The following is a 60,948-nucleotide window of genomic DNA, read 5'->3' as shown; positions in this document are numbered from 1 at the left end:
ACCAGCATCCTGCAGCCACTGGCATGCTCTGAGCTCCTTGGAATGGAACTGAGGGTACCTGGGCCATGTCCCAGGGCAGTCCCTCCATGGAGGGAAGCTGCAGCCAGCGTGGATCACCCCGAGGATTCACTTGTGTGCTGCTCAGGGAGCTGTGCTGCTGGCTGAAACCCGTGGGGAAACCAGTGGGTCTAGGCACAAGTATAAAGAGGCAGGAAAATGTTCACTGCTTTATTATTCACCTTGGTGCAGTCTTGGGAAGGGAAAGAAAGTAGGGAGAAGTAGGAGGTGGGAGAGAGTGAGAAGCTCTAAGGCTGCCAGGGCTGGGGCTTTGTGGGGCTCAGCCCCCTGATATTCAATGTGAGGATGAAGATGCTCCTTCCTCATCCAGCACTGCCTCAGCTGGCAGCAGCAGAAAAAGGCAAACCAGGTGACTTTGGTACGAGTTCCAAGGATTTATTTTAAAAACTTTAGTTGCCTTTTTAACTCAGCAAAGGGAACGTAATCAAATACATTTTCCCTATAGCCCAAGTCAAAGTACAGACCTGTAACATCACTTCTTTCAACTGGTCTTGCATCCATGAACTGTAGTGAGGACTCCTGGGGAATTTGGGACATGTAAGCAGTCTGGGGTGTGTGACATGGGAAACGCCCTGTTGGGAGTCAGGAGAAATGATTCCACTTCCCTGTGACTGTTTCTTCCCTGGCAAGGCTGCTGTGCTGCCTCCAGATGCTATTACTCAATTAAAAGTCTCTGCTGTCAATGACAAAGGCTGGGAAAGTAAGTGCTTTGAGCAGGAGCTGCATGAGTTACAAGCAGCAAGGAGACAAACACTTCCCAACTAGAGCAGAACTGGAAAACATGCAAAATAGAACAGTATTTTCCTAAAAAAACCTAAAGATTTTTCTTGAAAAGGATTCATGGAATTGAGAGGCACAAACTCTGTGTCCCCACTGTGTCACCTCAGTTGTGCTTTTTTTTTTTCATTCTCTGTCACACAACTGATTCCCTCTTGTGAATTCTTCAATGTCAGAACTTGATTTGCAGTTTGAATTATCAGCATTTTCCTTACCATCATACAGCAGAGGCCAGTGCTCCAGCACAGCAGGTCCCGTGCAAATATGGAGAGAAAGCTGCTGGTAACCTATGCACTGCACAAAGAGCTGGCCAGGAGAACCTTTTAATTTATTGTTTGATAGAGCTGGGAAAGCTGAAAGACATGAAATGTGCAGTAATGGAGAGCAGGGATGAGCACAGTGCAGTGAAGCTTCAGAAACTACATGGACAGCAGGGAAGGATGGGGATTCAGAAGAGCTGTAATGGAAAAAATAAACCCCAGTGGCAAAATGAAGCTGACAGCAGAAGGAGCCCAGAGATTCAAGATGATTCTGTGTGTGGACACTTGAGAATGTAACAAGAATGTTTTGAGAAACCAGAGAAGGAACAAATAGGGATAATTCAGCATGATAAAATGCTTTTTGCTGTCCACATTCTGTGTCAGGCAGGTATAAGGGAAGGGGCAGGGGGTTGGGATAGTGCTGGCAAGGCCAGCAGCCATCAGAGGCCTGCAGGAGCCTGTCCTGTCCCTGGGGACACAGGTCTGACCCCTCCCTGGGGACCCAGGTCCCTCCTGTCCCATCGCAGGCTTTGAGGTGCAGAGCTGCCCTAGCTGTGGTGCTGCTCAGTACAACCACAAATCCTGCTGGGAATCACAACGCCAATACACTGCAGCTGCCACTGGAAAATGAAAGCAAGGGCTGGGAACAGGAAAAACCAAAGAACACACATTTTTTTTAATAGAATGTATGTTGAAGGCTTTTAAGGGGCACATGCTAGACTGGCCCAGGGGAGGCCTTCCAACACCAACTGATCCAATGATCCATAACACCGGCCCTTCGTGGATTTTGGGAGGGGGTTTAGGACTGTTTGTAATTCCAAATTCTCCATCCGGCAAAGCAGTGCCGCGGCCGGGCAGGTACCCGACCCCTTCCCTATCGCATATGGCAGGCGGGACCTCGACGGGAAAACTGGGGCGGGTGCCGGGAAGCGACGGGAACGGGGGCGCTTCCCCAAAAGGAAAAACTGGTGGCGGGAATGGGGCGCTTTCCCCGGACGGGAGAGCCGGTGGCGGGAACGGGGCCCTTTCTCCAAACGGGAGAGCCGGTGGCGGGAACGGGGCCCTTTCTCCAAACGGGAGAGCCGGTGGCGGGAATGGGGCGCTTTCCCCGGACGGGAGAGCCGGTGGCGGGAACGGGGCCCTTTCTCCAAACGGGAGAGCCGGCGGCGGGAACGGGGCCCTTTCTCCAAACGGGAGAGCCGGTGGCGGGAACGGGGCGCTCCCCGCGCGGGCGGCGGCGGTTGGCGGGAGCGCTCGTGCCGCGCCGCACGCACCGCGGGGGGGGTGGAGGGAAGAGCGGCGGCCCCGCCCCCCGGCGCGCGGGCATTCCCGGCCGCCGCCCGCCCCCGACCTTTCCCCCAGTTTCCAGCGCGCGCTCCCCCGCCCCGGCAGGCCCCGCCCCCTCCCCGCCTTCCCGCCGGCCGTGCCCACGCGCCGCCCTTCCCGCCGGCACGCCGCGATCACGCCGCCCGCCGTCGCTGATTGGCCGGGCGCGGGCGGCGGCGGGCGCTGATTGGCCGGCGCCGTCCCCCTCCCCCCGCGCAGTCTGGCGCGGGCGGGGCTCGCAGCGCTCCCCCAGCGCGGCCACGCCGCTCCCTGCGGGCGGGGCGGGAGGAGGCGGCGCTGCCGGGTGCCGCTCCCGCCGCTGTGTGCGCGCCGCTGCCGCCGCCGCTGCCGCTCCCCGGGCGCACCGCCGCCAGCGCCGCCCGCCCGAGCCGCGCCATGCACGGCTCGCCCTGCTCGGACATGGGAGATGCTCCCGCGGTGAGCACCGGGCGCGGGAGGGAGGGAGGGAGGAAAGAAGGGGCGGTGGGGACAGCGGCGCCACTACAGCCCGGGCACGTGCTCGGTGCGGGCAGAGTGCGGGGACCGCCGCCTCCTCGGCAGGGACTGCTGCTCGCCCGGCGGGGAGCGGCTCGGTTGGGCAGCGGGGACGGGGCGGCCGTGCCAGGGCAGAGCCCTCAGGAGCGGGTGCTGCTCCGGTCACCTGCGGGGAACGGGGGCGGCTCTCCCACAGCGCCCGTGCGGGGCGGCGGCGGGGTGGGAGCTGCCCCCCGCCCCCTTCTCCTCCTCCTGCTCCGTTTCCTCCATCCTCCCTCGGGGGCACCGCCCGGCCGGGGCAGCCGCCGTGGGGCGAGGAGCGGGTGGGGGCGAGCGCGGCCCGGCGGGCGGGGAAAGGCGCTGCCCCGTGGGGGACCCGCGCTGCCCGCACGGCTCTGCCCGCCCCCCCATCCCGCCCGGGAGCGACCCGCATCGCCCTTCCCGCCCACCACATCCCTGCCCGTGCCCCATCCTTCCCGCCAGCGACCCGCCCTGCCCGTCCCGTCCCCTCCCGCCCGCAGCCCGCGCTCCCGCAGTCCCTGCCCATCCCCTCCTGCCCGTCCCGTCCCCGTCCCGTCCCCTCCCGCCCGCAGCCCGCGCTCCCGCAGTCCCTGCCCATCCCCTCCTGCCCGTCCCCGTCCCCGTCCCGTCCCCTCCCGCCCGCAGCCCGCGCTCCCGCAGTCCCCGCCCGTTCCCGCGCTGCCTGCGCCCCGCGCACGTAGTTCCCGGCGGGGTGATGTGAGGACAGGCGCCCGGCGTGCTTGGCCATTTCCCTGGCAGCAGCCGGAGAACCCGGTCTGCAGCGCTTGTCTGTAGAAAGAGCTTTTTTTGTGAGGTTTTTTTTTTTAATTTCCTTTTTTTTTATTTTTTTGAGGACGCGAGGTACATTTTTTTTCACGTTTCTTTAGGGAAAGCTGCTCTTCTGAAGCGTAGGGTTGGAAGAAATAAACGTGCCTGTGTTGGCTGCTTGCAGGCGCACTTAGAGGAGCAGTGGCAGACTCTGCTCAGCGCAGAGCTCGCCTGGCGTGGCCCCGGTGTGACAGGCGGTCGAGGTCCAGGCTTGCAGGCACACATCGTGTTTTCCTCTCATTGTTTTTCAGAGGAAATTATAGAAGTCTCTCTCCAAGGTGTTAATCGCCTTTACCCTTCCAGCCCCTGAATCATGACACCTCCAAGCCTGGTACCTCATGTTATAGGTGAAGGTCCTTTGTGAGTGCAGTACCAATATTTTTGATCCATTATGTTTAGCATGTTTGCCTGCACAACCCTAGAATGCAAACACAGCTTTACATCTCTGTGACACTGTTGACTAAGGATCATCTCACATTACTTAACTCAGTAACAAAACCCATTGACTTAGTGTACCTGCTGTCACCCTATGAGTAGAATTCCTTCTAGGGCTTTAGGGCATGCTAATGGTGTGGTGTTGCCTTTTGAGATAAAACCTTTTTTCCTGCAAGATATAAACACTCTGTAACAGCAATAGGCTCGAGAGGCTTGGTCCACACTTCTGAATCTCAGCCTTCAAGTTAGTTGGTGTGTCTAAAGACTGGAAGAGTCTGGATGCCTAGTTGAGACTGAGCTGGCATGTGAGTAATAACCCATCAACCTGGCTTAGCTTTTTTGGAGCCACTGCGAGCACTGTGAGAGCTTTGTGAAGTTTGGATATCGTTTTGCAGAGAAGTCAAGAGTTTTGCATGTGTACACATGGCACAGACAAATATTCTGTGATGCTTGCAATTGGAAACAAATCAGTATGATTACATTTGTCTTCATGTTACACAGGGTGCATTTTAGATACCTAGCACCTACGTAGTATCAGACATCTCAAAATACAATGCAAATACAATGCAGTTTCAGCTGCACTTTGAAAACTGTTTTCTTTCCATCTTTTCCCCATCCTGGCTTCCTTATTAAAAATAAGATTTAAATTACTCTAAGTCAATGATCATACCTTAAAGCATCTTACCAGTAGCTGAAATTTATCAATTTGTCTTCTAAATGTTTCCAGAATGAGATTAGTGCCGAATATTCTTTTGGATTCAGGAACCAGCCTTGTCTAAACAAGGTTGGAAGTCAGGATTTTCCTTTTTTTTTTTTTTGAAAAGAAGGGAATGTGGAGACGAGCTGCTGGGGGGAGAGTGAGAGTTGAACCAGTTGGTAAAAGTCTTGCCACGGGCATAGGATGTGTTTCAGTGACCTTCATTGTGAGCAGACAGTGTGTGGGTGTGTCAGCCCTGACTTCCCTGAGCAGTAATCCGCTTGCACTCAGGTTGACATCGTGGACATCTACGAGTCCCTCCGTGAGCGGCAGCGCCACGACAGCGAGAGGTCCACCTGCAGCACCCTGGAGCAGAATGACATCGAAGCTGTTGAAGCCCTTGTTTGCATGAGCTCCTGGGGTCAAAGGTCACAGAAAGGTGACATATTAAAGATAAGACCCCTCACGCCCTTCTCGGATTCTGGGGATTGCACAATGCACGCCGAGGCTGCGGCTGAATTACCAAAGGACTACCTGGCGACGCTGGTAAGGAAAACATGAGCACAAAAGAAATGTGCCCAGCACCTGGATGTCACATCCCTGCAATGCTTTAACTTGGCTGGAAAAGACAGGCTTGCTCAGGTGTCCCTTTGTCACAGCCTGTGCTGCGCGTATGCACAGAGGTGAGCGTGTTGAGTTTAGGTTTTTTTTGCTGTCTCTGGTTTAGCAAATGTAGAGGCTTTGTCAGATGTAGGTATGAAGGTCCTTGCAGACAGGGATGTTGAGATGGTTGTGGTAGGTTTCTTGGAGCACTTTAGGTAACAATAGCAGAGTGAGCCTTGGTGATTTGGCATCAGCATATCTACAAGCACTGTATAAAAAAGGCTCTTGATGACATTATGCTTCCCTGGTCATTGTAAGAGAAAGTACACATTACCGTTATGAAATAGGCAATTTAATTAGTTTCTGTACTATGTGTTTCTACATGTAGTCTGTTATTTCTCCACACATTGGTCTACTCCAGCTGACTAATGTTAGTTGAACCCAGTTTTTTTTCTTTTGTTTCAATTTATGTTGCAACAAAAGTAGGTATTAAGAAAGGGCTTGGTTGCCATTAAGATTTTAGATGGTTAAGGCCCATTTCAACCAGTAGGCTTCTAGTATGCAGTTGCCAGGAAAAAGGGCAATAATAGAGGAAAGAGGCTGAGATAAGTGTAGCCTGACAAGCAGCTGGCATAATATCTCCTGATGCTCAGTGTTGACACTGTCTCTTGAGTAGCACGAGATACCTTTCAGTGGTAAAGGAGGAAGGAGAGGAGATGCAGGAAGACAGCACAGAGAGAAATGGATGAATAAGAAGGAACAGAGCAGTTTCATTTGTCTTCATCTAAAAAGTAGCCATGAGACAATGAGGTAATCATTGAGAAAAGATCTAGGGCTTGCAGGGAGCTTGAAATGGAAAGGTGGAGTATTGCTGTCTATTGTTGGTCTGTTTATTCTGCTCATAGCCTCACAGCTGTGCCCATTGCTGAGGAGAAGGGAATGAAGGACTTTTTTTGTGGTGCAGTGAGTATACTTGCAGTGTTTTATGCAGGTTTACAGCTGCCTCACTGCCTTCCTTTTATTAATATGCTTTTGAGCATAACTGGAATGGCCATGAGAAGGCAATGTAGTGTCCTGGTGTTGGCTAGGATAGAGTTAATTTTCTTCCTAGTAGCTGGCACAGTGCTGTGTTTGTGATTTAGGATGAGAATAATGCTGGTAACACACTGATGCTCTAGCTGTGGCTGAGCAGTGCTTGCCCCAGTTCAAGGACTTTTCAGATTCCCATGCTCTGGCAGTGAGGAGGTGCACAGGAAGCTGGGAAGTAGCATGGCCAGGGCAGGTGGTCCAAACTGACCAGAGGGATATTCCACACCATAGAGTGACATGCCCAGCATAAAAACTGGAATGACCAGTAATGTTGGGAAGGACCTGGTCAGTGGGTGGTGAGCAGTTGTACTGTGCACTACTTGTTTCTCTTGGGTTTTATTGCTCTTTCTCTTCTTGGTATCTCCCTGTGATAATAATTACAATTGTTGTTACTATATTTTACTTTATTTCAATTATTAACTTGTTCTTATGTCAACATATGAGTTTTATCTTTTTGATTCTCTTCCATTACAGATCTGACCAGACCATGTTAAAACAAATTTATCAGGATTCATCTTATTAGTTTATTAGTTGTTGATCACAGTGTTGAATTATTTGCTATCAGAGTTGTTGTGTTATGTAACAATTAATTTGCTGTGTATGTTCCCTCTAGTGCTGTGGTATCATCTTTGGGGGCTGGGCTTAGGTTAACATTTCACTGTGCTTCATAACACTGGATTATGATAGCACAGAACTGCTGGCCTTGAAACTAATCTGGTTTTCATACTCTCAGCCCCTCTGTCATCTCCTCTGTACTTGGGGAATCATCTCTTAGAAACTGCTAATAGTGACACTGTTTGCCTTTTTGCCTCAGAGAGCCAACCTGTGTAGAAGACACACACAGTCTTCCCCTTCTTCTCCAGGCATGGGAATTTTGGAAATTTTTAATATCCCTGGGATGCTGAAACCATGGTCTGAATGACCAGGAACTGTGAATGTGGTTCAGGTCTTGTTTAGGGTTAAGCAGCTGTTTGTGGCTGTTCAGACCCTGACATCATGCAGTGTGACTACTCAGGCCCCAGCAGGGGATGATGCAGCTGAGCCAGAGGATGAGCTTGTGCCATTATCAGTTGTCCTTGTACACAAGAAGAAATGGACATGAAAGCTCATTTAGTAAAGGAGGATGAGGCAGGGCCATCACAAAAAACTGGATGGAGGAAGAGGCAGAATGAGAACTAATCACTCAGTCCCTGTCCATGAGGGATCTGTGGGATATGTGAAGAGGTTTCAGCTGCTGTCCAGTGTGCATGTTATCACCTGCCTGCTCCAGGGGGGCTAGTGGCCTGGAATTAGGAGATAGGAAATCCAAGCAGTTGGGATGACTTCCTAGGTGAGAGAGCATTGACAATTTGGAAAAATGACACAAATCTTCAGCCCCTGGGGGCACCTTGGTCAGGTGTGAAGGAAAGGTATTCCTTCAGGAAAGACATTGTGTCGCCCAGGCAGGTGGGCTACTGTGGGGAGAGATACTTGGTACCTGAGGGAATTAGCTGTACCAGAAGGGATTTATTATGACCTGAGGAAGGCACAGTCGCCCACAGATCCAGATAAAATCGGTGTGCACAACCCATGTGGCAAAAATCTGAACCATTTCCCATGCACTGATCCAGTTCTGGAACACCTGAAATACATTGATGATACCATTGTGGGCAATACATCAGCAGAAGTTTTTGAGAAAGGGAAGGAAATAGTCCATATCTCTCTGAAAGCTCTCATAAAACAAAGTAAAGTCCAGAAACCTGCACAGGAGATCCAGTTTTTAAGAATAAAAGAGCAAGGTAGTAATCAAATCCCAATGGATTTGATTAGCAAAATAACTAATAAGAAAACCACAGGCCTTGTGGGTTTTTGGAGAATGCACATTCCAAATTACAGTCTTATTGTCAGCCTTTTCTGTCAAGTGACCCAGAAGAAGAATGATTTCAAATGGGGCCCTGAACAACAACAAGCCTTTTAACAAATTAAACAGGAGATAATTCATGCAGAAAATTAACTTTGCCCCAGCCCTTGGGCCAGTCCGGGCAGGACAAGATATAAAAAATGTGCTCTACACTGCAGCCAAGGAAAATGGCCCTACCTGGAACCTCTGGCAGAATGCTCCAGGGGAGAATTCCAGCTGTAAAAGAGATACTGGCAGCTTACAAAGAGGTTCCAGCTGCTTTGGGAGTGACTGGTACTGAAGCACAGCTCTCCCTGGCATCCTGATTTCCAGTGCTGGGCTGGATATGCAAAGGATGGGTCTCCTACACATCATGTTGCTGGTGCTATATGGAATAAGTGGGTCTTGCTGCTCACACTAGCTGCTCAAATAGGAAGCCTTGGTCATTGTGATTACTTTCAAGACTCCTGGGATTGGTGAGAAGGGAGATTCCTGGATGCCACCTGATGAGGAGGTGATGTGTGCTGAAGAGACTCTATTGTATAATAAGTTACCAAAAATGAGAAACAGTATGCTGTGTTTGATGATTCCTGCTGTGTTGTAGGAGAGCATTGAAGATGGAAAGTGGCTGTGGCATATCCTACAAAAACTTACAGAAACTGCTGAAGGAGAAGGTGAATTGAGTTACTTTGCAGAGGTGAAAATTGGCTTTGGACAAGAAAAACAGCCAGTTCTTTATCTCTGTACTGATTCATGGGTGGTGGCAAATGCCCTTTGATGGTGGTTACAGTGGTGGAAGCAGAGCAGAGGTGAACCCATCTGGGCTGCTGCCTTGTGGCAAGATGCTGCTGCCTGGGTGGAGACTCTGGTTGTGAAGGTACATCTTATGGATGTTCATGTACTCAAGAGCTGGGCCACCAAGGAACATGAAAACAACCAACAGGTGGATCAGGCTCCTAAGATTGAAGAGAATCTGGATTGGCAAGATTCACAAGAGTGGATTATTTATTGCTTGGTGAGCCCATAACATCTGAGGCTATCAGGGAAGAAATGCAACCTTGTAGATGGTGTGATGATCGAGGGGTGGACTTGACCATGGACAGTTCTGTAGGGCTATCCATAATGGTGAAACATACATTTCAGTTATTCAGGCTGAGCTGTTAAGGCCTCTTTGGTGTGGAGGACAATGGCTGAAATACAAATCTGGGGACACCTGGCAGATGGACTCAATCAGACTCCCACAAACCCACCAAGGCAAGCACAATGTGCTTGTGATGGTGGAAGCAACCACCAGATAAGTGGACACCTATTCCATGTCCCATGCCACCACCTGGAGCACTGTCCTGGGCCTTGGAAAGCAAGTCTTATGGCAGCATGGCACCCCAGAAAGAATGGAGCCAGACAAGGGGACTCATTTCCAAAACAACCTCACAGACACCTGGGCTGAAGAGCATGGCATTGTGTGGGTGTATCACATGCCCTATCATGTGCCAGTGTCCAGGAAAATGGAATGACAGAACAGACTGTCACTGAGAGCAGTGGGTGGTGGGACCTTCAAACAATGGGATACACGTTTGGCAAAGGCCACCTGGGCAGTCAGCACTAGAGGATCTGCCAGCTGGGCCAGCTGTGCTCAAGCAAAACTTTCATTGTAGAAGGGGATAAAGTCCCTGTAGGGCCCACAAGAATGATGCTGGGGAAAACAATCTGAGTTATTCCTCCATCAGGTAATGACAAACCCATCCATGGGATTGCTTTTGCTCAAGGACCTGGGTGCACTTGGTGGGTCTTGGGAGGATAGGGAAGTCCAAAGTTTGCTCCTAGGGGATCTGGTTCTGTGTGAGAATAGCCAGTGATTTGGATTAAGTGATGTTAGTTGCCATCTAACACTCATGTCACCACTGCTGAGCTGGCTGTGTGCAACATCAAGGCTATTACAGTGGGAATCACCCAGCTTAATGAAGAACAAGCTTTGATGAAACTGGACAAACACAGCAGTGATGGAATGAGAGCTGACTTCAGCAGGCAAAACATCCAACACCACACACCACCTCTGCTGCCCTGAAGAGCTGCTATGAATTGGAGCCCAAAGCAATGCATGAATGAACTCAACAGATGTTTTAGAGGGATGGCCCATAGACTGAGGGAATGATACCTGTATCAAAAGGCAGGATGGTTAATTGGAATGTATTGAAAAGTGTGGACATGATATAAATGGTATAGAATATGGGGTGGATATTGTCCTGTTTTCAGCTGGGACAGAGTTAATTTTCATCCTAGTAGCTGGTACAGTACTGTGTTTGGGATTTAAGATGAGAATAATGTTGATAACACATGGATGTTTTAGAGTAAGCACTGCTCAGCAACAATTAAGTCAAGGACTTCTCAGTGTCTCGTGCTCTGCCAGTGAGGAGGAGAATCTGTGAGAGAGCATGGCTAGGACCCTGCTGACCAAACTGGCCAAAGGGATGTTCCATACCATAGGGCATGGTGTTCAGTGTATAAACTGGGGGGAGTTGGCCAGAAGGGGCCAATCACTGCTTAGGGTCAGGCCAGGTGGGTGGTGAGCAGTTGTACTGTGCATCATTTGTTTCTCTTGGGCTTTATTTCTCTCTCTCTTTTTATCTGCCTTTTTATTACAATTAATATTTTTATTATTGTATTTTCCTATGTTTGAATTGTTCTTACCTCAACCCATAGGTTTTACCTTTTTCTAATTCTCCTTCCCATCTGTCTGAGGGTGGAGGATGAGTGAGCTTCATGGGACTTGGTTGCCACCTGGGATTAAACCACAGCAGTATGCTGTATTCATTTGTCCTAGGAGGCACATTCTGAGATGCTGGGAGAGGGCATGTAATTTTATATTTCAGAGTAAAGATGGGGGAGAGCTGTGCTGTGGAATTACACTGATCCACTCTGGTGTGGTTTCTCTTGCAGTGCATGACGCCTCCGCAGAGCCCTGACTTCGTGGAGATGTCGGCAGCCACGCTGCTGTCCTCACAAGTGACTTACTCCAAGCCCAGGACTGTGATGGCCAGCACGGCTGCCTGCTCAGTCACATCAGTGACTGCTGCCTCTCCCATCACCAAGCTCTCTGTTCTCAGCGTGGGGCAGCAGCCGGCCACCTCCGAATCCTCCGCACCTCAGCCCTGCAGGGCCATGGCAACGAGCGTCATTCGGCACACAGGCGATGGTTCTGCTTGCCACCACATTCCTGCCCTGCAGGAGAAAACAGGTGTAACTTCAGCCTACAGCACTTCCAGAGACTGGTGTGGGGCGGCTGACCCAGAACATTCCAGACTGCCACAGGACACGTGTGCCGCGGGTGATTTAATCAGCAAAACCTCTGCAGTACACCAGCCTTATGCACATGACTCCAGTGATATTGTGACCAATAAAGGGCCGCTGCCAGTCCGGCCTGATTCACCTCAAACCCACTTACCAAAGAATTGTGAGCATGACTTGCAAAAAAGAGCTACCCCGGTGACACCTGCCCCTGTCTCAAGCCCCCAGGTTCTCTGTCAGATGATCCCCTTAAATGGACAAAGCAGCATGATTAATGCCTATGTCAAGCCTTCGGCTCCAGCACTCTCACCTGCCATGAAGCCCATTTTACCACAGACAGCCCCTCTCTCCCAGCCTGTGCTCATGGGCCCTTCTGTGCCTCAGGGGACTGTCATGCTGGTTCTTCCACAGCCTGCTGTCACACAGACACCGCAGACCATGGTCACTGTGGGCAGCACCAAGCTGCTGCCCCTGGCCCCTGCTCCCGTGTTCATCGCCTCTGGCCAGGCCTGTGCCCCCCCAATGGACTTCTCCAGGCGGAGGAATTACGTCTGCGACTTCCCCGGCTGCAAGAAAACCTACTTCAAAAGCTCCCACCTCAAAGCCCACCTTCGTACCCACACTGGTGTGTACTGCAGGGCTCTGCTGCTGGCTTCTCTTGGGTGCTGAAGCCCACATTTTTTGGGGGGAGGGGGTGGGAAGGGGAAGAAGTAGATGATGGGGAAGCTTTTGCTCATCTCAGGGATGGAAGGAATGTTCATTCTCCATGGACAAGCAAAACAAGACATACTTTGTTCTGAGCCCTCAGCTGACCCTGCAGCGTTAGTTGAATTTCACAGGCTTTAGTTGCAGTGAAGCTTTGCTGTCTGTGTACGTGTGTTTAGATCTAAGTGGAATCCTGCCATCTGGACTAGATTGAAATGAATTGTGCAAGTCCCTTGTTTTGGAGCATGGGTGTAAGCAAAACATAGTACAGGTGGTTGGTCTTAATTGTTACATGAGTAAAAGAAAAGAGAAACTCAGAAACTGCTTTTTTTTTGTTGCTGTTTGATTGGGTTTTTTTGTTTCCCCAGAGTTTTGTTTAGGCTAAATGGGAATGCATTGAGATTTTGGGCTGCTCTGTTAGGAAGTAGAGCTCCTGCAGTAAATATGACAGTTTATTCAGTTACAGAAGGGGAATTTTAGAGATAAATGAAAATTGATTGTAATTCATATAAACTGATTTGCTGCATAAATTGGGCCAGTATGGAAACAGTCTACATGTGTTTTACTTATCCTTCTTCTGATTCCAGCATCTTGTTAAATTAAAACTAACTTTGAGTACTCAGGGATTATTTTTGATGTTGAAGGATAGGCATAGTGGGAGATTGGTATAGAATAGTTCTGTCTATTTTTGGTTTTCCTTGACTTTTTTCCCCTGCCTACTGTTACCCCACAGTAACTGGTTTATTGGATATGTCAGCTTGCATGGCAGGATTTGCTTTAGTTTGGCAGCTTGTCTTTTGCAGCTCCTTTGGGGAAAGAGCTTAATCTCTACATGAAGCTGATAATTCTTGTAAACCGTAGTTCAGAGGTAGGATGATGCTTCTGCTTCTGGCTTGAGAGGCTGCTGAAATAAAACCAGTGCTCCAGGATGAACAGACTATCAGCAAGTGCCTTGCTTTGTGCACGAGGCTGCTGATCCATAGGGAGCCTGTGTGTGTCCCTGTATTGGGATTAGGACATCAGTGGTGGGTGAAACACACTGACCCCTCACTAGCCAGTTCCCATTACAGGATCAGGAGGAAGAGTAGTTGAGATTTCTTTTTCTGCCTTTTCCCTGCGTCCTGACTAGCTGATACACATCCAGCACACACAGACTTTACTCTCAGTATCTGAAGTAAGAACACTCCTGTGGGGTATCCTTCCTGCAGACCCCTTCTCTTCAATTCCAAAGTGTCCCCATAGTTTTGGGCCACGTGGTAGGTGTTTATCTGGAGCCCTGTGGGAGTTGCAGGCAGTAGCTGTTGTTCAGGACGGGTGGGGTGCTCAGCACCAGGATGAGCAGCAGCTGGTGTGTTGCTGACTGCTGCCATTCCTGGTCTGTGGGGGGCTGGCAGGGCAGGCTTTGCCTCGGGAGTGTTTGTGTGTGGGACTGGATCACTGCAGCAGCAGGACCCCGAGGCTCCATTCCAGGCTTCCTGTTTTCCCACAGTATTTGTGGATGACGTGCTGCAGCCAGAGAGATGTGGATGCATGGGGATGGGGGCAGGGGCTTGCTTCTAGTTCGGTCAGTGGATGAGGCAGCTTTATGAAGGCTCCATTTCTTTAAACTGGGATTCAAGAACACTTAAAGAGAGATACAAGGAAATAAGTAGAAATGATACCTGTTATTTTTCTCTGGAACAGAACTTCAGTTTAATCTTGTGTTGACTGCACAGGTGAGCAGTTCTGTGGAACTCACTGGTTTTACAAGGCAGATCTTGAGTCAGTTCTTCAATCAGACTGCAATACAGCTTCTCAAAAGTAACATATGTCCTTTGTGTCCTGCAGGGGAAAAACCTTTCAGCTGCAGCTGGGAGGGCTGTGAGAAGAAGTTTGCGCGCTCGGACGAACTGTCGCGGCACCGGCGGACGCACACGGGCGAGAAGAAGTTCTCGTGCCCGGTGTGCGAGCGCCGCTTCATGCGCAGCGACCACCTGACCAAGCACGCCCGCCGCCACGCCAGCACCAAGAAAACCCCCAGCTGGCAGGCAGAGGTTGGCAAGCTCAGCAGGGTTGCCACGGCAGAGAGGCCCAGGAGCAGCAGCGCCCTGGGCATGCTCATCCCCGTGCCATCGCCTGTGTGCCAGGGCTAGAGTGAGCAGCACCTCCTGCAAACTTCCTGGAGATAGGAAGAGCTCCTGCAACAGCAGAACGGGCAGTGGCTTTTGTTTCCCCCTGTTTGTGTGTACTTTAGTTTCCTGCAGTTCAGGTCTTCTGTTGATAGTGCTGTGTGAGAAATCTGTCATATTTCTCGTCCCTTCCCTGTTTGTGTTTTTTTTTTTCAGTACTTGGGCAATTGCAATCACCAGCACTTCAGGAAAAGTACAACTCTTTGAAAATGATTTTGGCAATAGGTTAGAAAAAGTTACTTGTAATGCTTGCTGTTAATATTTTGATGGACAGTAAAACAGGGTGGTTTTTAATTTTTATAGTACTATTTTCTATACCAAATATATTTTGTATTTGTTCATTTTGGTCTTGTTGTGCAGGCAAATTACTTGCATTAGTAGGGCTGTGCTGGATGAGACCCAGAATTCTGGAAACTTCATTTCAGTAAACCTAAACTATTGCATTCAGAGTGTTTTGTAAACACTTATCATTTGATAACTCATACTGGTTGTTGTTTTCACACTAGCAAATCCTGATCCTGCAGTGGGCTCTTACACCTTCCTTATGCAGGTAGATTGGAGTTGAAAGTGAGTCAGTCATTTTTAAAACAAGCTAACCCAGAGTGACTTTATTTGAGAATACAAGTGCTGAAATTCTCAACACTTTATTAATTCATACCGTTTTCAAGTAGAAGCCAATGTGGCTGTTGGTAGAAGCATTCCCAAGTCCACACTCCACTGGAGCAAAGTTTGGAGAAGCCAGACTGCTCTGATGGAGGTAGAAGCACAAACACCATTTAGAAATTTTGACACTAAAAATTACGCTTTATTTTTGGTCCTTCTAAAGAAACATATCAAAATAAACTGAAAAATGCAAAAATGGCAAGGTAGCCCATGAAAAATTAGTGGGTCTCTCTTTATATTTTTTGAGTAGAGGAGAAATAAAAAATTAAAGGGTTTTTTTTTGTATTGTGGATACTTGTGCACCTTATAGGAGATTGTTCAAGGCTTTCTTTTACCTGTATCAATACACCAGAGGAAGTACTAATTGTGTCTTGAGTTAAGAAATAGCCACCATGTCAACTTGATGATACTCTTCATGTGGCCTTATACTTCTCCACAGTACTTTGTATAAAATCATCCTTTTCTATTAAACAATACACTCTCCCTGTTGAATGGATTTTCTTTTACACAAAGTATAATGATAGTAAAGAAAAGGAAGCAGTGGCTGCAGGAGTGCTGTGCTGCAATAGCATCGTGTGAGTAACAAAATGCCCCTAGCACAATTGGACTGCTCCATCCCCCTGGTGTGGAAGGAGTGCCTCTGTGCTGTAGCAGAGTAGAGCAAAGCACCAGGTGTTCTGCTGGGAGGCAGCTCCCCCACTGAAGGAAATATCTCTGGAGTGCTTATTCCTTCTGGACTCTCCTCTCTTCAGCCACTCCTGCATTGAAGCTTAGTTGAGCACTGAGGAGGATTCTTTTTCCTGTGTGCATCAATTGTGGATAATTAGGGATGCACTCTCCTTTACTGCTTTGTTCTGAAATCCTGGTCTTGCTTCCCAGTGTAGGCAAAGCATGGATCTCATCTGTGTAAGTGCTGACTTGCCAACCTCAACTGGCACTCCCCTGAAATCAGCAGATTTCTGTTCAGCAGAGATCTGTTCCAGTTAAAGCAGATGATGTCATTATTTTTTACACTAAAGCCTATAGTTATAATTAACAGTAGTAAGTTTTCAAGGTGCACTAAATCGGAGTATTGTGCTAAGTGTACTGAAATTTTTGTGCCTGACCTGCTAAAGGCTCACCCCTGTTCACTGGCATGTGCTGTAATCCCACTGACCCAGTGAGTGTGTGTGGACCTTGCTTTGGACTCTCCAAAGGGCTCAGCTGGAACCTCTTTTCCTGGTGAAGTGGATCCTTGTGGTGTTGCTGTTCTCTGTTGCTACCCAGTTTTCTGAGTTTCTGTGGTGAACAAAGAGATGTTGCTGCTCTTACTTTTTTGTTTGGTTTTTTTTCCTCAGAAATCCCTTAGAACAAGAAGTCTGGCTTTTGGATGCTGTTTTGCATGCTTTTAACCAGGGGAAGCATGTCCTGTCTCAGTTTAGTAGCCAGTTTAGCACTTAAGTTTTTTACAGACTGACCATTTATGGTGCTGAGAAAACAGTTTGGAAACTCTTGTCGTAATTATATCAATTGTCATGTTTGTTGCATTATGGGGGGAAAACAGTGGACTGGAGAATACAAACTTTTAAAAAGTGTGTCATGTATGTGTGTCACGATGTGGAGAAGCCACTGCTCCCTCCTTGTTTGGGTGTACCTGGCCTGCAATTCCTGGCAGCCCGTTCTGGATGTGTGGATCGTTCTCTTGTGGATGTGTGTGAAAAGCTGTGGCTGCTCTGTCTGTTCCTTCCTGCTGTGTAAGGGTTATTTATGGATTAAGCATGACTGGCATAGCTGCTGTCTTTGCACTTTACTGCCTGAACTCTACTGTTCAGTCTTATTATTTTGAGCCTATATTTTAAGGAAATGGAACTGCATTTTTGTACGTGTTTTTAAATTTTATTAAATAAAATGTATGTAATGTGACTGGTTTTAAGTCATAAAAAAAATGGATTTTCAGGTTTCATAGGTGTCCATTCCAGAACTGTGTAAATCAGGATTAGATTGTGTGTCTAGGCCAGTGGAAGACTTTGGGGTTTGCTAACTCACTTTTCTGTAAAGGCAGAGTTTTTTGGATCCTGTTGTAAATTGACCAGTGCTCGCTTGTTTCTGATTTTACACCACTCGTCTCATATTTTTGGTAGAAGGTGCACTCCCTCACCAGGCCTTGGGGCTTCTCTGCTCTCTGGGAACAAGAGTTCCCAGCTCCACACCACTTCCAGCCCAGCCTCCAGCAGCTGTCAGCAGAAGGGATGTGCTGGGTGCTGCTCTGTGTCACAAGCTGTGCACACAGTGAGTTCTGGAAATAAGGCAGAGAGGAGAATTTTACTCAAAACCTGGCTGTGCTAGCTGTTATTCCTGCTCTGGTGGGGAAGGGCTCTGGCAGGCTGGGTGTTCCCTCCCAATCTCAGCTGGGAAGGAGATGGCCAGTGATGGTGACAGCAGCAGCAACTACCTACATTTTTATGCTGTTTCCCTCTGGCCAGTTCCTGAACTGCAGAAATGTATATTTCCAGCAGAAAGGGAGAAGGTGTAATGATTCCAGCTTGTTGTCACAGCCTTTCAGTGCAGGGTGGCTCAGTGTCTGCAGGCAGAGCCCTGGGAGTGACCTGGGAGCAGTGACTCAAGGCTTTGTCCACAGAAGGGCACATTGTTCTTGCAAGTGTGAGGAAGGTGAGAAGAGATCCAGTGGATGGTTCTGCTTCCCCCTCAGGAGAACAGCTGGAAGGGAAAGCTTGGGTGCAGGTTTAGTGCTGTTCCAGAGCAGCACAAACTCCAGCCCCTGGGTCCGCAAGTTGACACAATGCTTCTGTCTCCCAGGGGAAGATGTCCTACCTGTCCCCACTACTATTTTTCAAGGAAGATTTTTCTAAGCATCCAATTATATCCCTAAGAATATTTGTTTTGGGTTTTTTTGGCTGATTTTATTTTTCCCCCCTGGCTTTGTTTATGTGAAACATGGCAATGGATTTCACAGTCTGTGCTCACCTTTCTGCTTTTCCTTAGACCAAACATGTGTTCTGAGCTGCTCCATGCAGCACTCAGTCCACATCCTGATGGGGCTGGAGTCTGGAACAGCTTCATCCAGTGAGAGAAAACAGCCTGCATACAAGGAAGCCTTCCCAGCTACCCTTTGCTGACACAAGCATTGTTGAGAGCAAGTCTTTCTGTATTGAAGCCATTCTAAATCCATGAGAAGGAGTCATTTTTCTAAAGGACAATGGATTTGTGCTCAAACATGTCTCTTGGCTTCATCTTGCAGTCAGAGTGGCATTGCTTGTTACACACACTGCCCTGTGTGGTTGTACAGCCCAACCTTGGGCTGAGCAGCAGCTGGAGTTTGATCCTGTTCAAGTCTGGACACTGGAAGGGTGAATCCACTCTGATGCTGCAGAGGTGGCCCAAGCTGCAGGGTGGTTTTACACTTGGTGAGCTCCTCCAGCTCAGGTCACAGCTCTGGCTAACTTTCCCTTTCCAGCTGTTCTCAACATCCTTCACCTGCCATCTCATGAGCTGAGTTCTGTTCCAGGCTTGTCTCTGGCTTGAGTTCATCTGCAGGGATAAATCTTCTGACTGGTTTTGAAGTTTAATCTGTGAGCCCATCTGCCTGTTTACCTTCCATTTATTCTGGCAAGGCAGCTTGAGGCAGGCAGGCTCTGGCTGCAAGAAGGCAAATTGCTTCCATGTCTGCAGCAAGAGTAAATCATGACTCAAAACCCAGCAACCTGCAGGCTGAGGAAATGCTGAGACAGTCCAGGAGGAAGCTGCAGAGCCTCAGCCCCATGTCACAGTCCAGGCTGTCCTGGGATCCTCTGTCAAATGCAGCCTTCATTGTTTTCTGCTTCAGTCTTCAGGTGTAGAAGGAATTTGATGACTTCTATGTGCTGATGTGTGCAGAAGGCAATGTGCACATCTTAAAACATGCAGAAAACTTGAGGAACCTGGAGCATACCCTTTCCTGGGAGAATTTGTCCCAGATGGGAAGAATATCTGAAGTTTAATTGTCTCTCTTGCAGCATCTCTTGAGTTCAGAGTAATTTCTTTTCTGTTGGTTGTCACTGCCCAGATTAATCCACTTCACCTTGTGCAAATAATTGTCCTGTGTCCAGAGTGAGGTGAGGGGGAACCCTGCTGTGGATGTGGTGTGTGCCACATGAGCTCCATGAGGTTCCTGTGCAGGGCTCTAGTTCAGCACAGCTCTCTTGCTCCTTTTGGACTAGTGCAAAATGCAGCATATAGCATTTGTCTTTGTTAGATGAATAATGTAGTAACTGGATAAAAATAATAGCCTTTTGCTGGTTTATTAATGGAGATTAATAGTGTCAGCTCAAAAGTCATTGTCAGCTATCCTGTCTTATGCTGTGGGTATTGAACAGGAGGGTGGTTTCCAAAATTATGAGTAAGAGACTCTCCAGAACCCTGCTTAATTCCAGCAAACTGTTTTAGAAAATACTGGCAAGCTGAATAATTTTTTGTCCTTCAAGCAGTTGTGATTTGATGGTGGTTATAGGGAAATACCATAAAAAGAAAATGAACTTTCCAATATTTCAACTGGTTGGATGGCAGCATTCACTCCCTGAGATGTGGCAAAGTGATCTCTATAGTGCAATTGTCCTTTTTTTAAAAAAACCCATTAATTCAAGAAGTTTCTCTTGAAATCTGTTGTTGGCACAGCTACTGCTTCCATATTACTATTTACCTACAAATGATCTAGTGTCCTACTTTCTGTGAGCAAAGGATGGCCAAAAGCAGAGGTACACTGACACCAGGTAATTACACTGTATTTGTGGCTGGCTAGGCACCAGCCCCACTGCCACTGTCCCTTTTTGGTGTGCTGCTGGGTGCAGGTTTGACACAGAGGGAGGAGCACAGTCCCCATCAGCTCTTGGGCAGACTGGGATCCTGGTGGGTACCACCCTCCTGCTCTGCATGGTATGAGACAGATGGCTGTGAGCTGGCTGTGCTGGCTGCCTCAGCTCAGTGCTGAGCACACACCATTTTATGGCACAGAGAAAGCCTGCAGGACCATACCACAGTCTGAGGTCCCTCCTTGCATCCTCAAACTTCTTCCTTGCACCTTTTCCCTGGTGCAGTGACTGTCCCAGCTGCATCACTCCTTTCTGGACCTTCCTGTGTTTCTGCAGCTCCTCCTTTTCTGCTGGTGATGCTGCAAAGGTTATCTGTGAAACCTGCTGCACCTTTGTTCCAGGTACAGAAGTGTGCTTGTCTCCTGGTTATTTTAGAAGCTCATTTTATAAAGCAGCTCAGTGTTGCTGTGTTCAGTAGAGAGATTTCATTGCAGCCTAACAGCATGTTCAGTTTAGGTGTTCTTTTAATTAGTCATTTTCTGTAATTGTGAATACTTAGGCTTTCCTTAGGAAAGTCTGGAATGGGCTGTAGAGCTTTTACCTGGGCCAGTCACCAAATGCAGCCTGAGAGCAGCTCTGTAAGGGCAGGCAGGGCACATGCAGAGTGACCTGGGGGAGGCAGAGCCCTGCTCCTGTCACAGCAGGGTCCTACAGAAGGGTGGCTTTCCTCTGGTGTGCTGTGTCATTGGAGGCCATCCAGAAAGGCAGCAATCCACTGCCCTGCCCTCACCAAGGGGGAGCTGTGACTGAGCTCATCAAAATATCTCCCCACATGTGCCAGAGACTCTGGGGACCTTGACAGAAGGAAGGTCTTAGTTGAAAGAATGAAATCCACGTTCAAAGAAAATCTAAACCACTATAGTGATTAAAATCTAAACCACTCTAGGGATTAGAAAAGAATAGAGAGTACTGTGATCCCTGTGCTGCTGGGGTCACTGTGTTTTTTCTGCTCTCCACATGCAGATTCTGTTCATCCCAGTAGGTCTTTGAGACCTGCTGAAAACTAACACAAGCTCTGGGAGATCTAGTGAGTGGACTCTTGATAAACTGCAGAGAAACTGTGTTCCTGCCACAGATCAGTGACATTAATAGGTCTAAAAATTACTGTTCCTGTGAAAGAAGTGCCATTATCTAAAATTGGATTTTTTCCAGGAGGGTTAGAGAGCCACCCAACTTCTCCCAGCAATGCAGGGACATCTGCTCTCTACTCCAGCTATTTCTGGGCCATGAAGGTATCACAGAATCATAGAACAGCCTGGGTTGGAAGGGATCTTAAGGATCATCTAGTCCAACCTCCTTGACATGAGCAGGGACATCTTCCACTAGACCAGGCTGCTCAGAACACCATCCATCCTGGCTTTGAACACTTCCAGGGATGGGGCATTCACAGCCTGTTCCTGTGCCTCCACACCCCCACAGAGAACAACTTCTTCCTTATGTTCAACCCAAATCTAGCCGATTTCAGCTTAAAACAATTATCCCTGGTCCTACAGACATACTCCAGCTGGTGTGCTGGGAGCTGCTGCCTCCAAGAATGCTCAGCTCTGAGAGGCTGGCTCCTTTCCCACTGCCCACCTGCGCTCCCTTCCCACTCCCCACCCCAAGCTTCTTTTCCACTGCCCACCCTGGGCTCCCTTCCCTCCCACTGCCCACCCTGGGCTCCTATCCCACTGCCCACCCTGGGTTCCTTCCCTTCCCACTGCCCACCCTGGGCTCCCTTCCCTCCCACTACCCACCCTGGGTTCCTTCCCTTCCCACTGCCCACCCTGGGTTCCCTTCCCACTGCCCACCCTGGGCTCCTATCCCACTGCCCACCCTGGGTTCCCTTCCCACTGCCCACCCTGGGCATTTGATGCCTTCACTGAGGGCTTCAGAGTATAGATGCATTTATTTCTGTTTCACAGGTCCAAGGAATCAGAAAGCATTTAAAATACAGCATCTCAAGAGGTGTCCTGCAGGGTTTTTTTTGCATTTACACATCATGAAAATTTCATCTGATGCCTTTTTTGTTCCAGCTGAAGATTGAAATAAAGTATTTTTCTACTTCTGATAATAAGGAGATACTCATAATATGTTAAGATGCAGGTATAATAAAAGCAGAAACCCAAAATACCAGGCTGCTTTGTCTGGGAGCACTGAAAATACTATTTCCTTAGGAGAGAGAATTTTCTGGTTTACATTGCAGTCAGCTAATGGTAAAATGCAGTGATTTTTCTTGTAGGACAAGAAATATTAGGGAAAGGCCAGGAGTGGCAATTCTGAAAACCAATCCCAAGCAGCTGCTCTATGAGAGCATGCAAGTCCCTCTTGAGAAGGATGACTGAAATGGGGATGTGCCTCCTGCTTTCACTCCCATCACTGGGATGGATCCAAGCCCAGGAGCCCCAGGTAGGACACCTATGCTGGGACCCTGCCCCAAAGGGATCATACAAATCCTGTGTTCCTAATTTGCCAGTGTGGTGGTATCTGAACTCTGGGATTACACTGCCTATGTACTCAATCCCCCTTTCCTCTTATCCCCCATACTGGGGATCAGATTGAAAGAGACAGTGCCAAATTCAGACCTGGACCTGAGGCTTGCACAGCTCAAGGAGTACATTTGGCACATTTTAAGTGGCAGAAACATGAATTTCATTCAATATCCTCTGAAGTTCTGGATCAGATGATATTGCTGCTTTTCTTTTTTTTTACTTTTTTTACTAAGTTCAAAGCAAGATCCTCCTTCAAAGCACCATATTTCAACACCTCTAGTATGACACTTAATTCTAGTACACGTTCATTTACAAATAGCATTTAGAAATGAGCTTCTAAATATTGATTCTTAAGATGAATTGGTGCCTCTTCCAGTGGCACCAGTCAGAAATCAGCAGCTGTGAGATCCTCATGCTCTCACTCGGAGCTGACCAGGTGAACTTTCTCCTCTGTGCCCTGTGCTCCAGGACCCTGCACCAGCCAGCTCTCCTGTGCTGTCCCACTGTGAGAGGTGTTGTCAGCTGCATCCTGCTCAGCTGGGCTTCCAGGAGCACTGCCATTCCCGAGGCAGGGGCTGGCTCAGCGGCAGTACTCCCGCTCGATGCTGGCCATGAGCTCCTCCTCTGAGTAATCATACAAGACTGTGGACTGCCCCAGTGGCTTCTTGCTGCTTTCTGGGCACCTGTCATGGAAGGGAGTGAGAGAGAATCAAGTTCTGAAGGATATAAGAAGGCCCTTGCTTAATTTTTTTTTTTGTGAATGGAAAGATCGAGCTGCACGTGGCTCGCCAAGACAGACACTATGTCATGTCCAGTTCCCACACCCCCCTGGCACACCGCCTGCTGACATTTGCTATCACTGGGCACCACTTTAGTCTGTGAGCTCATTACAGTGCAACCCTGACAATGCTCCAGATCAAGCTCCCAGAACCTCTTGAGTCAGTCTCCAGGACCAGCTAAAGGACAGTGTAATCTTTATTCTACTTTTAAGGTTTTATGCAAAAAGAGATTATTTTGTTTGTATTTCTAAGGGATCTGAGTTTCAACCAAAATATGAGTGCAGCTCCCTCAAACTGCTCTTATGGCTTTTATTTGTTTCCACATCAGCACAGCTTCCCATGAGTGGGAACTGATGTACAACTCAAAGGGATCAGGTATGGGGTTTATTGGTGTTATCAGAGGTGGTTTATGCTAGATGCAAGAGAAATCTATCCCTAGCTGCATAAGGGAGAAGAGTGACAAGTCTTCTGCAGGCTTTGACCATTGCACCTATGCTACCAATTAAGTCTACTTGATCTTGCCCTCCAGGACTCAAGAGAGGAGCCAGCAGCTGACAAGGGAGTGCTCCTCCTTGGCCTTGTAGAGATCTGGGAGGTGAGCAAGCCGGGCTGCCAGGCTTGGAACACGCAGCTCCTTGGAATGGAGGTCATGGTGAGGTGCAGAGCTAAGTGGAGAATTGAGCTGGTAAATCCACACTGAAAAGTGCTCTGCCATGACATGTCAACCAAGACTTTGTGACCATCCACTAGTGAAGAACAAGTAAACAAGAAATAAATGTTTTGGTTTTGTGTGCCAGTTAGTTCTCTGCCAAAGAGGATATGAAAATCGATCTAGCATGGCTCCAGATCTGTCCCAGACTCACCATGTATGATCTATTGAATCTCTCTAAGGAGGAATTCCTCTAAGGATGAGATCTATCCCAACCATTGCTCTTGCAGCTGGGATCAATAAAATTAATCCATTAGCATTCTTTAATGAAAAAATACTGAGGACCCGTTTACTAGATGAAATCACAGAAACTGCCCCAAAGCAGGTATGTAAGTGTAGAATTGGAATTGAAGAAAAGAGCCCTGAAATGCTTTTCTAAGGACACTTTCTCCTCTAGAGGATGTGCTTTCACACTGCTCTCCCTGGGCCAGGGAGCATCCTCAGTGTTCCTCCCACGGGCAGCAGCTGTGCAGTGGCCACAGCACAGTTAATTCTGTCTCTGCTCTGAGCTGCCCTGGCCACAGGGGCTCCTGACAGCCCAGCTGCTCTGACCCAGCCGTGCTCATGCCATGCCCCCCATGTGTCACAAATAGCCTGGTGCTTTTCTGGAGTCACCTGATGGCCAGCTGGTGACACTGGGCAGTGTAGGTATTCTACTGCACTATGCCCTTGATGGCAAGCTCTTCTCACAGCAAGTAACCAGACTCTTCTGCTTATGCCTTTTATTAATTTCCCTCATGAGGGCTGCAGGGTATCTGATTTCCACTGCATTAAATAAAACCTGAGAAGAAAGCTACGAGTCCAAGAGCTCAAACCATACAGCAGCATTAACAAAGGAATAATGGGAAAAGGAAGTGAAGAAATCTGAGTTAAAACACACAATTTATTGATTTAAACTCCCTCTGTGACAATCCTCTAATTTTATGTTAGGTGATGGGTAAGAGGCAGAGCTCCTGGCAGCTTGCTTGCAGGCTCACAGAAGAGCCATTGTTTCTCTCAGCAGTTACATAATTTCCCACTGTTAATTATTCTCGATGCTTCGGTTTGCATGGAGAAAATCTCCAGGTAAAACTCGTTGAGACACAGACATGCTTTTGAAAAAACAGAAACAGACTCCACTTCCTAAGCACACCCCAGAAAAGAAAGGAAAAGAGAGGGCTGTGTTTCTTTCGAGAGCAAAGGAAAAGCAAGCTGCTGTTCATACTGTTTCTATATTTGTGGCAAAGTCCTGTATCATTTAATACAGGAAAATGGAAATAAAATAAAAATTGAGTGTTTTAATCTGGATAAAAGGAGGAGGACAGCAAGCAGAGGAACAGGCTGTGTGGCTGCTCAGGCTCTATCCTTGGGGGCTTTCAACACCTGATGGGACAAAGCCTGGAGCATTCTGCTCTGACTCCACAGCTGATCCAGCCTGGAGCTAGAGCCAGGAGATTGGACCAGAGACCTCCTGAGGCCATCCCAACCTCCATCCCGAGCTCCATCTCAAAGGCACATTGGTGCAGCTAGTTCTGCTGATCCTAGCATTCAGTGAGAAGCTGTGGCAGGGAAATCCCAAGCTCAGGATGTGCACAGGACAAAAGCTGCTGGACCACAGGCCTGTTCCTGTGCTCCTCCAGCTGCTCCAGCAGCAGAGGAGGCACCTTGCTCCTCCTGTCACCTCATGCCAGGGCTGCAGAGCCTGGCTCCAAACACACTGAGGGCTATTAGAACTTCCAGCCAGGAAAATAACAGGTGGAAAGATTTTCAAACCCCAGATGTTCTGGGGAAGGAAAGAAACCTGTGAAGGAGCAAAGCTGAGAGAGAAGGAGGTAGCTGAAAAAGCATACAGGAGGGGAATTTGCAGCATGATAGGACAGCAAGGAAAAAGAGGGCTAGTGCAGCTCCATCAGGATTACTGGGCAGGCTTCTGCTAAAATGTTATTAACAGCTTGGAGGGAGTTCAGAAAGCAGCAATAAAAGTGATTTAAGAGGCTACAGCAAAGCAATTTAGGAAAGAGGAAAGCAAGAAAGGTGCTCCATTTCAGCTATGGGCTCTCGGTGTTTAAAGTTTCTTAAGGGAAGCAAGAATTACAGGTGGGTTTTTTGTTAAGTGTAAAGACAATGAACTATGCAATGTGGAGAAGGAAGTGCAAAGGGCAAAATTAGACCAAAAGTGAGCAAGACCCCAGCCATGGGGGTGGCTGTCAGTGCCACGTCCCTGGTGCCAGGGAGAGCTGCCTGTGGGCTCTGTGGCAGTCACCCTGATGGGTGACCAGCTCCCAGGCACAAACCTGAGACAAGTGCTGAAAACTAGGCTGGGGTGAATCCAGGCCAGTGTTTTTGATCATTTTGCTGAGGATGGGGAAGTCCAGGGTTAATCATTAAAATGCCTTCTGCAAGACCTAGCAGCTGAAAAATGGGTCAGAACAACGCCCTGGTAACTCTGCCAGTGACACGAGCCTTGGCAGCAATTATCAAATCATTACCGGGTGCCTGGGCTGTGCCACCCACCCGTGAAATACCAGACCACAGAGAGCAGGTCCCAAAAGATTCTGGGGGAGGGAGGATGAGAGGTAACACAGCCCAACCAGGAGCACAGCCAAAGTATTTCCCAGGTTTAGGTTCAGGTGCCTTTGCAGGGTCACATGCTGTGGGACAGGAGGTGCACACCCACCTCCATCTCGCACGGCTGCTCTCCTGACAGACACTATTACGTCTCCCTATCTAGTTCTTCTTCTCCCGTCTTGACATTTGCCTCTCCTTTAATTGGCTTTATGGGAATTTCTTCAGTCAGCAACTCTACCAAGACAAGGCTGATTTTGCTGTTTGTAGAGTGTTTACCTAGAATGATTCCAGCCACAGAAATGTGAAGGATGGCACACCTACGCACGCACATTAATCTCTGTTTCCGTGGCTTGATTTGATTTTATTTGATTTGATGTCTTCAAAAATTTGCTGGGCGCTGGGCCATTTCCAAAAAAATGTTTGCATAGTTCTTGCCAGCAGAAATTGCAACTCTGCTTATCTCAGGCAGTACAGGCACTTCACACGTGAGCTGTGCTATGGGACTCTGCAGTGGGTATAAAGCAAATGTTATCTAAATGAAAATAATCTCCTGCTCTGTCATCCCAGATCAGAAAACATTTTCTGCTGTCTCAAATCTTCCCTTTGCATGTCAAAGAGGGTGGGAGAAGGAAAGCCTTGGCAGGGTGTGAGGCACCTGGGGCTGGGGAGCTGCATGGGGGCCTGGCAGGGCTGGCTGTGCACCCCAGGAGGAGAGTGCTCAGCTGCCATCATAGCCCAAAGCCCACTGAGGAAAGCACAGGACAGGTTAAATCCCTGTGAGAGCAGCTGTACAAGCCTTGCCATCAGAAAGGGCAAGGGCAGATGTGTTTTCTGTGTGCTCTGGGGAGCAGCAGCCTTCCAGGTGAGCTCCCTGCCAGCTGGGAGGGAGAGCAGGAGCAGGAGGATGGACTGCAGGGTGCACACTGCAGTGACACTGGGCTCTGCTGGCACATCCACCAGCACAGTGGGTGTTAGAGGGTCACACAGCCATGGCCAGGACCTGCAGGTGGGTCTGCTCCCCAGTGCTGCAGGAGCAGGGGCTGGACAACAGCCAGAGCTCAAAGCTGGAGAGAGTCACTGTAATGTGAGGAGGTGATATTTTCAGATGGTTTTACAAGCCTGTTCATTTCACTTGGGTTTTTTAACACGTGTTTAACTGTCCCCATTCCTGGTGCAGGCAGACTCGGAGGCTCACTCTGCTGGGCAGCTTTTGCTTGTGGAAAATTTCAGATTTCTTTTGTTTGGCACCCAGAGTAGCAGGTCCCCACCACTCCCCCATCCCCGAGGACACTCATGTCTCTAACTGGTGCAGCATTGGAGCATCTCATGGGCTTTCTCTTACAATTCCTGGGGAGCAAAGAGATGTTATTCTCCTCTTCCACACACTGCAGAATGCACAGGTGAATCAGGACCTGAGCTCTTTGTTGGAGCAATTCTCCACAGCTTTGCACTAACTACTCCAAGGTGCCTCTTCGACAAGTGGACATCCTAAATTCTGATTGCTCACGACCTCTATACTACACTTGAGCTGGAGCCTGGATCTTCTCAAGCAGCACCTGATTTTTAAAAAACTTTCAGATAAGTAAATGGGCAGAATATTTAAGGCTATAAACCACTTCACACCATTCCCAGCTCTTTTGCACAGTGTGAGGAATGCAGAAATAGCACAAAGGTCCCTTTATTCCACCTGCTTTCCCCCAAAGACACCATGAAAGCAGGAGATACTCACTGATGGTCAAGGTTGCTGTTCTCTGGGCCTGGTGGGCTTCTGGTTGACAAAGCCTAGGACAGAAGACAAGATGCAGTTACAACACTTTGAAGTCAAGGAAGGTGATTCTCCCCTTCTGCTCTGCTCATGTGAGGCCCCATCCAGGTCTGGCATCCTCAGCACAGGAAGGACAGGGAATGCTGGAATGAGTCCAGAGGGGGACATGAAAATGATCAGAGATGTGGTGCACCTTTCCTGTGAGAACAGGCTGAGGCAGTTGGGTTGGTCAGCCTGGAGAAGAGAAGGCTCTGGGGAAACCTTATTGCACCCTTTCAGTACCTAAAGAAGGAGAAAGATGGAGAGGGGCTGCTTACAAGACCTGTGGTGGCAGGACAAGGGGCAATGGTTTTACACTGAAAGAAGGCAGGATTAGATTAGATCTTAGGAAGAAATTCTTACTGTGAGAGTTGTGAGGTACAGGTTGTGCAGAAAAGCTCTGGCTGTCTCAACCCTGGCAATGTGCAAGGCCAGGCTGGATGGAGCTTTGAGCAATCTGGTCTAGTTGAAGATGTCCTTGCCCATGATGGGGGGTTGAAACTAGCTGATCTTCAAAGCTCTATTTCAACCCATACCATTATTTATTTCCATGAAACCTATCTCTGTCTACAGTGGTCAACATGTCCTGTTTTAACCCCCCTGGTCTGGTTTATACCCCCAAACAACCTCTGTGGGGACAATACAGGTATGAGAGACTCTCCTTTACTGGCCCTGTTCTGCCAGTTCTGTTCCAGCATTCAGGGTGGCTGCGTGGCTGCTGGCTACAGAACCAAAATCCCTGAATGCTGACCTGTTAAACCTCCCAGTTTTCCATAAATGCCCACTGTGCCACCAGCTGCAGGTAACAGTATGAAAACACCTGCTAAGGGAGGAAGTCACTGCAACATCAACACAATTTTCACCTGACAAACATGTTTCCCAGAAAAATTATCCATCTATGGTGAAACATCCATCTTCCCTCTGCTGGAATCCTGAGGCTTTCAATGGAATACCTGGGGAGCAACCAAAGTCAAACCTTATTGTATTTAAAGTGGGGGCAGTGATGGGACCATTCGTCCCCAGCCGGGCCAGTAATAAAATGAACCCTCTGTAGCCAGATACTACTGAGAATAATATATCTCTCATCTTTTTCTACCTTTTCACTGTATTCTCACATGGAAAAGGAGTGGGACAGGGACATGGCTTTACATCTCAGCTTGTCATTGTCTTTTCTGAGGTGCAGTCCTAAAGCTGGTGGGCCTCCTTTACACAAGCTACTCTGAATCTCACAACAACACTAACAAGTTAAACAGGTAGAACCAAACCAGGGCCTTCCAGAAAACAGACATGAAAAGCTGTTCCTTCAGTGTGGAAAAGAGGAACATATTTTTCTGTACAAGAGAAAAGGGAAGTGTCTTGTTTTGACAGAAAGGTGTCTGCTAAGGAAGGCAGGAGCCTCCCTTGGAATGAAAAACGTAAACCCCTTCCCTCCAAATCATTATAATTTGAAATTAAGGGGCAGTCAGACAAATATATGAGAATAGGAATGACAGTTCTTTACTATATATAGTGTATATATATAGTGTATATACATAGTGTATACATATATATATATATATACACACACAAATATATACACACATATCTACTATATATAGTATAGTATATTACTATATACACTATACTTTTGTATGTAATAAAGCAAACAAACAAGCACTGCAGCATTAACCCCAGCCAGAGCAGGAGCCCAGGGACCTTTCCCAGCCGCGGGCATTCCCAGGTGCAGTTCCGGGCACGGCCAGCAGGGGCGCTGCGGGCTCCGGGTGGGCAGGGGGGCGGGGATTCCTCCGAGCCTGCAGGGGGCGCTGTGCGGCAGGGAGCAACGGGAATGGCGGCTGGGCCCGGCCGGGATGGATGGGAGAGGCTTTGGGCCTAAAAACCCTGGGGCAGCTGATCCCAGTGCCCAGATGGGAAGGGATGGGAGAGGCTTTGGGTCTAAAAACCCTGGGGCAGCTGATCCCAGTGCCCAGATGGGAAGGGATGGGAGAGGCTTTGGGTCTAAAAACCCTGGGGCAGCCGATCCCAGTGCCCAGATGGGAAGGGATGGGAGAGGCTTTGGGCCTAAAAACCCTGGGGCAGCCGATCCCAGTGCCCAGATGGGAAGGGATGGGAGAGGCTTTGGGTCTAAAACCCTGGGGCAGCTGATCCCAGTGCCCAGAATGGGAAGGGATGGGAGAGGCTTTGGGTCTAAAAACCCTGGGGCAGCCGATCCCAGTGCCCAGATGGGAAGGGATGGAGAGGCTCTGCCTCACAAGCCCTGGGGCAGCTGATCCCAGTGCCCCTGCAGGACAGGGAAGCAGCCAGCTGGGATGGCAGGATGTCTCGGCAGTGCAGCCCAAGCTCCGAACAGTGCTGAAGAAGCAGTGGGGATGAGACAACTGCAGCCTGGCTCCCAGCAGGGCAGGGAGAGGCGAGCTCAGGATCCCAGGAGCCTGAGCACACGGGGATAGTCTCTCTTTTAGTGAGGCAAGTGTTAATGAGGTCCCAGCTCAGTGGCTGCTCTCACAAGAAGAGGGTCATGGCAAAAGCAGCAGCTCTGGGCTAGGCTCTGCCAGCAGCAGCAAATTCCCTTCCCTAAGAGACAGCTCTGACCATCCTCCTCCAAAGCAGAGAGAGAAGATGCCAGCAGAGAGAGCTGCCCCAGTTCCATCTTTCACCTGCCCAGTTTTCATGGTGTCTTTGCCCCTCCCCAGATAAGGGAAGTGCAACCAGATGCCCCTCTCCCCTGAGCTTGGCCACTTCTGTCTTTCTTAAGTACCCAGTCCTAGCAACTTATGGGAAAAAAATTCCCTAAGGAGTAAAAGGAAAGAAACCTAACCCCCAACAGGACACAAAGGAACCAGGGAGAGGTGTGGAAAAGCTTGTAAGGCAGAGCCATTGCCTGTTCCTCTGCTGTGTTTCTGCAGGGCTGGATGGGATCAAGCAGTAATTCTGCAGTAATTCCATGTATATGTGCTCTTGGAACAGCTCACACCTGTGCTGCCTCAAGGTCATGCACAGGACTGGTGCTGGAAAGTGTGGGAGCTATGGAGGGGCAATGTCCCACTACAGGCACTGCTGGTACAACAGTGATGGCTTCAGACAGTTTTGCACCAATTTAAATCTGTTGGTATTGGTCAGACTTTTGTCCACTGTGTAGAAATATCCACTTGGCTGTCTGCAGGTACCTGATTTTAATTTGCAAGATTTTCTCACTACACTCCTTCCTCAGCTGCTTCTCATGGGGGATGGACAGGAGTTGAGGTTTAAACATCGTGGTCTCAGACACTGTGAGGCAGACTGAGAGGTGCTTGGCAGCAAACTCGGTGCCTCTTGCACTGCTCTGGTCACCTTTGGCTCCCATGTTTCAGCAGGTGAGGAGAACTGCAGCAAAGACACTTGTCTCATGGCTCTGGGTGAACATCTCTTCCAGGTAAGCCCTTAGTAACTTCCATTTCAGGAGCCGGGAAAAGTACACGTTATCCACTGTATTTCACATCCTAGCTGCCTGCTCAAAATGACAAAACAATGCCAGTCGTTCAGAGTTTTAGTGTAATACCTGTCAAAAGGCATTCCACATCCTTTCAGAAGAGTCCCTGCTCTTTGGCAACACTTTTGTTTTCTCTGGAAGAGGATGAACTACTCTAGAAAGAGCTTCTGGGTCCAAGCTGAGACAAGAGTATGTGAGAAAGCTGACAGTGAGGTAAGACAGTTCTCTCCTGGTTATTTACGATTGTTTCTTGGCCAATCTCCCACAAGCAACAAGAGCAAGAAGCAGTGCCAGGAGAACAGCATGCTGAGCTCTGATGGCTGACTTCTCCTGGGATTTCATCCCACAGTGCAGCTCCTCATCCATCATCCACTGGACTACTGTTGCAGCCCGAGTTTCCTTCTACCAGGTGAAGAACATTATTCATCCTCAGCACCAAGGGAAATACAGTTCTTTAGGAGTGCTTTGATGATGTTCTTCCCACACTAAGAACCCAGCTTCCAATACTTCTGTACAAAGGATGGGTTTGGATCATTTTAGGGAGGGGTTTGGATTGTACAGTAGGTTGTCTGTTTTTTCTTCTCTTGTGGCTGACTCCTCCATATTACGAGCTGTACGTGTTGTGTGGGTGGAAGACAAAATTAATTCGTCATCAGGACAGTGCAGCTCTGGTTAGCAAAATCTGCTTCTCTGTGCAAAACCTGCTCCCACCTTTTCCAAGGGATCTGTCAGCAGCAAAACTTATTTCCCAAGAGAATTTGGAACTGACACAGGTAGATTTTTACCAACATTTCATCCAGTGCATGAATCAGAAATGGTGGAAAATAAAAACAAAAGGCACCTCCAGCCTCTGACTCTTCTCTGCCATGAGAGTCTCCGTGGTTTGGGAGCTGCTCCCAATCCTGCAGGCAAAGGACACCTGGCTCGGCGGTGCCCCGGTGACACCGTGCCCGGCAGCAGGCTCGGCGGTGCCCCGGTGACACCGTGTGCCGGGCAGGATCGGAGGTGCCCCGGTGACACCGTGTGCCCGGCAGCAGGCTCGGCAATGCCCCGGTGACACCGTGTGCCGGGCAGGATCGGCAATGCCCCGGTGACACCGTGTGCCAGGCAGGCTCGGCAATGCCCCGGTGACACCGTGTGCCCGGCAGGCTCGGCAATGCCCGGGTGACACCGTGTGCCCGGCAGGATCGGCAATGCCCCGGTGACACCGTGTGCCCGGCAGCAGGCTCGGCAATGCCCCGGTGACACCGTGTGCCGGGCAGGATCGGCAATGCCCCGGTGACACCGTGTGCCAGGCAGCAGGATCGGCAATGCCCCGGTGACACCGTGTGCCAGGCAGCAGGATCGGCAATGCCCCGGTGACACCGTGTGCCCGGCAGGCTCGGCAATGCCCCGGTGACACCGTGTGCCGGGCAGGATCGGCGGTGCCCCGGTGACACCGTGTGCCGGGCAGGCTCGGCAATGCCCCGGTGACACCGTGTGCCGGGCAGGATCGGCGGTGCCCCGGTGACACCGTGTGCCCGGCAGGATCGGCAATGCCCGGGTGACACCGTGTACCGGGCAGCAAGCTCGGCAATGCCCCGGTGACACCGTGTGCCAGGCAGGATCGGCAATGCCCCGGTGACACCGTGTGGCCGGCAGCAGGATCGGCGGTGCCCCGGTGACACCGTGTGCCGGGCAGGATCGGCAATGCCCCGGTGACACCGTGCCCGGCAGCAGGATCGGCAATGCCCGGGTGACACCGTGTGCCGGGCAGGATCGGCGGTGCCCCGGTGACACCGTGTGCCGGGCAGGATCGGCAATGCCCCGGTGACACCGTGTGCCAGGCAGGATCGGCAATGCCCGGGTGACACCGTGTGCCCGGCAGCAGGCAGGGTACTGAGCACCGGCTGCCCTGGGCTGTGAGACACAATAAAATCTGACCCCACCCAGCCGGCTCGGGATTGCTGTAATGGGTATGTTGCAAGGTCAGCAGATAATTAGTATTAGCCATTTATGTGGGTTAGGATGATGTGCATGTCAGGACACTTTAATATTATGGGTTCCTATCCTAAAGCTAAATAAGTAATTGCTGGCCTGGTTGGCCTGTGTCCTGGTAAGAGTTAAATGAAGTCAGCTTCTCCTTTCTGCAGCTTGCAGTCATCTTTTTATTACTCATCTAGACCGTGGCGTGTCTCCTTGTTTTCCACCCATTCTCAGCATAAGCATCTTGTGCTGAGGTTTGCTGTGCCACAAAGCCCCACATCACCCCCTCCTTCAAGTTTAAAGGCTTGGATATTAAGCTCACCAGCACTTATTCACATTTAATTGAATGTCATGACGTGAGGTGGAATGGTTTGACAGTCGTTGCACACACAGTTCAGTCATCCTTTAGGGAGCAACTCCTGGGAGCAAGGCAGAACTGAGAGCTGGAAGCAAGAGCTACCTCTCTCTGCTGCGTGCATAAATCAGCACTCCTGGGGTGCAGCTTCCCACTCCCCCCAATCCACTGCAAGTTCCTCATGGCCCTGCCAGCCCTTAACCCCCTCCTTTCTCTGTCAGCTCCAGCAGCAGTGAGTAAGCTGGGTGAGAACACCCCCTCCTGGAACCTTCCACAGGGTGATCTGGAGCTGTGTACCTATGGAGCTCTAGAGCTGCTCCCAAGCTGCACTGAAACCAAGCAGCTACAGTCTTGACTACTATTGTCTCCAAAACTGGGAGGCCAAATTCAAGCTCTCTTTGAGATGGTCCCTGTGCTGGTCACTAAACCATGCTCAGGGATTATCTGAGAGATTACAAACTGGTCCTGACTAAAAATCATGCCAGCTTAGTGGGGCAGACCATCCAGTGCCAGGCAGCTGCTATGGTATAGTTTACCAGCATGGATACAGCCCTGAGATGCAGTAGAGATACAGACCCTGAGTGCAGCTCAGGTGTAACTCGCATCCAAGGAGTGGCTGAGCCACACAAAGTATCTACATGGGAGCAGTGTGGTCTCTGCCAGTGCTGGTCCACTGGGTTTGGTTTAACAGAGCAGCATTTCTGAAAAATGCACACCAGTGCCTCCTTCTCTGCCTCTGCTCCTCCCAAATCCCTTTTCACAAACACTCCATGAACTGGACCAGCAGACCAGTCTGAGCTGAAATGCCAACCCGCTGCCGTGGCAGGGAGGGAGGATATCACCTGGGGAGCCCTGCAGGTGCAGTCCGCAGCACAGCATGGAGGGCTGAGCTGGTACCACACAGGGCAGCACCCTCCAGAGACCCAGCACAGGACTGGGGCTGAGACAGCACTGCTGGGATCAGCCTCTCCAACCCACAGCCAGTTATTGCTGGCAAAAAACCAGCAATACCTAGGGAGCAGCAGGTACCAAATGTGACACACGGCCCGAGCTGCACCCCAGGCAAAGCACTCCCAGGCAAAGCACTCCCAGGCAAAGCACTTCCAGCTTTGCTTTGGTCTGCAGCAACATCCTCTGGCCAGCAAAGGAATTGGGAGCAGGCAGTGGGCAGGAAGTGGGCAGGGATGCAAGGAGTTCCCACGCTTCTCCTCTCCTGCCAACTAAAACACCAGCTCCCAGCTATTTTGTACGTGCCCTGGGCTTATTTTTAGATCATGAATAGTTTCCAGGGCAAAAACAGCCCATGCTCCGCCAAGTAAGAGGGGGGAGTTGTGGAAAATGTCTAGTCAGCAGTTTTCCAAGTCCAGGTGCAACACAGCTGTGCTGGGAGAGTGATGCTGGCTGAGGGGACAGCACAGCTTGCTGCTTCTGGGCCCTGGTGAAGTTTCAGGTGCTTTGAACAAGACAAGAAATATAATAGCAGAGAGAGGGAGACATTTAACTCAGCAACAACCAGATCTACAAATGGACATTAACTGCAGAATCTGAAATAATCTGACTTTGGGGAGTTCAGGGAGTGCCAGATATTCAGCTGGAGATGACGTTTTCTGAAGGCCCCATGCTCCCCATGAAAGTGTAACACAATGTTTTGATTCAAGGGTATTTTTGGCTATTAACACAACCAGGAAGAAAATGTTGAAATACACTGCTATCAACGTTAGATAGGAATTAGGAAGATCAAATTTCTGTTTGAGGGAAGCACATTTTAACAAGAGTAGAAAAATTAACCTGAATTCCTGTAAGAAATTAATGGGGCATGGCATTTAATGTCCCTTCAGGACCCTTTTGTGTTTGCAGCTGGGGCCAGCCAGCCACGAGGTGTCACTGTGCCACATCGGTCTGCAGAAAAAAACAGCTGGCTGAAAACGTCAGGCAAACCTTTGAACTCTCGGGTGTTTTAAAATCATATGACAGTTCCTCTAGAAGTTGGTGAATACACCTTCTACCTGTGTTACTCCTGTGCTGCAGCTGGGGTGATTTGCTTGATGGAATCACATCCCATCTCCAGTCAGGAGGAGCGATGGTGCCATGGAAAAGGCTGTTAAAACCAAAACCCTAACATGTCTGTATTATTCCTCCATTTCATGAAACCAGTGGGGAAATGCCTGAGGCCACGGTCTCTGCCCTGGCTTCACCAAGAGCTGCCACCCCTGCTCTGTGCTGCAGCAGCACCTGCAAAACCTCAACTACATTCTTCTGTCTTGAGCAAAGAAACAAGGAAAAGCATATATAACCACCTGGAACAGAGAGCAAAGCTGAAAATGGATGTTTGATGCTGACAAGAGGTGTTGGGGTCTGCTCTGAGGCATGTGCAGGTTTCCCATCAGGATTTGGCTCCCAGCTTGTTGCTGTGATATGCTTTCACCCTTCTTGCTCCCAAGCACTATTTGAATATAATAGAGGTGGCTCAAGCCTTTAAAAGCAGCTGCATGCCTCTCCACCAGCCTTGTCTCCTGGCCTGACTGCTCCTCAGTGCTGCCAGCTTGCTGCTGGATGGCAAATTGTGCCAGGGCTCGGCTGTGAAACACAACACTGAGGCACACCCATGCCCAGGAGGAACCCAGCTGTGACAGCAGAATGGTGACTCCCGCTTGCAATTCTGCTCCCTTCTGACTGGTGTCAAAGGTCTCTTCTACTCCCACTGGCCAGAATCTGCTCCTCCAGGGACTATTTCTCATCAGACTTTCCTGCTGTTATCTTTCCTCCTTGTTACCTTTCTTCTTCCTGCCTCACTTTTCCCCCATTAACTCTGTTAACATTCTTTCTTCTCTGAAATTTCTTTGCTGATCCTCCAGTTTGGGCAACTGAATAGGGCAGAGCAAGCCAGTTCCTACCACAAGACAGAAACTACAAATGAATTGAAAAGCTGGCAAGACTGAGAGGAATTGCCCTCAAAATTACTAGCAATGCAATGAAGCTGATACCCCTTTCTAGAAACCTCCTCCCCCAGCCTCCTGGGAAGGGTGGGACTGCAGTTTGCACAACAGCCTGAAAGACTAAATTGCACCCAGTAAACAACCAAAACCTGGTGCTGCAAAACACAAAAACAGTTTCCTCCCTCCTTTTCACATGCTAGTGACTTTTCAGGCCTCAAGGAGTCAGTATCATAAGCCCATGACTGCTGTCTCTGCCATCTCAGGCTCAGGAAAATAAAGTGCTACCAAGAAAAGCTTCAAGTTTGCCCTGAAACTACCCGAGGCTTCTATTGTATGTCTTTTGTATCTTTGAAAAATACTGGTAGTTCTTTGCTGTCTTTGTCTGGGTGCAACCAGAGCTGTGCACTTCCTCCCAAAAAGCAGCAGCTGGACGAGGAGCCACACAAGATGCTCAGCATCACTGCTGCCTCACTGGTGGCACTGCTGTGTGCTGCACACACTTGGTTCCACAGGATGACCAAGGCCCCACATGCCTGCTCCAGGCTGAGTTTTGAGGACCCTCATGGACATCTCTGTGCTGCAAAGCTTGACAGCATTCCCACCCTGGGTCTGCACCACAACCTGGGTGATGCTACAGGTTCCTCACCATCATTTCTGCCAGAGAGGGAAGTCTGAAGCAGGGAGTGGGGCAGAGTGACCCCCACACTACCCCAAGGGCCACATCTTAAACTCCTCAGCCTCTATAGTTTGCTCCTTGTCATTAGTTCAGTGGTATCTACTGCAGTAGTGGACTGTCTCTACTACCATTATCAAAGAAAGGTGAGGGCAGCTCCATTGCCTTTCTGATATGTTATTATCAGAATATGCATCACTTCAGAATAGGCTGAGATACTGATTTATGCAGAGGAAAACTCACAGCTTATAGAATTATTTAAGATCCAGCCATGATATTCACATGTGGAAAAAAAGGGAAAATGAATACCAGAAGCCTCTATTCCCATAGGTAAAGATAAATGGGAGAAGTCAGGAGGATTGCTCATAAATTTAGAGTCCTTCAGAGGAGAAAGTAGTGCTGGAGTGAGCTCCTTTCATTCTGCAGGAGGGTTTGGAGTTTAAAGAGCAAGGAAAAAATATGTCAGTACAAGATCTCTTATTTTTTTCCTTCAATTTCCAAACCTTACTTCGAGGTTTTTCTTTAAAACCTGCCTAAATAAAGGGTTCTCATATGGAACCCTGCCAAGTTTCCTAATGGAAAACTTAGTTTGTATTAAAGTAATCCTTAACCCCAGGATGTGTAGTTCAATGATGGAAATTATATCCTTCTAAAGAGCAAAACTGAGGCATGCAAGGCAGAATGTTCCTGGGTCTTTAATATTTCTTCCCATTTTTGGATTTATTACTTTATTCTGACAATTTCGTGTATCTGTGGAGAGCACTGTTTATCTAACACAAAACACACAGTTTCCAAAGCTAAGCTAAGATGAAAGATGTCGGTCATTTTCCGTCTCATCACCAGCTGATATATATATGCTGCTGTTATTCTTGGATTGGAAAAAAAGGCCAAAAGATAAATCTCAACTCTCTCGGAAGCAAATCCATTATTTTTTAAAGAGACTGATATGTGCCTTTAGGAAGAGCCAGACTGCAGCTGCAGCAACTTTACATTCACATTTTAAAACTTCTGTTTACAAGCCTGACCCAGAAAAAAGCAGGAGCCGGACTTTATAAAGTCGAGTATTTCCACAAGTCAGGAAACGAAACTTCCAGTAGCACCAGGAGAGAGAAGAAGGGGATGGCCCCTCTCGGGACCGTGTTTTCCGTGCACCGGAGACTGAAAACGCGAAGAGAGCAGCAGAGAGAAAACGCAAAGAGCATCAAGCCCGGCTGCAGCGAAGATGAAAAGCACTGAACGCCGCTGATGTTCGGGGTGGCGCCGGCTACGGCAGGGCTGCCCGGGGCGCCGGGGGCACCGGGCCGGGCCGGGGGCGCCGTTCGGGCACTTACCGCCTGCCGGAGCGGGGCCCCGCCGCCGCCCGCCGCCTCCGCGCCGCTGCCGCCGCCGCCCGCGGCTCCGGGGCCGGGCCCGGGCGCTGCCGCCGCCCCCTCGCCCTCGGCCCCCGGCGGGTCCCGGCCCTGCCCCGCTCTGCCCGCGGAACCCCGCCGCCGGCTGCTGCCGCTGCCCATGGCCGCAGCCCGTCCGGGCCGTGCGGGCCAGTCCCACCGGGGGCCCGGGCCGGGGGCGGGAGCCGGCGCGCAGGGGAGGGATCGCCGTCCGCGACCGCGGCTTCGGGCGCGCCGCCGCGCTCCCCTGTCCCTTCCAAAACTTTCCAGCCCAGCCCGTTAGCTCGGCCCTCCGAGCGCCAGAGCCTTGCGTGCATCTCCCGGAGCTGGGGGAGGACACTGACACCTCGGGAGCGCGCAGCAGGAGCAGCGCTGCCGGGCTGCGGCACTGGCTGAAGCGCAGCTCTGGCAGACGGGTCCTGCCCGGCTGCTGCACTGGCTGAAGCGCAGCTCTGGCAGACGGGTCCTGCCGGGCTGCTGCACTGGCTGAAGCGCAGCTCTGGCAGACGGGTCCTGCCCGGCTGCTGCACTGGCTGAAGCGCAGCTCTGGCAGACGGGTCCTGCCCGGCTGCTGCACTGGCTGAAGCGCAGCTCTGGCAGACGGGTCCTGCCCGGCTGCTGCACTGGGTGAAGCGCAGCTCTGGCAGACGGGTCCTGCCGGGCTCTGGAGCGCAGCCCGGCGCGGGGGATGCTCTGCGGGGCAGTTTGCGGCACCGAGTGCGGCTCCGGCCATTTCCCGGGGTTACAGGGCAGAGGATGGGCCAGCCGGACACCCCCTTGGCCGATGCCACAGACAGAGTCACTCTGCTGCCCGACAGCCCGTCGAGCCTGTGGAGCTGATCCTCGGCTGCTCTTTGCTTCCAGCAGTGCAATATTTGGACACTGCTCCACAGTGGAAGACTATAGATATTAAAGGCAAGGCTACCATCCCCTCCAGGGACGCAAGGCAGGGGAGTACAGTGTCTGCTGGGTGTCCAGCCCGTTCTGCCTCCCTTCCTTCCGAACCAGCGGCTGACAAAGGCAGGAGGCACAGAGATGTAATTCCTCTTGCTGCTCCTCGGCACTGACTGCAGTCATTGCACCTACCAGTCGTGCATTCTGCTGGTTCTTCCTGAGCCACTGAGCTAAAGCCCAAGAATTTGTAGTGGAGGGGCTGGGGGGAAAAAGGCAACGAGTGGTCAGATTATTCCCAGAAAGATGAGCTCCTAGCAATGGAGGTTTATCAAAAAGATGGGGCAGACTTTTTACCAGAGCATATATTGACAGGACAAGGACTAAGGTTTTAAACTAAAGGAGGGCAGATTTAGATTAGATGGAAAGAAGAGATTTTTTACAAGGAGGGTGGTGAAACACTGGCACAAGTTGCCCAGAGAGGTGGTAGATGCCCCATCCCTGCAAACACTCAGGGTCAGATGGATGGGGCTCTGAGAGACTGGGTGCAGTGGAATGGCAAGGGCTTCAACTAGATGACCTTCATAGGTCCCTTCCCACACAAACTGTGACTGAGAAGGATGTTCTGTTGGAAGAGCAGATCATCTGGGAGCGTGGGGATGTGGTGTCACATGCAGAGCCCTGGTCCAGAGCCAGGCCAGTCACAGAGCTGTTTTGGATTGAAGGCAGGTCTTGGAGAAAGGAGAAATGTGAGGCCTGGTTGCTGAGGAGGAAATGGTGGAGCTGAATATGGGATTAAATAGCCTCAAACAAAATGTCCCAAGGGCACAGGCTCTTCAAGCATCAGAGACAAAAATTCTTTTCAAGAAGTGAAAAAATTCCTCCTCCTTCTCCATTCCTGCAGGCTGTCTCTGAAGGAGTGGAGCCTCCTGGAAAGTTTCCTGGCTGCCCCCATGGAAACAGTTCATTCCAGGACAGTTCCCCAGATTTACTTGGAAGCAATGCTGGCTCCATAAACCAGCTGTTTAAATGAGCCAAATGCCTCGTGTTTTGAAGCAGATCACTGCTGGAGCCAGGAAAATGTTTGAGCAGCAGTGATCTCAAATGCTGCTGTGGTTTAGCAGTGACACTGAAGGACTCTGAGGTCATTCAGTGTTATTTCCCTGCCCCTAAAGGGCTGCTGAGAATTAAAGAGAAAATTTCCCAAAAGCTAAATGTCTGATAAGCACGATTGCTCAGAAAAATTAATGAAAATTGGCAAATTCCTTTTATGATGGCCTGGTGCCTTTTAAGACTGTTTCCCAGCAGGGCCAATGGATAGTATCTTGGCTGATCTTCAAGAGCAGGGGTGGAAGTGTGTAGTACACGTGCCAAATATGGCATGTGGATCAATTTTGCATGGCACCTAGCCAGACCAGCAAGGAACCAGAATCCTTCACATCAAAAACAGTGTTGAGGGAGCCAGCACTGCTAGCTTCTCCCAAATCTTGTGGGAGCCCAGGAGCTCTTCTGGACACTAAAGTGGAGTTACATGGTAGATGGCCTCTTTTGAGTCCTGCTCTGCTGGCACACTCAGCCTCTGCTTTGGGAAAGAAAAGGATGTATGCTATGGATGCCTGCTGTTAGCACTCTTCAGTCATGCCTTCTAATAAAAGATTTAATTACAGAGAGAGAAATGCACACATGTATATACACACACACATTTATACTTGTACATATTTACATCTGAGTCTTTCTAAACCATCACATTTATTTGAGAAATGTGGGATTGTTTTAAGATTACCATTATCCATTGAAGCCACTAGCACTTATTTACCCTGCCATAGAATTTGATGGGACTTTTGTGACCAAAGGCCAGAGTGGAGTTGAGGCCTGGACAAAATGTGACTTTCATATCTTATTTTCAGACTGTTCACTCCCCAAGTATGAGACTAAACCATACTATTAACTCATACCTGACTCTGTCTTATGCCATGTCTCATCCTATCCCCAGACTGCAGGCAGGACTGTCACTCCTCTCTCCTGACAGTCTTTCATCTGTGAAGAGAAAGGGCATGTGAAAAATTGCAGCCATCTCTGACATTTTTTGTTCCCTGTGTTCTCCCCAATCCATGGTTGCTGTGGGATGATCTCACAGACCCTATACTACACCTCACTTCAACCACAAAGGGAGACCCCCACCTAGTTAGACTTGTTCTTTGTTAAAGCCAAGGATTTCTCATCCTTCTGTGGTGCAGAGCCTGAGCTTTTTGCTTCCTCAGGTCTTTGCTCCCTTGTCTTCAGCTCCTGGAGCGACCAGCCCTCTCCATGGCTGTAGCCAGTGCAAGCACCAGCCCAGCCCAGCCCAACCTGGCCCTTGCACTCAGCAGCCTTGGTGCAAGGCAGGGATGGGCAAGATGGAAGAACGTACCCTGTGCCCCACAGACACGTTTTCCTGGCAGGGAAAGCACCCGAAAAGGTCCCAGCACAGCATCTGGCAGGGGTGTTGTGCTGGGCTGTGTTGCTGTTCACCCTGGTGAGGTGTGATGGGCAGCTGCCAACTACCAGGAGTTGTGATGGGAGCACCAGAGAGCCAAACACGAGGAGTTTCCCTGCTGGGTAAAATAACAGGCTCCCTCCAGTACACTAATCAGAACCTGGGGAGCTGGGTTCTTCCAGGTTTTGTTCCCACCAGAAATTCTCTAAACTTTTTGCAGTTAGTTCACTGAAGGAGCTGATCTTGTAACAATAAATATCACAGCACATGTGTTTAGATTTAGTTTTCTTTCCTAATTCTTGCTGTGTTTTCAGCATGTCTTCAACAGAGATAGATACAGTCACTTATAACAGCTCTGGAAAACTATGAGGTTTTTTTTGTGGTCACCTGTATTAACTGCAAAAAGGATTAAAATTCAAAGTTAAAATACGTAATGTCAGAATGGATCTCTCCCTCTTGCTTGCTGACTTAAAGGGTGATTTCTCCCATGACTCCCAGGCATCCTTCCCAGGGTATCCACTTCCCTGGAATGTAGCATTGGGAGATGCTGCCTCTTCCTGGCTGTCCTCCACTATGGCACAGATGCTGGCTGACCACTGCCAGGACCTGGACACTCCTGCCTTGCACCATAAGGACTCCATGGCATGTTTGGAGAGAGCCTGGAGATCTTGGTACAGATTTTCACTGTGGATTTGTTGGAAGCAGCCCAGTCAATGTCTATCAGAAGGTTGTTTAGATTTCAAACTAGTTTAGACAGCTTTTGCTATGCTCTGAGAAGAAAACAGTAAGATTTAGTCTCTATGGAACCAGCAGGAAGACCTTCATTTCCCCACTGCAAATTGCTGGATTGGTGTTACCCTTCACTGAACAAGTTTATATATTAATCTGCCTTTCTAACATTAACTTGTGTGTAGCAAAGGCAATGTGTACCTTGCTCAAAGCAGAGCCATCATCCATCACTTGGCTTTCCAAATGTTTACCCAGCCAACATCTTCACTTGGATTTTTCTACAGTTCTGACCCAAAACCTTCTGAAAAATTTATTTGTAATGTTGACAGTTCTTCAGAGATTTGCTTTGATGTGCTGAGCTGATGTGCTGTGTAATTCAGTGGATGGAAAAAGCTGGACTTGACAAAGCACAGAGCCAGTGTTGTCTGTCTGGGGACCCAAATGGGGAGTGGAAGGAGGAAATTTGCTTTGCAACTACAAGTAAGCCAGAGAAAAATAACTGCAAGAGAGAGGCCATTGAGATGCAGAGAAGAAAGGTCCAAGAGGCTGAGTTGGAAGGTTAGGAGTTAATGTTCCTAAACTTCTTTCATCTCTGCTGCTCCTCAAGGTACTGCCTCACACTGAACATACCTTTCCTGGCTGAGATGAGCTGGAACGGAGGGTGTTTTCAGCAGGGGAGACCAATTCCCTGACTGAAGAACCATCCTTCAGCAGCTTCAGGCCAGGATGCAGTGGGGAAACCACAGCTGGAGGAGGGAGGGAGATTGCCCCTGTGAAATTAATGGAGCTGGGCTTTGGCCCAGGGCTGGAGTTTGACTCATCTAATTCACAAAAAACCTGCTGAGAACAGATGTTTAAATATAAAAGCATATTTTTTAGGAGTGTCCTTTCAACACATCTTGGTTTTTATTGCAACCTAAGCATTGCTAGTAAACACTTCTTTACTCCCTGCTTCCCACATTTCAAGGGATGGGCTCTGCTTTGTTAAAAAACACAGGAATAAGGACCCAGCCCAGCAGAGAGTTGTCTTTTGTCTCTCACCGCGCTGTCTTCCTGCCATCTTTCCTTTGGGAGCACGGAGGGCTCAGGCCATGGGAGCACTTCCAGCAGCAGCAGCTGCAGCTGCCAGCTCCTGCCTGAGCATCTCTACAGGCTGGAGAGGCAGCTGTGCCACAGCTGGAGTGTGACCATACATCCTCTGTGAGCAGCTTTGTGCTCGTAAGACAGCCCTTTCTTTGAGTCCCTCTGTGAGTCTCAAACCACGGCCAGATGAGGAAAAAGGCCAAAATCACTGTCACCTGCATTGGAGGGGGGAATCTCCACAGCAGGTGAGACACAGCACAATGCAGATGAGCTGGTGTCCACCTGGCAGTGCTGTGCTCCCACCAGTGGCTTACAACTCCAGCTGCAAATTCCACTCAGTGGCCACAGGATGGATGCAGTTACCAAAGTGACTGCATGGTGTTCTCACATCATCAGTAGCATAAATGCTGCCCTTGACTCCACTCAGCCCCTCTGAGTTTGTCCCAGCTTGCTTGTTTCAATTCTGACTTCCCCCCAGCCTTTCCCACTGTGACTGCCAGCCCCAGCACAACTCTGAACAGGGATGCCCTGTGGCCCCACACCCCTGCTCCATCCCCCGTGGGCTGCTGTCCTGCAGAGAGCCCTGCTGGGTGTCCTGCTGAGGCTCCCCAGCCATTCTCCTCTCTTTGTCGTGGTAATCACGGTGGCCCTTAGAGACGGCTGCCTCTGACTCTCTTGGGTAAACACAGGAGTGTAAAGATCTGCAGAGATCCTGTGGGTGTGTGAGCTAATCAGCAAGAGATGAGCCTCCCCTCCCTGCAGAAACTTTGTTCTCGCTCCAGGTTTGTGAAGATTTTTTTCTCATCCTCATCCTTTTTCTCATCCTGTGAGGACAGGGTTGAAGTTTCTGAAGACTGGCTGACCTTGGACAGGCTGACATTCCCAGTGTTGGGTGGGTTACAGCATTTCAGCTACAGCACTAAATCCCAGACTTCAGCAGAGGTACAGCTGCTGCTGGGCTTGGACCCCAGCAGAGCTGCACAAGCCTGGGGTGGCACCAGGCAGGGTGTAGGGAAGCAGGCAGGTGGCAGGAACTGCTTTGCTGCCTGGACAGTGCCCAGTTCTCCTGTGGCTTTTGCCCTGTCCCAGCCTGGAAGAAGGCAGAGGGCTACAGGAGCACTTCCCCAGCTGCTTGCCCAGCACAGAAGTGCTGCAGCCTCATGATGCTTTGTCCAGAGAGCAAAAGGCAGCTGTGGCATCAGGCATTGCTGCTGGCCTGCTTGCCAAGCTGAGCTTTGCACATGTCTGACCAGGGACACCTCTCCTCTGACACCGCACACCTTCACTTTCTGTTCCAGCCTGAGAGCCTGGAGCCCTGCAAGAGGGGCAATGGGGGTCAAGGGCAAATGTGAGCTCCTGTCACTTGAGACACAGTTAGGCTGGTTGACCTCCAGCTCTGCAGCCTTTATCACCACCAGACTGGGACTCCTGCTATTAAATAAACAACTCTGCTCTGAGGAGCAAGGGCCAAGCCCTGGTTGTGCAGGGGAGCCTGAGAAGAGGGACCACCAAATACAGATGCAGCCAAACTGGTTTAACTTGCATGGAGGAAGAAAGTAGCTGAGGTTAGTGCTTACCAGCAAGTAATAAAACTCACCTGGGGGTCAGACACATATCTGAGTTATGGGAGCTGTCAGGGCTGTCCCCTGGCAGCTGGGCTGTACTGGCAGCCCCTCTGCCCTTAGCCCACTTCAGACTTGAGCTACATCCATGCCTCACCTGGGATAAAGACATGCACTTGGGTAATGTTGGGTTTTATGGCACTGGCCATGGCACAACCTCCTGCTGGCTGTGCTGGGACTCTGCCTGGTGTCTCCATGGCATGCATGACCTCTCCTGGTGCTGGCAGACCCGTGTCTCCTAACCAGAGACAAGGTGGGCTTGTTACAAAGATTTCTGAAGCTGGCCTGTGATAGAGCATATCCATCTCCTGGATGGAGTGGAGCTGGGACCAGAGCTGGGTGGCCTGAGGAAGAGGCAGGGCAGGACTTCCAGGGTTTTATCTGTGAAAGGTGGAGTTAACAGGATGAGATCACTTGTGGAGAGACCTTCCTTTAATCTACTCTGCCTTTAATGTGTAAAGTTGTGTGCTTTTACCTCAGAGGAAGCCTTAGCATTCTTCTAGTTCAAAGAACTTGTACAATTTTTGGTATTTCACATCTGAAGGGATTAATGGCAAGGAAGTTTTTAAAAGCATTCCCTTTATAAAAATGTTTACCTGTACAGACTGTAGCTGATGTACAATGTACCTTTCAGCATGTAGTTAAAAATATCAAGCTGTGCTTTTCCAGAAGGCAGGCCTGAGGTATGGGAGCTCAGGGATTGGCATTGCTTTCATCTTTGTGCTGCTGGGAATTAAAAAGGGAAGGAGGAGACATAGGATTGTTCCCTTGAACTCCCCAGAAATATGGGTCACAGATCCAAGGGTTTGGGTTTTATAAACTCAGTGACTGCATCTCTTCTGACATCTGCAAACAAAGAGTAGCTTCACTAGGAATGGAGATGGGCAAATTGGTTCTGCTGGCAAGGAAGATTTTTTTCTTTTCCACCTCATGGAGGAGCAGAGACTCCAGCAAACTGAATCTCCACAAGGTAAAACATTTGAGATGTCCTAGAGATGTCACCCCTGGAAGGTCTCTAGTCTAACCCTCTGCTTAATGCAGGGCCAGCCAGATTGGGCTGCTCAGGGTCTTGTCCACTTTTAAGTATCTCCAAAGATGGAGACTCCACATCCTCTCTGGGAAGCTTGTTCCAGTGCCTGACCACATTCAGAGTAAAAATTCATTTCCCTTGTTGCAGTGTGTGGCTCTTGTCCTGTTGCTGAGCTCCTGTGAGAAGAGTCATGAATGTTGTGATTGAGTAGAGCACTGTCACCAGCCCATGACTGGAACCAGAATCACAGAACATCCTGAGCTGGAAGGGATCAGAGAGGACCACCAAGTCCAGCTCTGGCATTGCTTGGGCAGTCACATTCCACCTGGAGAGGAGGCTGTATTTTTGCTAATGTGCATGCAGCCTGTCTGCACAGGGGGAAAACAGCACACAGCCCAGCTCCTGATGAGTAGAAACAACTGAGCACTGTGGTGGTGCTGCCTTTTTCACCTTTCCCACAGAGGCCACTGAAAAGCTCAGGTTCTTTGCTCAGGATTACTCCCTGTACTCATCTGTGTGACCAGATCCATCAGTCATTATTCTCTCAAAATGTCCCTCTGTTCCTTGCCTCCCCAGCTGGGGAGGGCAGCTTTACTCCCTTAGCTCTCAGACTGGAGAGTGGGGTGAAGAGAATGGAGCAGAGGTGGCCAGGCTGTGTCAGGTGGCCCCTGGCCACAGACAATCCCTGCCCAGCCTTATTTGCATGCACAGATGGACCCTCTGAATCTCCTCTGGGGCTGATGGAAAGCTGGAAGTCGATATCCACGTGTGTAAATTATGGACTTAGCAGATTTGTCCCTATGTGTGGCTGAAGATTGAAAACCCAAGCAGAACAGGGGAGATGGGGGTATTTTATGGGGGCAGACCCCAGGGAGCAGAGATGCTCTGCATAGGTGAATACTTTCAAACAAAATTATGGAATCTGTGACACGGTGCACCTTTAATCTCACATGTGAGTTTCTTCTGCCCTTATTCTGTTTCTGTAGCCCTGAGCTGTTTATTGCTGTGACCTCAGCCATGACCTTAAATAACCCTTTATGCCCTTGATTTTAAATATCTGTGTGCAATATACAGTACCACCAGAACATCATCTCTGCAAAAATCTTTCCTTTTCTTCCTCTAGGGCTCTTGCCAGCCCCAGGATGTCATGAAATGTCAGCAACACTTCAGCAGGGTGTGTATTCAAGTCTGTATTTTCAAAACACAGGGTGAAATTCCCAGAAGAAGTAGGTCAAATGCCTCAGATATTTCTAGGTATTAGCATTCAAATACCATCTGACAGTGATCAAATGGAAACAATCAAGTGGATCAAATGGTTTTGTCCAAGGGATATCAGAACATGTATCTGCTGAGGGCCTTAGTGACCTTCATTAACAGACCATATGGAAGCTCGTTGTCACATCTGCTCAGGTGCCCTGACAGACCAGTGTCTCACCCTGGGGTCAGTGACACATTGTCTCACAGTGACACATTGCAGCCAAGTCACAGCTCAGGGCACACAATGAGCAGCACAGCTTTGCCATCACTGTTGGCCAGTCCTGAAAATATATTTGGTTTTGCCCAGAGGACACCAATCCATCTGCCTTTCCTCCATTCTTGTGTTCAGATAGCCACCTGAACCAGGTTTTCAATGAAGGCAAAGCATTTTTTATTTTCTTTTTTTTTAGCAGTGGGGTAAATAGTGCTCCCTGCATCAGAGTCAGTTAAAGCAAATTGGTTTAATGTCTTTGAGTCATGAGCAAGTAAAACTTTTGCCTACTACCTGCTTCTTCTGAGACATGTCAGGGCATCTGTAAGACACGAGTGTACTTACATGGGAATAATAGGTTGCTTAATAGCAAGGAATTTTTTTGCTGAGTTATGTGAAATGCCCCTTACACAAATTGGGTGTTAAAGGCCTGGAGACACTGCTTTGGTATGTGACCCTAATTATGACAAAATGAAACAGTAAACACCTGTGAAAGTGTTGTGTAACCATCAATTAATGAAACTTTCCGGCCCCTCTTGGGGTGGATGTGGTTACCTCCTCTCTTTAAGGGCAAAGCAGAGAGCAGAGATGCTTTGTTGGCTGCTATAAACACCTCCCTCATCCCCAGAAGAGCTTAACGCTAAATCTCCTGATATTGTGGGTAGTTCTTGGTTTTGAAGTAACTTAATTAATTAAGAGTTTTGTGTGGGATTTTGTTTTGTTGGCTTTTTTTTTTTTTTTTTTTTTTTTTTTTTTTTTTTTTTTCTTTTCCAACTGCAGTTACAAAGGCTGTGGAAGGGGCTGCCTTCATTTTCCTTTGTGGCAATGTGCTGCACAGCTGACTGAAGAGCCATCACAGTGTGCCTTATGGAGAGAATTGTTAGGGAATGTCCATGGAATTGTGTGGGATCCCTCACCGAGGTGCTGTTACAGGCAGAGTCATTGTGTCTCCTCTAAATGCACATGCTTAAAGGATTTCACTGCAAAGCTTCCAAAGCCTTCCAGAGCAGTGCCAGAGTCATGAAATGACTTTCCACAGAGCAAGGTAAGGGCTTATGAATTGCTGGCCCTCACAATCCAGGTGGCCCCAGCCTGCTGGAATAATGAAGGTGTGAGAACGTGGGAAGCCAGGCATGGCTGCACTATTTCTAGCAAGACAGTGCTCCAAGCAAGAGATGGAAATGTGAGGATTTAATTGCAAAGTGCTAACACCAAGGCAGGCTGCAATTTTTTCCTAGTCTGAGTGGTTTATGGGATGCTGAAAATGAGTGTAGCCATTAGCATGCTGACTGCTGCTATTGCATCTTCAGGATCTTGTTTGACACCTTGGTGTAACAAGGATGGAAATAGTAAATTGTATGGTACAAAACCTTGTGCTGGACTCCCTTTGTGCTGACATGGCTCATTTCCATAAGGCAGTGTAATCCATGCTGCCTTTAGCTGAGTCAGTCCACAGCATCATAAAGAGCCTTTGCTCAGCAGCTGGCAGTGATTCAGGAGCTGTTGGGCTCCCTTTAAAAGTGAGGGGTCCCCAAAGGATGCTTATCTTAGAGGTGTGAGCCTCAGCCTGTTGTGGCAATAGGTTTAGTTGGCTTTTGAAAGCTGTTGTAATAGTATGAAGGGTCTGTGGAAAGCATAAAATGGGAACCATTGGCAATGGGTCTCTGCCGTGGAGGTAGAAGATCAGATTTTATTCTTCATCCTGCTGTTAACTGGCTCTGTGACCAAATTTGTCTTTTTTTCAAGTGTTCCTTGTACCTAAACTCAGCACCCAGCAGAATGGGTTTAAGTTGTGCAGCTCCTGGCTATTTACTGGTCTGAGAAATGTCCACACCCCAAGAGTGGCATTTGGGGGATGCACCCACATGCTAGACCACACTCACAAAGCACAGGCAGAACATGCCAAGCACCAGGCCCTCCTGAGCTCTTGTGTCTGTCCCTCTGTGACCTCCTGCACCCATCTGAGAGGAACTTGCTTATCCCTGGGTCATCTGTGGTGTCACTGGCATGGAGTGCCCCCCCCAGCGTGGCAGCTGGACACTGGGGCTGAGAGAAACAGCCTCAGTCACTGTCTCTGCCTGCTTTTTGCAGTGTTCCCAGCTCTCCATGCCAAGAGCAATCCAGACAGGCCACAATCTGAATGATCTGCCACCTACTGAGATGGAGAAGTCCTGGGCTGAACCCGCAGGTGGGTGCAGGGGAGCACCACCACATTCCTGCAGTGCTTTGGATGCCTCTGCAGCAGCAATGCTTAAACCCTGTAATCCATTAACACTGTCTGCCTAATGTTGTACCAGGGTTACCTTGATTTTATTAGCCAGAAGAGTCATGCAATGACTTTTGGAGTGTGCTGCTTTACAGATGTATTCTTAAATTGTCATTTAAGACATAAGGTGAACTCTTTTAAAGCTGGATTCAATAACTTTTTATAAAGGAGAACTAAATTTATATCATGTGGTGAGACATGAGAAATTCTCAGTACTTTGATTCTTTATTTAGCTTTCTTAAGCTTTTTTGGTAATATTCAGATTTCTCATGTGGCTATAGACTTAATTTTAAATACTATTAATCATACTGAACCAACATCTTAGTAATATGCATTATATTACAAACACAAGCTGGCATTGACAAGAATTTACTGAGTATTTCACTTGCTTTTCATCTAGTTTCATTTAAAAAATGAGAAAAAGGAAATGTCTTTTAAAATAGTTGTATGATGGCTGTTAGTTTTGACTTCTGAGTACAGGCATTTCTAAGCAAGCTGTTGCTCTTTTGTAATCTCAATGTACTTAATTTTCATCTTATCATAAGTGAACCTTTTAACCTGTAAATACCTGAGCCTGTTAATAAATGCATATAGGATTGGGATTTGCTCATGGTCTGAGCTAAGGGGGATCACAAAGAAGGACTCTTCACAGCACACAGGGTAACTAATAGCAGAGGTCTGATTTGAGAAGAAGGAAGGCATAATTTCTTCTCTTTCCTTTTTTTTTTTTTTTTTACCACCAGTGTTTGTTTTATGCTGTTTCCAGAAGAGCTTCCCATAAAGAGGTTATCTGAGTTTGAAACAAAGCTTCTGTTAGCTCAGCAGAGAAAGCTTTGTCCCAGCTCTTGTTTAACATGGATTAGACTCAAAAGCAGACATTGAAGGCATTTTAAGTAGAATAATAATCATCTTGAAAGTATTGTGAGTGAAAAACCCTCTACTATCCTCCTGGTAAATAAATCAGCCATTTAATGCTTAATAGAGACCAGGGAGCTTTTCTGGATTAGAAACATGGGGATTTTTTTCTAGCTCACTGCCTAGAGGCTAATATAGGTCCAGGAAACCCAACAAAACCCCCCAGCTTCACCATGTTTTTTCTTTTGCTAAACCCAAACTAAACGTAAAACAGCCCTAACTGGTTGTACAATGTTATAAGAAATTGAATTGGCTCAAGCTAACAGTGAGAAGCTGAAAATATGCTCATAAAATGGCACTGAAGGGAGCCTGTGAAAAGGAGATAACACAGAGCAGGGAAACATTTGTACAATTTGGTGACAGAAGTCACTGTTTTCTGTACCTCAGTACATGGTGATTTTATGAGCACCTCTCAAACACAAGCATCTAATGTGTCACCTTTTGGAGTTATGAGTAAACCCCAGGGTGCAGCCAGCAGTGCTTTCATCTCTGACACTACACAGCTCAAAACACAGATTTACATGGAAATGTCCTATTGCTTCAGTCAGTATCAGGCACTGAGGGAGGATGGAAACCTGGCAGTGGCAGTGGTGCATGTCTGGGAAACCCACTGTTTGCCACTGGGCATGTCACTGGTGGTACCCATGATGGGACCATCCCTGATCACTTGGCACTGGTGGTACCCAGCATGGGACCATCCCTGATCACTTGGCACTGGTGATACCCATGATGGGACCATCCCTGATCACTTGGCACTGGTGGTACCCAGCATGGGAACATCCCTGATCACTTGGCACTGATGGTACCCAGCATGGAACCATCCCTGATCACTTGGCACTGGTGATACCCAGCATGGGACCATCCCTGATCACTTGGCACTGATGGTACCCAGCATGGAACCATCCCTGATCACTTGGCACTGGTGATACCCAGCATGGGACCATCCCTGATCACTTGGCACTGGTGATACCCGTGATGGGAACATCCCTGATCACTTGGTGCACTGGTGGTACCCAGCATGGGAACACCCCTGATCACTTGGCACTGGTGGTACCCAGCATGGGAACACCCCTGATCACTTGGCACTGGTGGTACCCAGCATGGGAACACCCCTGATCACTTGGCACTGGTGATACCCGTGATGGGAACATCCCTGATCACTTGGCACTGGTGGTACCCATGATGGGACCATCCCTGATCACTTGGTGATCAGCACAGCTCTCTCACTGATGGTACCTTGCCCTGTCCCTGACGCACAGCCTGGATTACATCCCGGAGCTCTAAGGGGGATGGAGAGGGCTGACCAGTTCAGCAGCATTTCCTTTTGCCTTACTGTCCTCCCTGCCAGGTCCCCTGGGAGTTAACACCACTGTGACTGCTTTTGTGGGGTGATTTGGCTGTGGCCACCCAGTTTTGAAGGCTGTTCCCCTCTGTGCTGTTTGTACCCCCTGGCGATGCTGTGGCTGCAGCCTGGGCAGTGGCAGGACATCAAGGATGAGACTCAGTTTGCAAGGACAATCCTCAGCCTTGCCAGCTGGAGAGCTGTGCCAGAGCCCCTGGGGGCTGCTGCTTGTGCTGGGTACAGAATTCCCAGCCCAGGGGACATGCCATAGCCTGGCACTTCAGGAGGAGCTCAGGGGTTTGCAGCCTGCCTGCTGCTCCCGGCGTGGGTGGTGTTGTGTTGGCACAGGCTGTGAGCAAGCAGAGCATCCCTGTGTGCCTGGAGCAGCAGGAACGTGCCTGCTCCTGCCTCAGCAGCAACAGGCTGGGCTGCTTCTAGCCCCTGCCCTCAATTTAGCTGGCTCAGAGGAGTTAACAGCTAAAGGGGTGCTGCTTTGCAGTGTTTTCTCACATCTCACCTCCCCATCTCTCTAAGTTAGCAATGCTTTGTTCCCACCTCTCACCTCCACTTGCCAAGCTGTAGATTGCAGGGGGACTGCATTTCACCCACTAAAGTCTAGGCTCACACCATGAAATTAGAATCAAAAGCCCCAGCTGACTCTGGAGGCTGAGTAAGAGCTGTGGAAGGAGGTGGTGATGTCTGTGCTCTGCCCCTTGAGGCCTGGACCATGCTCAAGGCAGGCAGCCCAATGCTTTTTTTGGTTTGACAGCAGGGTGGTGGTTACTCTTTACATCATCATGTACTTGTATAAATACCCTGTTGCTAAATATGTCTGGTTTTGCTCTATTCTGTTCAGCCTCATCAGAGCAGATGATAGCTGCTCACCTTTCTTCACAATCAATGGGAGTAGAGCCAGCTTAGCCCCACTGAGAGGTAATAAAATTCTGAGCCATGGTTGCTCCTCCTGTGCTTGCCAGGCAAGCTCAGTACAGCTTTATTCTCTATTTAACAAAACTTTGCATGATTTGTGGCTGTACTCAGTTGGTTTGAAAAATTAATCACTTGTGGGCCCATGTTCCTCACAATCCCTGACATCTTTTTTTATTAGTGCTTCTATATGAAACCAGTGTGAGCACATTAGGAAAAGGCATTGGGAAAAGGCACATGTTCCTCCTGGCAAGGGTGAGAGCAGGAAATATTTGGCCAGAAGTTAAAGTGTGTTTTCCCTAACCATTAGCACTACTGTGAGAGACAAGGGCCTGCTCTTGGCTCCCATCTGATGATCGTTCCTCTCAGCATGTAAATGTCTGTGTGAATAATAATTTTTTGGTGGTTAACTAATTCCTGGTGATGACAGGCACCTATGAAAACAGTGATGACCTTAATTCCTTCTTCTTTCTTCCCATGGCACAACCTTCTCTGAGTTCTAAGGTTATTGCTTTAGATTATTTACAGGGTATTGAGAGGTGTTTGTTGTGTAGAAGCTGTGTGATGGAAGCAGCCCTGTAGTGCCTATTTCCAGGTGGTGTGGCTGAAGTCTGCTCAGCTTGGCTTGCAAGCTGCTTTCTTCCAGTGGCACAGCTTTCTCTGGGTTTTAAGATTAATGGCCCATCAGCTGGGGAAGGAGGAGGAGGTGACTGAAAATGGAAACCTGAATGTAGTGAGGGGTGAATATAACACAGTGTTATCTCCACCTCTGGTATTTCCTTTGTTTTGAAAACTGCTTGCACAAGATAGGGAGAGTGTGTTCTGCTCAGGGTAGGGCAGCTGCTGGCAGGAGCTTGGGCCATTTTAATGCTAATTCTAGAGAAAAAAAAAAAAAAAAAAAAAAAGGCACCAGAGTGCATGAATTTCAGGAAGACCAGAAGGAAGAAGGAAAGGAGCTCTGGTCTCTTCTGCTCCTGCTCCCCACCTTGTGTGTGTCTGGTCTGCTATTCTGTGTGAAGTCTCATTCCCCTTCAGGCAGTGCCCAGAGGGATCATGGCTTTGTTGGACTGGCTTACAAAGTCCAAACAGCACCTCCCTCCTCTCTCCTGTGCAGCCTTGCTGTTCCCAGCTCATTAACTTTGCAGCCAAGCATCCATGAGCTCTGCAGAGAGGAGATGACAGGATGGCAGCTGTGTAGCAGTTTCATCCCTATTCTGGACAGAGACCTTAGGGAACATTTCATGCCCAAGTTATCATGAGCCTGTTTTCACTGTGTGGAGCTGGAGCCACCAGGTCTCATCATAAGGGATGTGTAGTGGGGTGTCAGGACTGCAGCCAGGGAAGGGATGTGCCATGCTTGGGGTACAGGCTGCTTTCCAAAGCTGCTTTTGAGCTGGGGTCTGTGCTGAACTGGGACAACTGGGTGCTGGATCTGGGACAAATGTGGAAAATGAGAATGGAAGTGGCTGAGGAAAGCTGGTACTGAAAACCCAGAAATGAGTTTCAGGGTCAAGGTGGGGAGGGAGCAGGATCCCAGTGGAAAGAGGGGGCAAATTTCCTTGTCCTGAGCAATTCATGTGGCAGCACTGAAGAAAAAGGAGCAGCTGGGGGCTTTAAGCTAATATGCAAAAATAAAGAAGAGATGTGGACAGTCACAGGGAAGGCAGCTATTGTAGAAAATTGTATATGGATATGCAGTTCTGCAATGCAGTACAGGCCAAGAATGGTCATATAATGCCTTGCTGTCTCCATCTGTGATTGATCTAGGATGGTTGCAAGATAGAAGCTTTCCCAGTTCCTGCTAGGAAGGAAACACCAGTAGGACTTCAACTGCATAACTCCTCTTTTTCCTCAGGGGCTGGTGTGGGAAAGGAGGAGGGAGTGGATCTGTTTAAGGGTGTTGAAAGGAAGTGAATATGGAAAATGTTATATCTTTAAGGGAATTATTTGTCTCTCAGCTTCACTGAAAATGTTAGAGGTCACTAAAGCCCCAAGAGAGAGATGTGTGGTGGAGCAGGTACTGGGGGATAAGAGAGCAGTTGTCTCCTGTTTTATACTGGGTTTTTTTTTCTGCTGGAGTTACATGAGACCAGAGTGTTTTGCTGCAACAAAATATCAGTGATTTATTTATTTATTGATGTATTCAGTGTTAAAACTTTATCTTGAAGATTCTTTTTCACCTTTCTTCAGCTCAGTGCACCAACAGGCATAGCTGGGGAGAAGCTCCTGGCGTGCCCCTGAGCTTGCTGTGCAGTGAAAGAGCCTCTTGATGGATGCCAGACAAAAGGACTAATAAAATAATATATCCTAATCCTTTTATGCTCAGCAAAACTTGATGGTAACTGCTGAGCAAAACATAATGGGCCTGAATAAAACTGTCCTGTGAAATCTTGAAATCATGACTGGGAATTGAGAAATCTGCCATGAGCTCAGGAAAGCTGTTCAATGCCTAAGGTGGGAAATACCTTCTCTCTGAACTCCATGTTCTGGTGACTGTTCAAAGCTGTAAGATCTCAGCCTTTTCCCCCTGGCTGGGGTGGTTACCTGGCTGCTCCCCAGCTGCTCTCACAGCAGCGAGCAGAACAGCCTGCTCCAGCATCCCGCTCCAGGGCAGGTTTGTGATCCTCTGGTGTGCCCTGGAGCTGTCTTCTGAACAGCTCCCAGCTGTCAACACCCTTTTCACCTTTGCTGTTGGGACTGGGCACAGGGAGTGGGTTTGGTTTGAGACAACGACAGTGCACTTAGACATCCAGAAAACTCATATTGGATGGCTTGACTTGGTTGCCTGAATATGGATATTTGTGCCATTTGAGGGGCTCTGGAGGGGCTAGGTGTGTGTCTGGAAGGAGTGGCACAGTGAGGTCAGGCAGGCTGCTCTAGAATGCCTCAGGTACCCTCGGTGCCTGCACACCCCACCCATGAGCAGACACCTCCTCTGGGTGGCTGAAGCTCGAGCTGAGCCCTGCTGGTGCTGCCCCATGGACCCTGCCCCACACAGTGCAGGAGGGAACAGCCATGCCTCCAGCTGCAATCCCCCTGCCGATGGAGCAGAGGATCTGGTTTGCTCCCCTCACCATGGATGAGCCTGGGGAGCTGCTGATGCAGCTGTGTGAATCATCACCCAGGAGCCCCTCTCTGCAGGGCCAGTCCAGCAGCTCATAAATGTGACCTTTAATTTTCTTCCCTAGTGCATGATCCTGCATTTAGCCTCATTAATACCAAGGACAGGTTACTTTTACACACATACACTACCCACCACATCTAGCACATAAAACTTTGCAGGCACCTCAGGACATTGAGCTGGTAATGATATGCCCCAACAGTGACTCTAATATCAGTTAGCCAGTTTTAATCCTCTCAATGTCACAAAGCAGTGAATCAAACACGCCTTTATAAAGCAAGGGAATTTTTTTTTTATCAACCTGACTGTACTGCCAGAAGGATAATGGATGACAATCTTTTCTTTTTCACCCCTTACACCCCGTTACATCCCATGCAGAACTCTGTCTCATTTCATATCAGGCCTGCATCAGTTTATCTACCACTGGTTATTCCTTTGAATGCAAGTGCAATATAAACCCACTTTTCTGTGTTTTCATGGTCCCCTAAGTTATGTGGGCACCTGTCTCTCTCTAGTTTTCTAATTTCTATTTTATCTCTTTTTTTCCCCTGGTTACAATTCCCAGGGTCAATTACTGCCTTCATATATAGGTGTATTCCTACCTCATCTTTAACTTACTTGGATGTATCTGTGATCTTTTCTACTGCTGCCTGTTTGTGCACAGGGACTGACCAGGTAAACAGTCCTATCTCCTATCTCCACGGGGTCACTGTGAAATTGCCACAATGAAATTGATATGACAGGACAACAGGACAGAGCATGGAAGGAGCTGGCCTTTCCCAGTCCCTTCTTTGGCAAAACTGTAATTGAATCCTGACAAATACTGAACGATTTCATGCTCTGCAGGGGAGTATCTGGCAGATGCCACCAGAAAAATGTTCAGTGATAAGTCTCCATGTTTTCTCTTCCCTGCTGGATGAGTGCAAATGTCATGGCCATCTGGAGCAGAAAAGGGCTAAAATGTTGTACTGTCCCAAAGGTGGGAGGCAGAATTCTTTCTCAGTCTTTTCATGACAATCTTGACTAGGTGGTTTCTCAGGATAGGAATGCCAATGTACACCAAGAAGTCTGGCAGTAGGAGGTATCCACTTTGTTGAAGATAATCTGCACTTTTCAGGGGGATAAAAAAGGTCTCTGGCGGAGAAGAAAAGGTCATTGGAAGAATATGGAGCAGGGATATGGAATACATATGGGTTCCCTGCAGGTGAGTAAGGTTTGGGTGGTAACCCAACTGCCCACTGCTGATCCAGTTAAGAAAAGTGATTTTAAATTCCACCTTTTTCTCTTCAGTTAATTGACTTCCATGGTTTGAGGATGGTTTTCTTTGGAACCTTTTGGAAGCACAGGGGGGATCCTGGCTGCCTTAGACCCTGTGTGTGTAGCAATGAGATGTCCCAGAAGTGCTGCTGCAACAGCCCTGCTCACCATAACCAACACAGGCTTGCCCAGATATTAAGGACCTGGGGCTGCACCTTCCAACAGGCAGCTTTGGATGAGTAGGTGCTGAGGAATGTAACCCTCAGGAAAGTTCACTGCTCTGTGGTGACTGACTGGCTGCTAGAGGGAGACTTGTAGTAGCCCACGTGTGCCAAGAGATCAGCCATTCCATGACCAGAGTGCAGGAGCTGAGACCAAACTGAAGACCAAAACACTGATTGCTTGAGGAAGTCAGTGGTGGGCCAACAGGCTGGAGCCATTGCCTTCTGCAGGAAACAAGGAGGTGGTGCTGCCAGCCAGGAAAAGTGACAGCCTTCCTGAGCACAGATATGAGTGCAAAGGGGCCTTGCTACCCCACTGCACAGAGTGCTCACAGGTCCTGAGGAAGGCTGCAGAGTCACTGCTGCTCTTGCCCATTACTGCTTGGAAAGCTTCATTTTTCCAGCTCCTGAAAGTCTTCCAGAGCTGCATCATCTACCTGGCACTTGTGGGACTGTATCTGCAGCACTGTGCCAAGTTCCATGAACAGCAAAGAAACATGTTCAATTACACCATTAAAAAGCCATAAGTGGTCATATACTACCTGCAGACTTTGTCCTGAGAGCTGTAAATGTTGAGTAAGACCTTGAATAGGCAAGAGGTACAGTTTAAAAACAATTCAAGGATTCAAAATTGGGGATGTTAACCCTGTGAGGGCTTTGCTTTCCAACAGCTCCACAGAGGCTGACTGTCAGTTGGCCAACGATGGTGTGCAAATGAATGGGCTGCATTGGCAAATGTGATATCCAGCCAGAATCATGCTAATGAAGACTTGTTTTGACCTGCCCTAGATTTCTCAGTGAAACAGCCTGTTGAAGTGCCTTGGCCCTGTAGTTCAGTTTTTGCAGTTATAAATCCTGGAGTAAATGGAGGGTGACCACCTCTAAACAGCTATTGGGGGAAATTTTTCGTTCAAATTTTTTTAGTTTTGGTCTGAGTCCTTATGGTTCAGATTGGTTCTGGAGGGATGTGGAGCATTCTCCTCAGCACAGCTGGGTGAAGAAATGCTGAGGCTTACCTCCAAACCTGCTGGAGAAGGTGGGCCCCATTGAGACCACTGCTTACCATCTCAGAGATGCTGGCTGGTGGCCTCTCCTGCTCACCTACCCCATCCCAGCTTATATTTGGAGTACTTAGATTTCTTTGTGCTGCATGTGGAACTCAAACCAAAGCAGGGGCCCTCGGGCTGGTGCTGTATACAAATACAAACCCTACCAGACTGAGCTCACCTCACCAGATGAGGATTTCAGGATGTGGCATGGGTGAATGTGGCTGGATGAGACCAGGCAAACAAATCAGGAGAAAACCATCAGCTAGTGATGTGTCAGTTCTCCTCACTGACTTTCATCAGACCAGTTGCTGCAGTGGTGGGAGGCAGTCAGCAACTTGGGGTCACCATCTATCTGTTCTGTAGGCAATCTGCATTAAAATGGAATCAATCCTGTGAGCAAGGAGAGCCCTGCCCTGAGCCTTAGGAGCAGGTTGGTGAGCTGAGAGCCGCAGCAACAGCCGTGCTGAGGAAGCAGAGTGTGATGGGCACCAGGCCTGGGGCTGCAGGCTGTGCCTGGTGGGACAGAGGGAACCACAGCAGCAGGGCTGGGACAGGGGCTGTGCTGAGCTCCACGTGCAGCTGATGGGAATGTCAGGGCCTGGGGGGAGCTTACACAGCACCCCACACCTGCCTCACCCAGACACCCCAGGCTGCTCTTACTTCCACCTTTCTGAGCATCTGAATTCCTGCAAACAAAGAAGGTGAGAAACTAATACAAGTCTGGGGCTGTTTTTCGTTTTTTTGTTTTTTGTTTTTTTTAAATTTTTTTAAATTTTTTTATTTTTTTTAAAGCACACAGTACTCAGAAGTAATGGCCAGAAGCCATAAGGGCTGAGCTCCTTTCACACACCCAAAGACAGGGCAGGAGTTGACATCCTGGTCACTATCCCTGTCATCCCTGATGCTGAGCACTTCAGAGCAGGGCAGCAGCCTACTGCCTTCAACCCAGCTCTGCCAAAGAAGCTGCCTTGAAAATGCTGGCCCCAAAATACAGTTGCCTCGTACAGAAGGATGTACATGAAGGGAGGAACAAATGCAGTTGGGTTAAACTGCTGTAATAGAAAAATTCAGCATGGTAAATACCATTTTGTGGCAGCTCCAGCAGCACAGAGTTGCAACGTGCTTCCTCACAGACCCTCTGTGCTCTCCCTAGTGCTTTTTTCTCCTTGCAGAGCCATCATCCTCAGGACAAGGCTTTGATGCCCTGCCATGGCTTCTGAGAACGGGAGCTGGACTGCAGAGATAGCACAGCTGTTGCACTGTGACAGCATTTAACCCACGGAGCTTGTGGTGGCTTTGGGC

At 49.0% G+C, this 60,948-nt stretch overlaps 2 protein-coding genes across 2 annotated transcripts; one reads left to right on the top strand and one right to left on the bottom strand.

Annotated features, from left to right (window-relative positions):
• Positions 1 to 2,722: 2,722 nt before the first annotated feature.
• Positions 2,723 to 17,211, top strand: KLF11 (KLF transcription factor 11). The gene is made up of 4 exons (XM_056488059.1): positions 2,723 to 2,879; positions 5,209 to 5,463; positions 11,426 to 12,398; positions 14,306 to 17,211. Exons 1-4 carry the CDS (start codon positions 2,838 to 2,840, stop codon positions 14,608 to 14,610), a joined length of 1,575 nt encoding a protein of 524 aa, XP_056344034.1. The 5' UTR covers positions 2,723 to 2,837; the 3' UTR covers positions 14,611 to 17,211.
• Positions 17,212 to 22,022: 4,811 nt separating this feature from the next.
• On the bottom strand, positions 22,023 to 39,565 carry CYS1 (cystin 1). Its single transcript, XM_056487362.1, has 3 exons — positions 39,193 to 39,565; positions 28,389 to 28,441; positions 22,023 to 23,307 (listed from the first exon to the last, which is right to left on the bottom strand). The coding sequence occupies exons 1-3, from the start codon at positions 39,370 to 39,372 to the stop codon at positions 23,205 to 23,207; spliced, it is 336 nt and encodes a 111-aa protein (XP_056343337.1). The 5' UTR covers positions 39,373 to 39,565; the 3' UTR covers positions 22,023 to 23,204.
• Positions 39,566 to 60,948: the final 21,383 nt, after the last annotated feature.

This window comes from Oenanthe melanoleuca, chromosome 3 (assembly GCF_029582105.1).
Source record: "Oenanthe melanoleuca isolate GR-GAL-2019-014 chromosome 3, OMel1.0, whole genome shotgun sequence".
Lineage (NCBI taxonomy): Eukaryota > Metazoa > Chordata > Aves > Passeriformes > Muscicapidae > Oenanthe > Oenanthe melanoleuca.
This window is presented reverse-complemented; position numbering and strand designations above follow the sequence as displayed.

Coding starts and splice junctions, on each gene's coding strand:
- KLF11 (XM_056488059.1), top strand. CDS start 2,838: ATGCACGGCTCGCCCTGCTCGGACATGGGAGATGCTCCCGCG. Junction 5,464..11,425: donor AGGACTACCTGGCGACGCTG/GTAAGGAAAACA, acceptor TTTCTCTTGCAG/TGCATGACGCCTCCGCAGAG. Junction 12,399..14,305: donor CCACCTTCGTACCCACACTG/GTGTGTACTGCA, acceptor TGTGTCCTGCAG/GGGAAAAACCTTTCAGCTGC.
- CYS1 (XM_056487362.1), bottom strand. CDS start 39,372: ATGGGCAGCGGCAGCAGCCGGCGGCGGGGTTCCGCGGGCAGAGCGGGG. Junction 28,442..39,192: donor GGGCCCCGCTCCGGCAGGCG/GTAAGTGCCCGA, acceptor CTTCTGTCCTAG/GCTTTGTCAACCAGAAGCCC. Junction 23,308..28,388: donor AACAGCAACCTTGACCATCA/GTGAGTATCTCC, acceptor CTTCCATGACAG/GTGCCCAGAAAGCAGCAAGA.